Source organism: Lutra lutra, chromosome 10, assembly GCF_902655055.1.
Source record: "Lutra lutra chromosome 10, mLutLut1.2, whole genome shotgun sequence".
Classification (NCBI taxonomy): Eukaryota; Metazoa; Chordata; class Mammalia; order Carnivora; family Mustelidae; genus Lutra; species Lutra lutra.
Genome location: NC_062287.1, coordinates 734623 through 795024, shown reverse-complemented (window position 1 = coordinate 795024; position 60402 = coordinate 734623). Strand labels below are relative to the sequence as shown.

General features: G+C 52.3%; 1 protein-coding gene and 1 long non-coding RNA gene across 2 annotated transcripts; one reads left to right on the top strand and one right to left on the bottom strand.

Moving 5' to 3' along the window:
• Positions 1-6408: 6408 nt before the first annotated feature.
• Positions 6409-10751, bottom strand: LOC125080000 (uncharacterized). Its single transcript, XR_007121190.1, has 3 exons — positions 8621-10751; positions 8222-8296; positions 6409-7702 (listed from the first exon to the last, which is right to left on the bottom strand). It is a non-coding gene; the product is annotated as an uncharacterized LOC125080000 (long non-coding RNA).
• Positions 10752-10882: 131 nt separating this feature from the next.
• Positions 10883-59413, top strand: TMEM123 (transmembrane protein 123). The gene is given in 7 exon segments (XM_047691077.1): positions 10883-11118; positions 15446-15502; positions 34426-34443; positions 34446-34574; positions 54926-55192; positions 56145-56298; positions 57701-59413. Coding segments are annotated over 7 exon segments (750 nt in total). The 5' UTR covers positions 10883-11018; the 3' UTR covers positions 57726-59413.
• The last annotated feature ends 989 nt before the right edge of the window (positions 59414-60402 follow it).

The window sequence follows — 60402 nt, the reverse complement described above, 5'->3', positions numbered from 1 at the left end:
TGTTGTGGTACCTACATCTTCTACCGAATGTGTTCACTCTTTATTTGCATGTCTTACTTAGCCAAAGCATGTAAACTGCAAAGCACTGATCCAAAGCAAGTGGTTTTGATTATTTTTGGTTATGATCTTCTAAAGGCCAGTGAGATCTTTGTCATTTCTTTTCTTTTCTTTCCTTTTAAACAACACCCTGCACCGAGCTGGCGGCTCTGGGAAAAGAGCGGAAGTTCGTTGTCTCACGGTCGACTCCGATGTGCCAGAGCTGCGAGAGGAAGGCGGCAGAGTCCGCACTCTCGAATGGGAGCCGGGTTCTGAAACGACTCTCAGTATGTAGAAATACTCTCAGGGACACAGTTCACGAAGGAGTTAAGCAACCAAATATATAAACAAATAGTTCTCAGAAGAGGAATTAAAATGCCCCGTAAAATAACCAAAGGTGTGAACCATCTCAGTTAATCAAGAAGGAAATGCAAATTGAACAAGACGAGCCTCCCGCATTGGACTGTCGCTCTGGCAGAAGACTGAGAGGTCCTGTGCAGTGTCAGCAAACAGCCTGTGGGGCAGGAGATGTTCAGGTGCACGTTACAAGACAGATCTGACTGTTTAGAATACGTATGGAAACCATCGCGGGAACAGCTCCTCCTGGGTCGTAGATGAGGTGAGAGAGGAACTCAAAGAAGAAGAAATTTCTCTGACACTTGGCTTTTTAAAAATCGGCAAAGCAAAGGGCTCTCAGAAACAATTCACCCGACCTCTGATGTATGCGAGGGGCCACAAGTTCAAATGCCTCAGGACAGGAGGGCAAGGAACCAAGTCGGAGGTTGGCGAGGCCCACTGGAAGCAGACGCAGGCGCGGGGCTGGGGGAGGCACGTCCCACCCACGCGGGGCAGCTCTTCCCGTGTCCCCCTCGGACAGGCTGGAGCCCTTACGCGGGATCTTTCAGTGTTTGGAGAGAAAGCAGACAGCAGAACACTTCACTGCAATCCCCCTGGTTTACAGTGTAACGGGCAGTTATCTACCGTCTCGAGTGCTGTGCTGGTGAACTGCAAATGCCAGAGGAAGCGCATCGCCAGCAGGACTTGGGAGTGGCTTCCTGCTCGCCATGTTTGGGTTTTACTGTCCTCCCCGGGGTTCAGGGGACTAATCCCAGCACAGCCTTCCTGACCCACGTCACTTCGCTCTTCTTTCTTCAGCCCTTTGGCTGTGGTATTCCAGAACGTCAGAGCTCAATGACAGGTTAGACACATCTCATTAGGGGCACCTGGGTGGCTCAGTGGGCTAGGCGTCTGACTTTAGCTCAGAGCATCATCTTGGGGTCCTGGGATCGAGCCCCGCATCGGGCGGGGAAACTGCTTGCCTCACCCGATTCGTGCTCTCTTTCAAAGAAACAAAATCTTTAAGAAAAAAGTGATAATTTTACGTGTACAATGCGGTGGCATTAAATACACTCACGGTGTTGTACAAACCACCAGTACTAGCTATTTCCAACAATTTTTTATTACCCCAGCAGGAACTCTGTACTCATTACACAGTAGCTCCCACTCTGTCGACCCTCTGCTCCCCAGAACCTGCAGCCTGTTCTGTCTGCCTGTCCCTACCCCTAAGCTGGGTTCCCCAACCGAGTGGCATGGCGAGCCGTTTGCCGTTGTGCGGGCTTATTTCCCTTAGCCCGCCGCTTCCAGGGTCTGTCCACATCACAGCGTGCATAAGAGCTCCAGCCCCTTCGCTGGCTGAAGAATGTTCCACCTGCGCTGTGGATCGTGATACTGTTTAAAGGAGGCTCCTTGCCCAATGTGGGGCTTGAACCCGTGACCCCGAGATCAACAGCCACACGCTCCACCGACGGAGCCAGCCAGGTGCCCGGTATCACGGTTTATAAGAAACATATATCTGGTCTTCATTTCCCTTTGCAGCACGGGAGCTTCTAAACCCTCAGAATTTCCCAAGCTGTGAGAAAGTTCCAGGTGTCTTTTGGTATGTTAATGAGGCAGTTTTGGAAAGTCCCGCGGTCACCGGAGGGGGAGAACTGGTTTCCGGGGGAACCAACCTGTTGATCTGGGGCTGGAACTTGCAGACCCCACCCCCTGACCTCGGGGAGGAGAGAGGGGCCATAGGGGAAAATGCCGGCCGGGGCTGTGATGCAGTCAACCGTGCCCACGTAATGGAGTGTGCATAAATGACCCAAGAGGACAGGGCTTGGAGAGCGTGCAGCGTGACCCCGTGGAGACCTGGGGGATGGGACAGGGTGCCTGGGAGAGGGTGAAGCTCCACACCCTTCCCCCATTCCTACCGATCCTGCACTCTACCCTTTCATAATGAGCCAGAAGTCTCCGAGTGAAATGTTTCTCTTGAGTTCTGTGAGCCACACCAGCAAATTAATCGAACCCAAGTTCAGGCCATCGGGAATCTCTGATTTATACCAGTCAGAGGGAGACCCAGCCAATCTGGGTGACTGGCAGGGGCCTCTGAAGTGTGTGTTTGGCGGGGACTGAACCCCTTTCCCCTCTCCAGGTGGATGGTGTCAGAAGATAGTTGAGTTGTAGGTATCTGGGCTGTGGCTTGTTGGTGTCCCACAATTTCTGTGTTTCTACCACTTCAGTGTGTCTCTATCTGTGTCGACGGGTTGTTTCCACTTTTCAACGCTGTGAAAAACGCTATGAATATTGACTTAGAAATGGCCGGGTCCATGTTTCATTCCTTGAGTGTATACCTAGGAGTACGATTGTTGGGAACTGGGATGATTCCATATTTACCGCTGAGGAACACCCAACCTGTTTCCCGTACAGTTAGCACCATTTTACGTTCCCACCAGCAACGCATGTAAATCCCTTATTTTTGAGGTTAAGAAGTCAAGGGTAAAGCCGGTTAGGTAACTTGACCCTATCCCCAGAAAGTCAACTGCAGAGCGGTTATCACAAGCAAGTATCTTGAGTCCCAATACCATCCCGCCTCCAAAGCTGACTCCACCAACACAGAGGTCAGATGGCCAGGCAAACGGCAGCCATGTCCGCACAAAGACTGGACCATTGGCGAGAGACTCCCTGCTGGATCTGGGGGAAAGGACCTGAGAAAGTTCTGGATTTTGCTCCTCCATTATAGAGAGAATTTTGTTTCATTCTTTTCTTCCTCAGGTCTAAGCTCCAAGAGAAGATTAAATCATGCTCGTCTTTTGCCTGGTCCCTAACTGTAGTCATAGACACATTTTTTTTTTAATCATTGTTACACTTACATTCTAAAATAAAGGCTTAAAAATATTACTTTAAATGCCATAAACATTTTAGAAAAACTGGCAAATTCACAAAAGTGGAAAGAAAAAAAAAGTTACCTAGAGAGCGATCAGAAAAATAACTATTAAAGCCCGACTACTTTTTTTGCCAAGCTTTTTTTTTTTCTAAGAATAGAGTTTTTGTTTGATATATATAATTGGAATTGCAGGCTCTTTTTTTAAATTTTATTTATTTCTTTCAGAGAGAGAGAGAATGAGAGAGAGCACGAGAGGGGGAAGGCCAGAGGGAGAAGCAGGGACTTGATCCTGGGACTCCGGGATCATCACCTGAGGCGAAGGCAGTTGCTTAACCCACTGAGCCACCCAGGCGCCCCTGGAATTGCAGACTCTTAAAGTGAAAGAGAATTATTACAATTTGGGGGAGGCAAGCTTAAAAAATAGAATAAGGGAAAATAGATATTCAGTTCTAGAACATGGCCCAACATACCACTGGTGGTCCCTTCTCCCCACTCAGCAGATCCATGTGAATCTTTGTTTGTCTAACTTAAAGAACAATGAATGAGATTCAACACATTCCCCACAATAACCCTTGTCCCCCCAGGCCACATCTCCCTCTCTTCAAGTCTCAAGTTCACAGAGGACTCGAAGCCCCAGTACCAAAATTATTGCCAAAAATTCTTTCTGAACTCCAGCCCCTGTGGTTCTTGGTCTTGCTTTTCTTTCCCTTCCTTCAATTTGTACGGCTCCTTCCTTCTAGCCAATGAACGGCGGCCCTCTGCGTCCTCTGGTGTGCATTCTTGCTTCTTCGGCTCAGCCCCCTCTCCTGGGCCGTTGATTCTGCATAATGAGAACCCGGGAGTGGAGGGGGCAGACTCAGCCCTTCTCTTGGAAGGAGACACAGGAGTTAGGACTGAGAGGGGCTGTGGGAGAGGGGCTGGGAGAAATTGCAAATGCCTGTAATGTATTATCCTTACTTTTATTCTCATTACACAATAGAATTCTCCAACATTATTTATTTGGGGTGGGCTCCATGAAAGGTCTTTGGAAAAAATTATATGGCCAGTTGTAAAGGTAAGATGATGAATTTTCTTGGTGGAAGAAGGTCACTGCCTATGGCTGCCCCCTCTTCAGGGTGTCTACCTTGAGGACACGGTGGACTGGATTGAAATGGTCTGAACTTTGGATCTCACCAAGCAAAGTCTTGTGTCCCCTGGCCCTGGGAACTGTAAACCCTTGCTCTGAAGTCCGCTCAGCATCTGCGTTTCATGGTCTAATGAGACCATCACAAGGCACACCCTCTTGTCTCCCACAGACATAATTTCATTTTTCTCTCTTCCGCGTTCTGTATAAACTCGTGCGAGCGTCCCTCCAGACTTTGTAGTCATTTCTAGCTTATGCCCATGTTATCGCTGATAACGCTTACCCACTACCGAGGCCGCGCTCTCTTCCTCTTCCGGGTCGACACGGAGGGGTCTTTTGTTGGAATTTGTTTTATTTCCCAACACTCCACGATCCTCTAAAAACCAGTTTGGTCTCTTCAACAATGTTTCTTATTTCCTGTCTGTCCCAGTCCAGCTGATACCCACAGTGCACTACTCCGGGCTGAGAGGGACTTGGGGAACCCCCAGAGCTGCTCAGGGACCCCGCTGACCCAGGTCGTCACGGCAGATGCCCCGTCACGTGGGACACGGTGTGGCGTGGTTCCAGCTGTGGCCGGCTCCCGTCTCTGTGGAGTTCTGCGTGCATTCTGGAGTCAGGCCATTATGAGGGACCCAGAAATGACAGAGGGACAGAGGGACAGCACGTGTGAGTACTCCAGAACAGGGAGGGCGTGGAGCTCCCGCCCAGCCTGTTGCTCCCACCGCAAACCTGGGCGTCAACCTTAGTTTCTCTTTCCCTCAATCACCACGTTCCGCTGACTCCACTCCCAGTCTACACCCCAGGCCCGTTTGCTGCTGCTTCTCTTGTCACCCTCCCAGCCCAGTTCAAGACGCCACATGGTAGCCCCCTAACCAGACCCCCCGCTTCTACTCTCGTTCCTGTAGAGCAGCCGGTACGACCCTCTCCAAGCACAGAAATCACAGCACGTCTCTTTGTCAGTTCTCGAATGGCCTTCCCTCGTGTTTAAATTAAAACTCACACTCCTCACCTGAAAACCCCCAAAGCTCAACCTGTACCTCCCTGTCCTTCCTCACGAAGCTGCAGACGCAGCGGCCTCCTTTCTAGTTCCCCCCGCACAGCGCGCTTGGTGGAGCTGTACTTCCCCCGGTTTGTCCTGCACAAGGCTCCGTGTAGGACTCGTGTCATGAAGCCTCCCCGCGACCTTGGAGAAGACTTCCCTGACTGCTGACTCCGGACTCGCCATCAGGACATTCTGCATCACACCGCCACGCTTCCCCAGCACAGCCCTGACTCCCGGCTCTTCCTCGTGGGCTGTGTGTGTTTTCCAAGGCTCCAACCTTTGCTGCGTGAATGGATGGTGAGCCCCACTCCTCCATCTCCCAGACGGGAGGCAGGGAGTATGGAGCAGGGATCAAGACTGTAAGAACTTTATTTCAGATTTTTTTTTTTTTTACTTCTTCAGAAGAGCTTTTGTCAGTTTCTTCCTTGTGATTAGCCACGAAGCTCCCGCTATAGAAAGTGCTTGTGAGCCAGGGCAGCTAGCAGCAGTGGGGGGACTTGGAGCTCCATTCAGGCGAAGGCTTGAAGATGTAAGGGCCATGAAGAATGGGGTAGGTGGCAGCCAGTGACTTTAACGGAAGGTGAGCTGAATCCTTGGGGCCTCGTCCTGAGAAGAGCGGAGAGTCCGAGCTGGAGCTGATGGACAAGCCAGGACAACGTGCAAGCGCCCGTTGGGGCTTTCCTGGGCCCACCACTGGGGGCCTCTGAGCCCGGATCCCACCTTCCTCCCGTCCTCCTGGCACAATGTATTCCCACCCGGGTCGCGCCTAGGAAACTCGGCACCGCCACCTCTCCCCCAACCGGATCCTCTTGATTCAGACATGGCTTCCCAGCCCCCTTTGGAGAAGCCGTTCCTTACGAACTGTCGTCCCCGGGAAGTCTAACCTGACCTTGTTGGGGGAGGAGACCCAGCGGTGTGGGAGCTCGTTGCTCTCCGCGGGTCAGATCTTCTCACCTCTACTGGAGTCTGGCGCGTTGCATTTCCGCAGCTGTTCTCGCCTGGACGCGAGAGTCCTGAGGAGCGCTGAGCACCAAACTGGTACCCGGACATCTTTTGGGATGAGTGGTCCCTGAGGGAAGACACAAGAAGGAAAAGCGGAAAGCAGAGGGAAGAAGAAGGCGTGAGAAGAGCAGGGGCTGCCAAGCACAGAGCGAGAAAGCAGAGGTGCGGAGAGGGAGGGGACCCCGTGAATCAGCCTTCACCGTGAGGCCTTAATCATGGTGCTCAGCCTGCTGTCGGTCTGGTGAAACGGAAGTTGACAGGAAATCGGCAGGAAAAGGACATGGTCACAGACCGACTCATACTCTTTTGTTAGGTCCTTCCACAGCTCTCTCTCTCTCTCTTTTTTTTTTTTTAAGATCTTATCTACTACTTGACAGAGCATAGAAGGGGGAACAGCAGGCAGAGGGAGAAGCAGGCTTGCTGAGCAGGGAGCCCGACGTGGGACTCGATCCCAGGACCCTGGGATCATGACTGAGCCAAAGGCAGACACTTAACGACTGAGCCACCCGGGCGCCCAACTACTGCCTCCTCTCGTCTGCTGCTCCCTACCATCCCAAAGTCCGGCCAGTTCTGACGCGTTCCTCATGCAGACATTGATTTATCTACAGACTGGCGGATACGTCTCTAGAGGACAATCATCTGTGAACACCTAACCAGATGAGCAGTCCTTGATCACCTTTTTCTTTCGATGAATGGGAACTTCGAGGGGGATATAAGCAAGTTTCAGTGGTAAACCCGAAATCTCTTAGCTTCTGCACAGTCGTAACAGAAGCAGCTCCTACCGTCCCCATCTCGAAACCAGCTTGCCGTTAAACCACTCACGGGGCTACCGTGTGCCGCGGCATGTGGATCTGTGTTATTCGCCATTTCCCAGCACCTAGCACTGTGCCTGGTGTATGACCTGTGTCCAGTGAAGTTTGGGGCATTGGCTGATCGAACGAATGATGGTCCCAGTCTCTGCTTCATGCTTAGGTGACCTTCAGTCTAAGACACAGATGTACGGGAAATACAGAATCCCTGAGGGACAAGAAGACCCAAACTTTGCTCTGTTCAGGTCCACCCAACCTTCATCCCACACATACAAGCTGAATGCTGTCGGTATGGTGGGAAGTGGGTTGGGCTCTCAGGTACAGATATGGACACAGAGCCTTGCTCCCACGTGTGTGTTTCCATGATCACATTGTAGCACGTACAGTCCGCATCAGCAGCTAGACAGAGCCTGTCGGCCACTGAGTGTCCCCTCTGCCCGGACATTGTCCATCGTGTTGAAAGCACTCAGCACTTGACAGGACATCTAAGGGAGATGATAGCCTCCTTGGGGGAGAAGACATATCCAACTGTACACAGTCAGCATCCTTCGCTGGGAGAAGAAAAGCTGAGTGTTGAGGATGCAGCAGGGAAGGAAGATGCTGAAGATACTGGGAAGCTCTCGGGATTGTGAGAAGGTGGAGAGAATCAGGACTGAGGCTGAGCCCCAAAGCTTGCAAAACTAGTCCGGTGACAGAACCGTCCACACTGCGGCTCCTGGCCAGTGCCACGTCGGCCTCAGAAACTCAATGTCACCTCCACTGAGAAACTGCCATTGCCCTGAGTGCTGCCGTTCACACCAGCGGCGGGGCAGCTCCGGACAGAGCCTACTTCCTCAGGCTGCTCAAACCCGCATCCAAGTTTCCCAGGGACGAGCCAGATTGGCAGAACCCGGGTCACATTCTGGAGCTCAGCTGCCAAGAAGGCTGGGGATTTGACATCTAAAGGAAGGCGAGCTAATCAAAAGGTGACAAGTGGCCATAAGTATGACCAGTGTCCCCTGTACTATAGCAATACATGATAGGAGCAAAGTCAGGTACGTCCTTTCAGAGGTTGTCTCTGGTTCTATGAAATTTGCTTCCTTGAGGGAGAGACCAACAGTGAGCATATACATGAGCAAAATGATGGATAGGGTTAGAGGCTGCAAAGACACATAGACTGTGAGGTAGGGCATCCAAGAAAAGCTTTTCTGAAATGAGCAGACACCTAAATGGCATGAGGGGCAGCCAGCACAAAGGCTGGGACCTGACTTGTCATTTCAAAAAAAAACAAAGGTAGGCTGCACCTGAGTAAGTGAAGGGGAGAAGGTAGAAAACAGGGCTGGAAGAGCCTCAGGGACAATGTTGTGTAGGGCCATGATTCTAGACCCTGGAAAGTGGCAGGGGAACAGCATGATGTGACTTACTTTCTAGAAAGATCCTGCTGGCTGGCTGCTGAGATCGAAGTATGAGGAGGGGATCAGGGTACTTAAATCTTTCTGACGTCTGGGGAGAGGGTGAGATAGGAGGGAATCTTGAGAGATGAGCGAGAACTGCCCAGGAGAGGAGGTCAGGAGGCATCCTGGCAAAAAGGAGAGCACGAGCAAACACACAGCAGCATGGAAGACTGGAACTTTTGCAGAACTTCGAGGAGTCTGGCACGGTAACAGAGATGGATCCAGACATCAGGCTGGAAGAGTAGGGGAGAACCCGACTGCCAAGGGCTCCTGTCCTGTCCTTTTAACTTCTCATGGCACCCAAGTCAAGTGCTGGTCCAGTGATACAGGCAGAGCCTGATGTAACCCTGGGCTAAATGTTCCCCAGGGAGTCCAAATCTCCCCAGCACTTTGTAAGAGGGCAGGAAGGACACAGTTTCTTGTCCCTCCCACCGCCCCCTCCTCAGACTGGAGGAAACTGTGTGCCCATCCCCACAGTTCTGGGCAAAGCTGTTGGTGCAGAAATCAGATGACAGACAAGATTGAAGGGTGTCAATGTCAAGGTCGGTCGCAGGAGAAAACGTCAAGGGGACATCTTGTCTTCCAGACCTTCTCATTTCTCTTTGGAGGAATCTTGTATTTCAACCTCAACTCCTAGGTACACATATGCTGAGCCTTAAAGGCAGCATTCGAGTAGGTGACCGAAAGAGGTAGGCTGGCATTCCAGAAAGAGAACAACGTACACAAATGTCCAGGAACCAGAAAGTACCCTTGTCCATGGGCGGCTGATCCGAGGCTGGAAAGGCAGGTTGAACCCGGGTTGTGAAATGCTTGGCTGACAGGCTTGACAGTCACCAGAGCAGTTTATTCCTAAACCAGATTCCCCAGTTGATCAGAGTAACCAAACCCTAAATGTGCAGTGTTTTGCTTTTTGTCCACGGTGGATGCCAGGGCAGTGTTTGCTGGCTTGCTTGAGTCAACAGATGGAAATCTGTAAATATAGGACAGATTGCCCCATTTAATCTTGATGATCAGTCATGTCCATACTGATGGACTTAACTGAGATCAAAAGTCCTATCCGCTCTAACACAGTTTTCAGAATTTTAACTGCAGTGATGTGGCCTTTATGTCACGGAATCTGGGTCAGATGTCAAAGGTCAGCAATGTGCAGAGGGTCGAAGGCTGGGGACTCACAGAGATTTCAAGAGCCCTGGATCCTTCTGTCTCCCATCTTGGAGGAGGTCTCCCACCTTAAGCAGCACTCTTGGTGCCTCTCCTGCACCGCTCTGGGTTCTTAGCGAGCACAACCTGCAGACTTAGGAAGCATTTCAAGTCAGGACAAGGGAGTAGCACTGGCTTCGAGGGCTTGAGAGGGCCCGGACTAAAAACCCTGCAGAACAGCTTATTCCGTCTGAACCGGGACAGCAGACACCGGGAGACAAGGGACGAGGTTCGATTTGTCCCACTGGCCTCCATGCCATATTGCCACCCACGCCTGCGTCCCCCTGCGCTCCTCTGCTTAGGCACAGACTGCGTTGCCCCGATGTCCAGGGAGCAGGGCAAGACGGTGAGTACAGCGTGCGGTGCAGGTGCCCCCGCCCGCGGGGAGGTCGCTCCTATACAACTGTACCGGGTGGAGGGAAGAGCGTCCCCTCTTCCCCGCAGCCCCCCTCCACACTTGCAGGAAGAGACCTCCCAGGCTTTTCTCCTAAAAGCAAACTCCTCTGGGACTTGTCCGATCTGGGGTAAGGCAGTTCTTCCCCGGGAGCCACGCGGCGGAGGGCGGGCCTCGCAAGGAGGGGCCCGCGCGGCCAGACCACCGCCTTCTCCCGCGCATCTGAACGCGGACTAGGTGCAGCCCCGCCCCCGCTCAGCCGGGTCACCCGAGGGGACCGTCCTCGGCTCACGACCCCTGCGCGGGGCCCGCCCACGCGAGTTCCGCTCCTTCCCGCCCGGGCCGCACCCGCGCCGATCAAAGACTTCCTTCCGGACCCCGCGAAGCCCAGCCCGCCCCGGGTCCCGGGAGGCCCAGCGGGGCCCGGCTCCGCGACGGCTGGACGGCCACTTCCGAGAAGAAAGGAAACCGCGCTAGCGGCTGGGGGACCGGAGTTGGCCTGCAAGGCCCCGCGGCCCCGCCCCCAGCCCGCCCCGCAAGCCCCGCCCCCGCCGCCGCGGCCCCGCCCCCAGCCGCCCCGCCAAGCCCCGCCCCCGCCGCCGCGGCCCCGCCCCGGCCCGAGCCCCAGCCGGGCTCCGCGCCCTATTTGGGCATTCGGGGGGCCGGCGGCGGGAGGCGGCGCGCAGCGGGCGCTCGTGCGCAGAGGGCCCGCTCTGTGGCGCCGCGGACGCTCGGTCGGGGAGCGCAAGGCCGGCGCGTCCTGCCCTCGGAACAATGGGAGTCGGCGCGCGCGGAGCCTGGGTCGCGCTGATCCTGGGCGCGCTGCTGGTGCTGGCGCTGCTGAAGGCCGCCGTGGACAGCGCGGGCCTGGACGGTGGGTGGCGGCGGGGGCGCCAGCGCGGCCCCCCCCCCGTGGGCGCCGGGAGCGCGGAAAGTTGTGCGCCTCTCAGGCCGCGCGCGTGGGGCGGGCTCGGAGGCGGCCGGCGGGGGCCGGGGAAACGGGGGCTCGGGCCGGCCCCCGCCCCTGCCCGGCCCCGGGGCTGTCCCCTCCAGCGGCGCTCGCCGGTCCGGAGGGGCGCGCGTCACCTGTGGAGTGACCCGGGGGCTCGTGGTTCCCCCCTTGACGTCGGGGCCCCCACGCCCCCTTCTGTAAACTAGCGGGGTGGACCCGCGCCCCCGCGCCCGACACGGGGGTCTCGGACGAACGCTCTCTGGCCCTGAGGCCCCCGGACGCTGAAGGGGGTGGCGCTGTGCGGAGCGCGCGCTGCTCCCGGGACGGTCCTGGGGGTGCTCCCCCCGGCCCCCCCCCCCCCCCCCGCGGTGGCACCTGCCCTGGCGCGCACCTGCCGTGCAGCCCTTGGGCCGCTTCTACCTTTTGTGCGCGCCCAAGGCTCGGGCCCCGCCTTCAGCACCGCGACGCCGTGGTTCTGGGGGGCGCGGTGGGGGCGCCGGGAACTTTGAAAGGCCTCCAGGAGAGAAGCAGCGAAGCCGGGGTTTGCTGTTCATTCCCTGTTTCCTCTGCGGGCTATGGCAGCTGTGGGGCCGACGGGTGATGGCCCGTGAACGAGGGTTACAAGTGACCCACGTTCTCCGCAGTTTGAGCTCTGTCCATCGGGTGTATGTTTGGCCCGAGATCCGTTTTACCCAGGGGAAGATAAAGACGCCAGTGCAGGCATAACACTTGCTTTGTTAGAATAATCTGGGTGAGTTAGACAATAATAATTTTTTATTGTTTTGCTGATTTTTTTGCTTTGCTGAATTGTGCATGTCACAAGCCGGCTTTGCAGACCTGAGACTATTTAAGGAAACAATGATCAGTAAATCACATGTATCATATTTTCAATATTATGAGGTGTTTCAGTGTAAGGTGAAGGTCTGGACAGAATCAGTTTATTTTGGTGCCTATTTTATACTAAATAAGTTTTTTATATAGAAAGTCTCCTTTTTTAATGTTATTTGTGAAAGTAAACCTTTTTATTGTTTCTCTGATGAATTACTGATTAGAGAAACTAAGCATCCTTGCTTTACTTTTTTTTTTTTTTTGGCCCTAATACAGATTTTTTTTTTTTGGCCCTATTTTAATACTCACCGTTTGTTCTGTTTGTTACTTAAAGTCTCACTAGAGGTTAGTGCTGTATGGAATCTTGGCATGAAGGTTCTACTACAGGAAAACCTTCATTTCATGAACGAGTATAACAAACATGAGCTGAAAACCGTTTCTACAGACTCTAATGTCACTTTGAAACTAGAGTAAAAGGTTCTGTAGAGAGTTTCTCAAAATAAGTAAGTGTCACTATGAAATCCAGTAACTTTTAACAATCATCCTAGAGCTTCTACAGTGTTTTTTTTGTTTTGTTTTTTTAAAGATTTTATTCATTTATTTGACAGACAGAAATCACAAGTAGGCAGAGAGGCAGGCAGGGAAGCAGGCTCCCCGCTTAACAGAGAGCCAGACATGGGGCTCGATCCCAGGACCCCGGGATCATGACCTGGGCCAAAGGCAGAGGCTTAACCCACCAAGCCACCCAGGCGCCCCAGGCATCTATAGTGTTTTTTACTAGGCACTTTTCCTGTGTCCTCCCCATGCTGAGTGAGGTCCGTATGTCATCACATTGGAGCCTCACAGTATTATCCCCATTTTATAAATGGAAAAAAGCTGAGGCTTAGAAATTGCCGAATTTATTCAAAGTAAAACAGCTAATACCTGTTTGATTTCAGAGATTAAGATCCCAAAGCTTAATGCACCATTTTGCCACTAAGTCACTTCAGGTGGTGGTGGCCGTTCACACAGATGATGCTTACACGTACAATCTGCTGTTGCCTGTGATACCGTAGGAGAAGATAAAAGAGGGGACGTTCTATCTTAAAAATACCCTGCACGGTCAGCTGGGTACTTTCATAAACACCCTCAGTTGGAGGAGTGGGGAGGCCATGAGCAAGTTAGCAAAGCAGCAGACAAGATAGATAGTGGCAGTGCATGGCTGGGGGAAGGCTGTTCATCAGGACTCCTGGTGGCAAGTGACAAACCCACCTTGGACAGCCTTAGTGGAAAGCAGACACTCTCCTGAGCCTGTAGCACAAAAGTCCAAAGTGGCTTCAGAAATGCGGTATTCCGGAGTTCAAATAGGTTCCCAGGAGAAGGCCACTGCCGGCTCTCTTGATCACATCTGTCAACTCGCTGGCGAGCCAAGCCCAGCCATAGTTCAAGCCTGGGGTGGGGATGGGGGTGGGGCCGGGGGGACTCCAAATAACAGGGACTTTCTAAAGTGAGTTCTCAGCGCCCACAGCCACCGTAATGGGCAGCCTGTTAGGAGAGTAAATTAATCCTTACGGAGTCCGTGCCGTGTCATGGATGTAACTTTTTCTTCCATTTGGCGCATTGTTCTGTGTTAATACTTGGTCTCCGTCAAGTAAAGCATCAGCCTCTTTGTAGTTAGATGCCGTGGTATTCATTGTCTCCTAGGATACAGAGCCACCGCCTGCCCACAGCGGGTACGGCATTAGTAACTGATTCGACAGTGGAGAAAGGTCCTAGAGCCACAAAGATCATCTGCTTTTTCCTCCTTTTTCAAACCAAAAGGTTGCTGGGACATGACACGTTATAGGACTGACAACAGCAGGGAGACAGAAGGGGGGCTTGTGCTGTGGTCCGGGCAGAAGGCAGCGGCCCGTTGGTAGTGACCTAAGTGCCTGGAGTTCTTCTCTGGGGGGTGAAACTGAAGTTACCTGCTAATGGCTTAGAGGAGGGCGTGGGGAAGAGGAAGGAATTGAGGCTGACCTCTTGGTGTGGGGGCTGGACAACTGGTAACCCAGCAACGGAGACGCCGGGGAGAAGCCGATTTGTAGTAGAAGATCAGCGCGTTCTTTTGACGCCCCCGCGAATGGGCTTTGCAGCCCCACAGCCCGGTCCAAATCCAGGCTCTGCGACTTTCCTAGCCAGGTGGCCTTCTCCGGGCCTCACTTCCCGTCACTGCAGAATGGCATTTATGTCCCGGAATTGTTGGCTGCGGTGGATGAGCTGTGAAGTGACAAGCTCCCGGGAGGTCTGGCATGGGGACGCTCTTCCTACCACTGGCAGGTGGTTGATACCCACGCTACACACAGCAGGAAGGACCGGAACAGACACTTCTCCGAAGAGGACGTACAAACGGCAGACACATGAAAGACGCTCGACATCCCTCATCATCAGGGAAATGCAAATGAAAACCACGAGGAAATACCACGTCATGCTTGTTAGGACGCTGAGAAGGAAGAAGGAACGACAGGTGTTGGCGGGGATGCGGAGCAAGGGGAAGCCTGGGGCGCTGCTGGCGGGAGGCTGGAGGGCGGGCTGGTGCAGCCGCTGTGGGTAGCAGCGTGGCGGTCCTCCAGAAGCTGAAACTAGAGCTGCCCTGTGACCAGCAGCCCCACCTCCGGATGGGTGTTCGGAGAGGATGAAGACAGTTACTTGATAGATGCAGCCCTGTGTTTACTTCAGCATTATTTACGGCAGCTCAGGCATGGAAGCGGCGCGGATGTCCCTCGGTAGATGAGCGGATAAGGACGGGGGTGGGTAGCCGAATGTCACTGAGCCCCAAAATGAACGCGGTCTTGCTGTTCCAACAACACACACGGACCTATGGTGTATTAGGCTACGCGAAAGAAGTCAGTCAGAGAAAGACAGATGCCGTATGATTTAGTTGTCTGTGGAATTTAACAAATGAACAAAGTTAAGAAGACAAACTCTAAAATACAGGGAGCAAACGTGGTTGCCCGAGGGGAGGTGGGAAGAAAGAGAAAACCCGACCCACTTGGTCTTCGCTCCACGGCTTGAAGTTAGGGGTCTTGGTGCTGTGAGACCCAAGGGTGCCCTTGTGTCCAAAGGGCCCCTTGCTGGTGGCGCAGTCCCCTCGGAGGGGCAGAAAGGGGCTTCTCTGTCACCAGTCCCTGTGTCCTGTAAGGGAATGACCTCTGCAGGAAGTGGGGCCTGGGGAGGAAGATGTAAGTGTTTGTCACCGGAGCCCAGTGTTTTCTGTGCTGAGGACCCCAGTAACATGACCCGAGGTGTCCCGGCCAATCAGGTGTGCTACATACCCACGGCACAGAAGAGCCTCCCAGGGGCTGTGTGCCTCCTGCAGGTCCCCACAACCTGTCGCCGGTGTTCTTAGATAAACATTAAATGCTTTTTCCTCACGGGACGTTTTGTTTTTATATTCTTACAGAATCTGTAAAGACAAAGAACTTGGTGCCTTCAGGAAACCACAGCACGAACCCCCCAGGTGAGTCCGGAGCAGGCCACGCAGAAGGAGGTACAGGCAGGCGAGTGCAAAGCAGGACCCCAGCTGGGTGACCCGCCAGCCGCAGGCTCCCGAGTCCCGGTGGCTCCTGTCGGGGCTGCCCCTGCAGGCGTTGGCAGACCAGAGCCAGGGGCTGGAGCTGCCCCTGCAACCCCATGGGGTGCAGACACGCTCAGCCCTCCAGTCTGGCACCCCACGCTCTAGGGCTCAGCCACGGAGCTGGGTCCCAGCTGAAGTGCGGGTTGGACACAGGAGTCATCGCATCCGCCCATTGGGCCAATGGGACAGGCCATTCCACGCTGGTCAGCTGCCTTCAGACGCCCAGGGTCCGGGCCCCTGCCGAATGGGTAGAGAGCCCTCCCTGGTGCCTGCGGTGCCTGCGGTCGGGAGTCTCCGAGGCCTCTGGCGTGGGAGGATGCGGGAAGTGCCCACCACCCTGGGTCTGGTCAGCCAGGACCAGGTCCCTGTCCTCCAGGCGCCGATCGCCCAGAGCGGACCGAGCGGCGAGCCAGACCAGAGCACCCAGACCTATCCCTCTGCCTGCCTGCCGGGCGGTGCCCATGGAATGGCCCGGGCAGCCCTGACGGTGTAGGTGCTGGGGGCACAAAATCGGCCAGACCCTGGCCTCTAGCCCTTGTGGTGGGGTTTTCAGTTTTATTTCCACGGGAAAATACCCAGGATGTGACCGGTGGGCTGGCAGCCGTGTGTCAGCACCCTGCTGGGCCTGGCTGCGGAGGTCTCTGCACTCTGCACCTCTGCCTTTCCTACTGGCTTCTGGCCCAACACAGAAAGTTCTTCCGGTTCAGCTTCAGTCATTCCGTGGGGGAGTTTCCATCTGGGGAGAAGAGACGAGAGAGGCTGCCGCAGAACATAATCATGATGATGGCTGGGCACATGTAGGAGGGTTTGTAAAAATATCTTCTTAGCTTATTAAGTGCCTTTTCCCGAGAGCCTACAAAGTTGAAGAAACTTCCTGTACATTTGTTCATTGCACAGTGCGGAGCTGGGAGTGGTGTCACACAAGAGGGAGCTGAAACCCAGACGGGTTACCTCGCCTGCCCAAGGTCACACAGCACATTCAGGATTTGAAACTCCCTTCCTCGGATTCTAAACCTGTGCCCCTTCCCCACATTTCCTGAAACTGCGGTGTGGTCTCCCCTTTGAAATACCACCGCTCATGATGATGAACCATTGTTAAAGATCAGCGGGGTACGCTGAGGGCTCCTCTGGGGTCTGCGGGGTGATTGCACAGGGAGAGTCATGGGGAACAAGGAAGGCATTGCCCCCCAGCGTCTTTGTGAAGACATCAGCTGTTACACACTGTGTGTTGCCTGGTGGGGAACACTTCCCAGAGCCATCACAGTATTCTTCCCGTACCCTCTTTGGTCTTGGAAAGCCTTGTGTACCATGCTGAATTTGTGTATTTTTGTGGGATGGGATGCTTAGTATTTTGTCTTTTGTGATGACATTACCAATTTCTCTGCTGCTGCTGACCTAACACAATTCATTTGGCATCAGTTCCAGAAGGAAAAGAACATTTTTCATGGGAACGGCCAGTAGGACAGCGCTTGTTGCTTCCAGATGGCTGGCCGCGTTGGGATCTGTGTTTCTCCCTTCTCTGCCGGGGTTTTAGCCTCCTCTGAGTTCTTTGGGGGTGGCTTCCGTGATTTACTCACCCCAGCGCTGTGCCTGGTACACAGGACGGACCGCACATGCGCGGCTGACCTGGACCGTGGAACCAAATGTGTCTGTTGTAAGCCCCGCCTCACCTTACCAAGAGCCGCTGCACGGGGTCTGCAGACAGCACGGTCCGTGCTCCAGGGTGATCCTTTACTACAGCTGTTCTGTGGCGGTCCTTGTTCGTGCAGGGGGACGGATAGCTGAGGTCCGAGAAGCTGGAGTTGAGGCCTCTGTCCCTTACATGGGAACGTTGTAGTTCCTTAGAGGCAGGAGTCACCGAGGATAGCCATAGCTTTGACATTCTTTCCGCAGGGTTTTATTGAGTTTTAGTAATTCTGCAGAAGGTTTTCATTTGTGGGGTGGACAAAAAGACCACGGATTACCCGAAATGTCTAATAATGATTACTGTCGGGTAGTTATGGGAGGGTTTTTTGAAAAATGTGTTAGGTCACGTGCACATTTTCAGCTCAGAGAGAAAACAGTTCCCCGCTTTAGATACAGGCGGAGGGCTTCTGGCTTGGGGTCCGCGGTGCACGGAGGTCCCGGGTTATTGTTCGTACGGGGTCTGGGCGGAGCTGCGGGGAACGTGACGTGGTTCGGAATGGACAGCGTTTCCATCAGTGGCCGGACGCCAGCTCGCTGTCCCGCAAGACGGGCCTGCTCCTTGGCCACTTGTCCCTGACGTCCCCCGAGAGGAGGAGTCCGAGAGGTCCGGGCCACCTTCCCGGTGGAAGCTCTGTTCCGGGGCGGGATTCGTCCCAGCGGGCATCAGCGGGCGGTGGCCCGGAGCGCGGCCGTGCGGGCGTCTGCGGAGCGTGGTCCGGTCCGCACACGCGTGCGTGCGATGCCAGCACTTGGGGGAACTACGTGCCGGGTCGTGGCAGGCTCCCAGCTGGCCTCGTGCCTGCGGTCTTGGTCCCCGGAGCCCGGCCCGCAGCTCCTGCCCCCGGGTTTCCTCAGCGGGGAGAGCGACCCACGTTCGTGCGACTGCACTAGCGAGGTCGGAGGAGCGCGCGCGGGCGGGGCGGGGCGGGGCGGCCGCCTGCGACCGCGTGTGACCCCGCGCGTAAGGCCACGTGCTACCGCGTAAGACCACGTACGACCGCGTGCGACCCCGCGCTAACCGGTCGGCGCTTTCCGCACCCCCCAGCTGCGGGGGACAGGCCGCGGCGGACGACGGAAGCAAGGCTATGGGACGAACCCTCGGGAAAAGCCACAGGCGGGAGAGCGTCCGGATGCGGGAGCCGGAGAGACGCGGGGGAGGGGCACCCGGAAGCTCCGCCCCCGCCGCGGTCCCGCGGCTTCCTCTGACGGGGGCGGCGGCCTCCCGAGCTGCTCCAGCGCCCACAGCGCCGGGCGGAGAGTCCCCGCCGCGCCTGGGGCGGTGGTCGCGGCGCAGTCTGGGTCTGCGGGGCCCCGGGGGTCTCCAGGTGGGTAAGTCCGCAGGCCTCGCGCGTGCCGGGGTCCCAGGAACTGTGGGCGCTCCCCGCGTCGTGCCGGGCAGGTGGGGGCCGGGAAGCCCGGTGCGGCGTAGAGCCGAATCCCTCCGCGGGTTTGGGTTGCTCCTCTTTGAGGGCGGGGAGCCCCGTGTCGTGTGGGGGGTGGTCCGCGCCGCTCCTGCGCCCGCGGTCCAGGGCGCTCGGCGTCCTAGGAGCGCGTCTGGGCCTGAGAGCGCGCGTAGCTGCTGTGCGGGCTGCGGGAAGCACGTGCTCCTCTCCCCGCTCCGGTTACCCGCCAGTGTTCCCGCTGCTGCTGAGCTCGCCCGGCCGCCTGGGCACCGGCTCCTGGAAGCGCGCCGACGCTGAGCTGCGGAGCATTGCCCTGCGCTCGGGGCGGGGACAGCCTCGGTCTGTTACTGTCGGGCGAGAACTGCTTTGGCTGCCTTCAGTCCACACAGTTTGTTTGTTTCTTTGTTCTTAGATTCGATCAGGTAGTTTTTCATGAGTCCCCACCGGCCCAGGACGTGTACCCTGTTCCATTTCAGGGAGGATGGAAACATTACCGCTTTGCTTTTAAGTGACCTCGGGCAAGTTATTCACCCTCTTGGTGCTCAGTTCCTTCTAGTAAAACAAAAAGCTGGTAAAATGCAGGTGTCTCGTGGGATACGGGAGGCAGCGTGTAAAGCACCTGCCGCCGAATGGCAGCTGGCACGAGCTAGAAAGTGAATGCGTTCCTCCTTGCTCTCTGTCCCCATGACAGGTTCTTTAATCCCCCCTACGTGCACCTTCGCTGCCACTGTGCCTTTGCACGTGTTGTTCTGGCTCCCAGAAGAGCTCTTCCCTCCTGCCTTACCAGGGTAACACCCATTCAGCTTTCCCATTTTGGTAAGCGTCCCTTCCTCATCAGGGAGTCGTCTCCAGCCTGCAGTTCCAGGCCCTCAGAGGACCCAGCTGTCGAGGGTGTAAGTGGACCTCTTAGGGGTGGTGGTGACTTGACTCTCCACCTCGTCCCCAGGGCTCAGTGAAAGACCGGACATAGATTTTTGCTGAAACAAGGAGGAATGTGTTCTGGGAGGAGGAAACCAGTTTTCATGCTTCCCAAGGCAGCTGCACCTGTGGGATTAGAGGGGCGCTCCTTGGTCAGGCTAACCCACACCTGCGCTCCGCCTGGGATGATCCTTTCCCTTCACAGCTGGGCTGAGTGGGGCTTCCGTGGTAAGGGGAGTGTGGCCAGGGTTGTACCACTACATCCCAGTACAACGCTGTTTTCTTTGCTTATGTTCTGATCAAGTCTCCCAGCAGGACCTGATGGGATGTGCAGGAAAGGGGTTGGACAGGCCTCTCAGATACTAGAGGACAGCAGGGGCGTGGCCTGGCTCACCAGTGCCCTGCGGTGCTCAGTCTTCCTGCTGAGTCGGAGGTTCCGGGGTCAGACCAGTGACCTCGTGGCAAGGCAGGAACACCTGAGCTCTGCCCGGACATGAGGAAGCATCGTGAAGGGGATGTGGGGAATGGGGTTTGGGAGGGGAGGGAACAAGTTTGCTGGAGCTGCTCACGGAGCTTGGGTTTGATAGCAGTGCAGAAGGAAGCCACTGTAGGATAGGCAGAGGAGGCAGAGGGCGGAGAGAGAGCCTCTGGAGGGAAGACAGAGTAAGGGCCAGGAACAGCAGTGAGGTCAAGTCGGGAGTGAAGGGGGGCCCCTGTACTGTGCTTCCTTGCATGGGAGGCAGATGAGGGGGGGCGTGTGGGAGCTGTTGAACTCGGTCGGTGACCCTGATTTGAAGAGATGCCTTGAGGGTTAAGTCTTAGAAGTGATCATGTATTTGGCCCAACATTCCGTTTTTATTTGTAAAATTATGCAACCCTAAAACTAGAAGAAGAAACCTTAAAGCCGTGTTTTTCAAGCTCCTTAACACGTTAGAATTGCCTGGAAGGTAAAAAAAAATACTGGTCTGGGTCCCACCTAAAATCTGAGTGGGGAAGAGGGAGACTGGAATGTGTCTTGGGCTTCGGTATGGAGCTAAGGCTGAGAGCCGCTGACCTCGAGGTGGGCTGGAGGCTGGAGGCCGATGGCTGGTGGCCAGAGGCTGGAGGCTTGAGGCTGGAGGTTGGTGCCTGGTGTCCAGTGGGAGGTTGGAGGCTGGTGGCTGGAGGTGGGTGGCTGGAGGCTGGAGGCAGGTAGCTCGAGGTAGAAGGCCGGTTGCTGGAGGCAGGTGTCTGGTGGCTGTTGGTTGGAAGCTGGAGGCTGGTGGCTGGAGGTTAGCGGCGGGTAGCTGGTAGCTAGAGGTTGGTGGCCAGTGACTGGAGGCTGGTGGCTCAAGGTGAGTGGCTGGAGGCAGGTGGTTGGAGGCTGGAGGCCTGTGGTTGATGGCTGGAGGCTGGAGGCAGATGCCTGGAGGCTGATAGCTGGAGGCCTGAGGTGGGTGGCTGGAGGCCAGTGACCGGGGGGGGGGGGGTGGCCGGTGGCGGGTGACTGGTGGTGGGTGGCCAGAGGCTGGAGGCAGGTGGCTAGTGGTTGGTGGCTGATGGCTGGAGGTGGTATTGGTGGCTGGAGGCTAGAGGTTGGAGGCTGGTGGCTGGAGGCGGGTGGCTGGAGGTGGGTGACCGGTGGCTGGAGGCAGGTGGCTGGAGGCTGGTGGCCAGAGTTTGGAGGCTGGAGGCACATGTAGGTGCTTCCAAGCAGCAGTGTGCTGAGTGGGTGGAATGCGATGGAGGTTAGCTTTTACAAACATATGTAGCAAACACAACACGTTTCTAGCCTCTTTGGAAAAGAAGTATAAAGTCTTGAGTGGTGGGCCTAGGCAGGAAATCAGTGATGCTCACGCTGGGCTGCCCCCACCCCCGGCCCCATGAGGTCACGGGGAAACGAGCTACCAGTGAGGCTGGTGGTTGGAGGATCTCATTATTTCAATTAATAGTGTTTAAGTTTGATAAGAGGTCTCTAGTGACCAGAAAAGGATGGCGACTAACTTTCCAAAAATGGACAGATTCCTTAAGTTGTGTAACTAGGAGAACGAGTTACACGAGCAGCTGTGTGGAACAGTGGAGGCCTGGTTGTTAGGGTTTTTGGTTTTATTACATCGACCTTAACCCGTGTTCTTCACTATTGTACTTGTGTCTATTGTGAAAATTTCCTGTTAAAGCACACTGTCACCCTGAGTTAATTAATTCGTTTAATAATTCTGTTTACCTGATAGTATGGTTATAAAAGAGGAAACAGCAAGGATTTGACAGATAATGGAATCATTAATGTGAATCATTTATGACTTTGTCCAGAGAGAGCAGGCTTAAAGCTGTGTCCAGGGACTGCCGTGACGGCTTTTCCCATCACAGCGCGCTTACTGAGATCGCCGGTTTCACACAGACCTAGGACCCTCTTTGAAACAATCGTAAAGCTGATGTTACACTTAAAAGTTCATTTTTTTGCGGCTTTAATGAATAATTGACATACAGCGTTGTGTAAGTTTAAGGTATGAGCATAACGATCTGAGTTACACTGTGAAGTGATGGCCTCGGTAAGTTTAGTTAATGCTCGTCATCTTAGAGATAGGAAAAAAGACTCAGAAGACAGAAAACAAAAAGAAGAAATCCTTTTTTGGTTCTTGGGATGAGACCTTGGAAGATTTACTCTGAATTTTCCTGTGTGTCCTGCAGCGGTGATCACCACAGGTCCCACGTTGGGCATCACCCCCTAGTACTGCCCCCTGGACCTTTGTTCCTTGTGTGCCCCTTCACGCACTTCCCTCCCCCACGCCTGCCCCCATGACCGCAAAGCTGATTTCTTTTTCTGTGAACTTGGTTGGTTTCCTTGTTTTAAATTCCACGGGTAAGTGAGATCATGGAGTATGTGTTTGTGTCTGACTTAATTTGCTTAACATGATGCCCTCAAGGGTCGTTCATGTTGTTGAAAGTGGTGAGATTTTGTCCTTTTTGGAGGTTGAATGATACTCCCTTGCGTGAATATGAAAACTTCCTAACCCACTCCTGCACTGATGGGTGCGTGGGTCATTTCCACGTCTGTCCATTCCATGTCCGTCTGGCCATCGCAGAGCATGCTGCTGAAACACGGGGGGGGGGCAGCCGTGATCTTGCATTGGATGAACACCCAGCCGTGGAGTTGTTGGAGCTCATGGTATTTCTAGGCTTCCTTTTCTTGAGGAATCTCTGACCCATTGTCTCCACAGTTCTGCCAGCAGTGCTCAAGATTTCCCTTTGCTCCACGTCCTCGCCAGTGTTTACGGTTTGTCTTTCTGATCTTACCCATTCTGACAAGCATGAGAGGACACCCCTCATGGTTTTGATATGCATTTTACTTTTACTGAGTAATGATGAGCAGCTTTTAATGTACTGTTTTACCATTTATTTGTATGTCTGTTTTGGAAAAATGTCTGTTTAGGTCCTCGGCTCATTTTAATTGGATTAATTGCATTTTGCTGTGGAGTTGTAGGAGTTCTTTATCTTTTTAAAACTAGAGTTGACACACAGACTTGGCTTTGAGTGCACAACATAGCACCTTGACATTTATACACATTACAAATTGCTCGCCACAGTAAGTCTGGTCACCATCTGTCATCAGAGTTATTACGTTATGGACTGTTGTCCCTGTGCTGTGCTTTAAATCCCTGTGACTTCTTTATTTTGTAGCTGGAAGTTGGCACCTCTTAATCCTCTGCACGTGTTCTACCCATCTTCCCATCCGCCATCCTGCTGCAGGCCACGAGATTGTTCTTGTATTTGAGTCTTTTTTGTTTGTTTTTTAGATTCCATGTATAAGTGAGATCACAAAGTATTTCGTTTCTCCGTGACTTGTTTCATTTAACAAACTACCACTCAGTCCATCCATGCGGTTGTAGAAGCAGGAGCTCATTCTTTATGGGGAGGTAGTAGTCCATTGTACAGTCGGTGCTCATTACATGCTCTTTATCCGTTGACCTGTCAGTGTTGGGAAGGACGCTGCAGTAAACACAGAAGTGCAGTACTTTTTTGAATCATAGTTTGCATTTTCTTCAGATAAATACCTGTAAGCGGAATTGCTAAATCGTATGGTAGTTTTACTTTTAATGTATGGAGGAACCTCCATACTGTTCCCTGTAGTGGCTGCACCAATTTCTGTTCCTACTAACAGTGCATAAGGTCTTCTCTCCATATCCCCACCAACACTTTTTATTTCTTTTTGGTGAAAGACCTCCTGACAAGTATGAGGGGTAGCTCATGTGGCTCTGATTGCATTCCCCTGATGATGAGTGATGTTGAGCATCTTTTCATGTGTGTTTTGGCCATTTGTATGTCTTCCTTGAGGCAAAAAGTGTATTCAAGTCTTCTACCCATTTTTTATTCAGATTGTGTTTTTTGTTGAGTTGTAGGAATTCTTTATATGTGTTGGATATTAATCCCTTGTCAGATATATCATTTGTAAATGTCTTCTCCCATTCAGTAGGTTTATTCTTGTTTTGTTGATGGTTTTCTTTGCTGTCCAAAAGCCTTTGTTTGATGTAGTCACAGTTGTTAATTTTTGCCCTTTTTATCCCTGCCTGAGGAGACAAGTACAGAAAATACTACTAATACTGCTATCCACAAGTTTATGCCTCTCTTTTCTCTTGGGAGTTTTCTGATCACAGGCCTTATATTTAGATCTTTCAGCCCATTTGTGTTTATTTTTGTGTGTGGCGTGAGAAAGAGGCCTAGTTTCATTCTTTTCCACATAGCTGTCCAGTTTTCCTAATATCATTTATTGAAGAGCTGTCTTTTCCCCATTGTGTATTCTTGCCTACTTTATCTTAGATTAATTGACCATTTAAGCATGGGTTTTTTTTCTGGGTTCTGTGTTGGGTTCCACGGATCTATATGTTTGTCTTTATACACTGTCATACTGCTTTGTTGCTATAGCTTTGTAGTATAGATTGAAATCCGAGTGTGATGCCTCTAGCTTTGTTGTTCTTAGGATTGCTTTGGCTTTTCAGGGTTTTTGTGGTTCCCTATGAATTGTAGGATTATTGTAGTTCTGTGGAAATGTTATTGGTATTTGATAAAGATTGCTTTGAATCTGCACTTTGCTTCAGTCACTATGACTATCTTACCAATGCAAGTGAACATCAGAGAATTGAAGGTTTGGTTCCAGACTACCGCAGTAAAGGAAGTCATGAATTTGATGGTTTCCCAGTGCATATAAAGTTATGTTTACACAATACTATAGTCTGTTAGGTGTGTAATAGGATTATGTCTTTAAAATGTACATGCCTGGGGCACCTGGGTGGCTCAGTGGGTTAAAGCCTCTGCCTTCGGCTCAGGTCATGATCTCGGGGTCCTGGGATCGAGCCCCGCATCGGGCTCTCTGCTCAGCAGGAAGCCTGCTTCCTCCTCTCTCTCTACCTCTCTGCCTACTTGTGAATTCTCTCTGTTAAATAAATAAATAAATAATCTTTTTTAAAAATGTACATGCCTTAATTTAAAAATATTACCCAAAAAAATGGTAAACAGTATGAGTTTTCTGGGAGTTTTTAATCACTGATTGCAGATCACCATACAAATAAAATGAGAATATTGTAACTATTGTGAGAATAACCAAAATGTGATGGGCCCGAAGTGGGCAAATGCTGGTGAAAAATGGCACCAGTGGAATTGCTTAATGAAGTAGTATTGTCACAACCCTCACTTTGGGGGGGGGGGAGAAACAAATTCATTATCTGTGAAGCATAATAAAGCGAAGTGCTTTACTGTGAGGTCAGCCTATATAAATTCTTCTGTCCCATGAGCGTGGTGGGTCTTTCCGTTTGCTTGTGTCATCTTCAGTTTTCTTTCATCAGCGTTGGGACGTTTTCGGAGTACCATGACTTGGTTTAAGTGATAGTTTATTCTTTTAATATAAATAGGATTATCTGATTTGTTTACAACTAGTGTGTAGAAATGCGACCAATTCAGAAATATAAATTTTGTATCCTGTAACTGTTAAATTCATTTATTTTACTAGTTCTTGGGTAGATTCTTTAGGATTTTCTATCTACAGTGTGATGTCATCTGCACATAGCGAGAGGCTGACTTCTTCCTTCCACTTTGGATGCCTTCTCTTTCTTGCCTCATTGCTGTGGCTAGGACTTCCCGTACTGCGGAATACAAGCCCTGAGAAGGGACGTCTTTACCTGTTCCAGATCTCAAAGAAAAAGCAGTGCAGCGTTTGCTGTGGCTCGGTCCCGTGCAGCCAGTGTTAGGCTGACGTGTGCTCCCCCGTTACCGCTTTGTTGAGCGTTTTGATCATGAGCGGACGTTGGTTTTTGTTCAGTGCTTCTCCTGTATCTGTTGAGAGGACATTTTCAGCCCGTGTTTCGTTACTGTATGCGTCACATTGACGTGTAGATGGACATGCGTGCGTTCCTGGAATAAGTCCTACTTCACTGGGACTAATGACCCTTGTCCTGTATCGTGCATGCTGTTTGTTGACGTGTTGTTGAGGGTGTCTGACCCATGTCCATCGGAGACGCTGGCCTGGAGTTCTCTTGTTTATCACTGTCTTTGGTTTGGGTTTCAGGGTAGTGCTGGCCTCATGGGCTGAATTTATAATTGTTCCTTCCTTTTCGGTTTTTTTGGAGTAGTGGAGTGCAGTGGGTATTACCTCCTCTTCACAGGTGTGTGGAACCCCCCGTGACTCCGTCTGGTCCTGGACTTGTGTGTTGGGAGTTTTTTGTTGCCAGTTCAGCTTTCTTTTCTAGTAATTGGTGTGTTCAAATTTTCCATTTTTTCTTGGCTCCCTCTTGGAAGATTGTACGTTTCTGGGCATTCGTCCATTTCGTCTGGGTCGTCCAGTTTGCCGGCATAATTATTCAGAGTGGTCTCCTGTTACCCCTTGTGTTTTCATGCTGTCCGTTGTCACTTGTCCTGATATTCTGATTTTGACTTCTCCGTTTTCCTTGGTGAATCTGGCTAAAGCTTTTCCAAATTTATTTAGGTTTTTGAAGAATTGCTCTTGGTTTCAATGATTTTTTTTTAATTGGTCTATTTTGTTTTTCAGCTTCTTTAGGTAACCATGCTGATTTGAAATTTCTCTTGCATCTTGAGGTCGGCCCATCTCACTGTAAGCTTCCCTCAGAACAGCTTTGGCTGTGCCATAGTTTTGGGGATGTTTTCCTTTCCATTGGTCTTAAGGTGTCTTTTGATGGCATTTTGGATTTCTTCCGTGACGCACTGGTTGTAGCAACGTGTCGCTGAGCCTCTACCGGTGTTGTTTCCAGTGTTTTTCTTATAACCGACTCCTGGTTTCATAGTCTTGTGTTTGGAAACAGTGCTCGAAGGGATTTGTCTTAAACCCAGCGAGACTTTTTGTGTGGCCCCCAGGCGTTCTGGTCTGCACAGTGTCCCGCAGGTCCTCTGTTGTGCTGGCTGGTGGGTTCTACATCTGTTCCATGCTCAGCTCCACACCCTCACAGTGCCTGTTTCCTTGCTGAGGGTCTGTCTGGATGATTGATGGCGGGGGCTTGGGTGGGGGGTAAGTCCCCTGCTGTTGTCACCTATTTCTCCTTTATTTGGGAGCTCCTAAGGGGGGCAAGACTGTTCCAGCCCCTTGTGAAATTGATGCCCTTGTCATCATGTAGCACCTTTCTTTTGTTACTTTTCTTTCAAAGTCTGTTTTGTGTTATGTGCATCTTGCTTCCTGAGTTTGCTTTTTATTTCCATGTGCAGGGAATGGATTGTTTCCATCCACACACGTGTGTGTGTGTGTGTGTGTGTGTGTGTGTGTGTGTGTGGAAGTCTGAAGTGGGTGGGACTCTCCTCATCCCTCCAGTCGCCCTGTCTTTGGACTTGAGCCTGTAGCGCATTCCCACGTGAGGGAACCGCGGATGTGTGTGCACTTAGTGCCGTTTGCTTGACGGCTTCCTGATTTCTGTAGTTCTCTGTTCCTTCCTTCTCTTGCTCTTCCCTTGTGATCTCGTGACTTTCTTCAGTATTTGTATTTCTTTTTCTTTAGTTTTTGTGAATAGACATATCTCGAAGATACAGCGGTTTCAAAGTTCCAGACCACCACAAAAAGCAAGTTAAATTAATTTTTTGGTTTCCCAGTGCATTTCAAAGTTATGTTTAAACTATAGTCTATTAATATGTATCATAGCATTATGTCTTTAAAAAAAACCCTACATATCATAATTTTAAAAGGCTTATTGGTTAAAAAATACTATCATCTGAGCTGGCCGTGGGTCCTGAGCTCCCTGCAGGCAGGGGTCCCCCCCGCAGTGCTGAGGGCACTGCTGGGTCAGGGTGTGGGCTGCTGAACACTGGGGTGGCTATGGATTTATTAAAATAAGAAGTTTTGCCACGTTGTTTGACTTTTTTTCCATGAACAATTTCTGTGTTATTGTGCAGTGCTCTTAGATAGCTTTTAACACACAGTATACTTCTTAAAACTGGAGTCAGTCTTCCCAAAACTTTCTGTTGCTTTATCAACCAAGTTTATGTGATACTCTGAATTATTCTGAAGGTCATACTCTGTAACACTTTGTTGTCATTCAACAATCTTCACGGCATCTTCACCACGAGTCGGTTCCATGTCAGGAAACCACTTCCTTTGCTAAGAGGCAGCCCCTCCTCCCTCCGAGTTTGCCCCGCATCCAGACCCTACTTCTGACTCGAGCGCCCTTGCTGTGTCCACCCTGTCTGCAGCCACCTCCCGCCCCCAGCTCCTGACCCCTCGGAGTCTTCCCAGACGGTGGGAATCCTCTGCTGTGAAACCCTTTTTAATGTTGATGTTTTGACCACCTCCCATGAATCGCAATCTTTTTATTGGCGTCTAGAATAGGTAATCCTTTTCAGAAGGTTCTCTTTTCTTTTCTTTTCTTTTCTTTTTTAAAGATTTTATTTATTTATCTGACAGAGATCACAAGTAGGCAGAGAGGCAGGCAGAGAGAGAGAGAGGAGGAGGAGGCAGGCTCCCTGCTGAGCAGAGAGCCCGATGCGGGGCTCGATCCCAGGACCCCGGGATCATGCCCTGAGCCGAAGGCAGAGGCTTTAACCCACTGAGCCACCCATGCGCCCCTCCCCCTCCACATTTTATGTACTTGAAATATTCTACATGTTTGGTCTTGTATGCCTTCTAACCACTGTAGTTTTATTTTTACTCCTTTTCTTTAACATTCCTACTGACTTTCTAAGCAGTTGATTCACTACCTTCATTGGATGTGTGCTTTTGCCAGTGAGGTTCCTGTTCTTAATTTTTCTCTAGTCATGGCCTTTCCATTTCGGCTTTAGAAAGTCGCTTCAACATTTCTTGTAAGATTGGTTTAGTGGTCATGAACTCCTTTAAAGAAGGTTTTCTTCCTATGGGAAACTCATCATCTCTCCTTCAGTTCTGAATGAGGATCTTGCTGGGTGCTGTGTTCTTGGCTGTAGGTATTTTTTCTTAAACCACTTTGAATATATTCCTCTCCCTTTTGTTCTGAAAAGTTTGTGCTGAAAAATCACCAGATGGTCTTTGGAGTAATCCCTTTCGTGTGACTAGTGCCTTTACTCCTGCTACTGTGAAGATTTCTCTCTCTTTGTCTCTTGACATTTTAATTTTGTGTCTTGGTGTGGACTCTTGGGTTTATCTTGTTTGGGACTTTCTGTGCTTCCTGGCCTGGATGTCTCTTTCCTTCCCCAGGACAGAAAATGTTATTATTTCTTCAAATACGTTTTCTCCCTTTTCCCTCTTCTCCTTCTGAGACCCCTATAATGCCAATGTCAGTGTGCTTGATGTTGTGCCAGAAGTTACTAGAAGTCCCTCCAGGTATCCCCGTTTGTAAAAACCCCTTTTGCTGTGGATCTTGGCTGATTTCCAGCACCCGTGCTCCAGGTCGCTGCTCCGTCCTTCTGCGCCCTCCACTTTGCCGCCGGTTGCTTCTGGTGTGTTTTCATTTCGGGTATTAGAGCGTTGGGCTCTGAGCGTTCTTATCGTTTCTGTTTCTTTGTCTCTTGACAAGGTTCTCCGTGTGCTCATCCATTCTTCTGATTCTGGTGATTGAGGATCACCAGACTCTCACTCGGAGCTTTCTCGGGTGGACAGCTTATCTGTTTCCGTTAGTTATTTTTCCTGAGGTTTGCTTTGTTCTTTCGCTTGGAACACATTCCTGTCTGTCCTGACTGCGTGACTTTGTGTTTATCGCATGTGGCAGGCGGATTAGTACGTCTCCTGACCTTGAGGGAGCAGCCTTACGTGGAAGGCGCCCTTCAAGGCCCAGAAACACAGTGTCTCGGGCTGTTAAATCAGGCACTCGGGGATGTGCCCTGTGTGGGCCTCACGCGCTGCCCCTGTTGTGGCCGGCAGGGACTGTGCCCGTGAACTGGTCAGCAGGGTCCCTCCACCCCCAGGCGGGAGCTACCTTGGAGCGTGGCTGGGCCTGAGGCGTCCTGCCGTGTGTGGCAGGTCGGGGGCACTCTGATGGGGCGCTGGTCCTGTCTGAGGCCACTCAGTGGGGATGGTGGGGCACCTGTCCCAGCCAGGGTTGCCCGCCAAGTGTGGTGGTGTGGGGCCGGCTTGCAGGGGTTCCTGCCTGGTGGGAAGCTGGGGTGAGGTCCCCGGGGGAGCAGTGGGGTTGCAGAGGCAGCGCTCACAGGGTGGTTGGAGAGGGTCGACACCGGCACCCGCCAGTGTGTGGCCACCCAGGCAGAAGGAGGGCAAGCACATGTCGTCTGTAGCCATTTTGCTCCCAGAAAAACTTCCATAAAGATGTCTGCTTCTCCGTTACACACTCGAAAATCAGGCCGCAGAGTTCCTTCGCATAGGGCCCAGGGCTTCTCAGACCGTTGCTTCTGTGCCCAGTCTCCCAGCACGGAAGGCCCCTTCGGAGGGGGACCCTCCTGCTCTCCCAGAGAAAAGCCCCCCGTACTGCAGAGCCAGACGAGGCAGGGCTGCCGCCTCCTGATGCAGGTCCCCAGGGCCGGGGATGCCCAGTCCCAGGCTTGAATCCTTGTCCTCAGGAGGAACCCCTGCGTCTGTGACTTCCCTACTATTTGTGGGCTATGGATTCCCACCAAACTGTGGCTGTGCCCCATTTACCTTTTTAGGTTTAATTTAATTTTTTAAATTTTATTTTGTTTTCCACAGTCTTTGGATGTGAACTGTTCTGCTTCTCTTTGGGTTGTTCTCAGAGAGTCGCTCCATATCTAGTTGTGGCCGTAGTCTGTCTGTGGGCGGCGGTGAGCTCAGCAGCCCTGGTCTGCCATCTTGATTGGAGTCCCTACATATTCTTTATTTTAAATATTAAGCCCTTATCACATATTTGGTTTGCAGACATTTTTTTCCCATTATATAAGTGAGTTTTGGTTTTTTTTTTTCATTCTGTTGATTGTTTACTTTGTTGTGCAGGTTTTTAGTTTGATGGAGTTCTGGTTTTTATTTTTTTGTTCATGCATTGGATGTCCTATCCTAAGAATCCTTTCCCAGACCAATGTCAAGGAGCTCTCTCCTACCCGCCTCCCATTTCTTTCTAGGAGTCTTAAGGTTTTTGGTATTGCGTTTAAGCCTTTGATCCAGGCCACACGAATTGTGTAAGTATGTCCAGGTCAGGGTCTAAGTTCAGTCTTTCTTTAAATTTTTTTTATTTTTTTTAAGATTTTATTTATTTATTTGACAGAGATCACAAGTAGGCAGAGAGACAGGCAGAGAGAGGAGGAAGCAGACTCCCCTCTGAGCAGAGAGCCCGATGTGGGACTTGAACCCAGGACCCTGAGATCGTGACCTGAGCCGAAGGCAGAGGCTTAACCCACTGAGCCACCCAGGCGCCCCTAAGTTCGGTCTTTAACATGTGACTGACATGCCATTTTCCCAGGCCCTTTCTTGAAAGGCCGTCTTTCTCTCCTGTCAGATAACAGCTGACTGTGCGTGTCGGTTGTGTCCGGCCCTCGATGCTGCTCCGTTGCTGTATGTGTGTTTCTTGCGCCGGTCCCACCCTCGGTCACCTCTAGCTTTGTAATAAGGCTCAGAACGTGGAAGTGGGCGGCCTCCCATCTTCTCTTTCTCAGCATTGCTCTGGCCCGCTGGGGTCCTCTGTGTGTCTGTATCCGTGTCACTGCAGGCTGTTCTGTGTCATTAACAAAATGCCACTGGCCTCTTGACTGGGCTGAATCTGAGGCCATAGATGGCTCGGGGCCACTGACATCTTCAAACCGTCCTGCAGCCCATAAACTCGGGACCCTGGCCGATGGCTTGTGTCCTCAGCTTGCTTCTTCAGTGTCTTGGAGTCAGTGTAAGGTGCTTACATTCTTCAATTAAATTTATTCCTAAGCATTGCATTATTTTTGATGCTATTATAAATGGGACTGTGTTCTTTATACTTTAGATAATTCTTCAGCATACAGGAGTGTTACTACTTTTTGGACATTAACTTTATTCTGCAGCTTTACTAGTGTGTGGAGTAGATCTATAAATTTCATGCATAATATACTTCAGATTTTCTATATTTAAAATCATGGCACCGGCCAAACAGGTATACTTACTCTTTTCCAAACCTGATGCTTTTATTTCCTTTTCTTACCTGATTCCTGACAAGCACTTTTTTTTTTTTTATTTTATTTTTTATAAACATATTTTTATCCCCAGGGGTACAGGTCTGCGAATCGCCAGGTTTACACACTTCACAGCACTCACCATAGCACATACCCTCCCCAATATCCATAACCCCACCCCCCCTCCCAACCCCCCTCCCCCCATCAACCCTCAGTTTGTTTTGTGAGTTTAAGAGTCACTTATGGTTTGTCTCCCTCCCAATCCCATCTTGTTTCATTTACTCTTCTCCTACCCCCTTAACCCCCCATGTTGCATCTCCTCTCCCTCATATCAGGGAGATCATATGATAGTTGTCTTTCTCCGATTGACTTATTTCGCTAAGCCTGATACCCTCTAGTTTCATCCACGTCGTCGCAAATGGCAAGATTTCATTTCTTTTGATGGCTGCATAGTATTCCATTGTGTATATATACCACATCTTCTTTATCCATTCGTCTGTTGATGGACATCTAGGTTCTTTCCATAGTTTGGCTATTGTAGACGTTGCTGCTATAAACATTCGGGTGCACGTGCCCCTTTGGATCACAACGTTTGTATCTTTAGGGTAAATACCCAGCAGTGCAATTGCTGGGTCATAGGGTAGTTCTATTTTCAACATTTTGAGGAACCTCCATGCTGTTTTCCAGAGTGGTTGCACCAGCTTGCATTCCCACCAAACAGTGTAGGAGGGTTCCCCTTTCTCCGCATCCTCGCCAGCATCTGTCATTTCCTGACTTGTTCATTTTAGCCATTCTGACTGGTGTGAGGTGATATCTCATTGTGGTTTTGATTTGTATTTCCCTGATGCCGAGTGATATGGAGCACTTTTTCATGTGTCTGTTGGCCATCTGGATATCTTCTTTGCAGAAATGTCTGTTCATGTCCTCTGCCCATTTCTTGATTGGATTATTTGTTCTTTGGGTGTTGAGTTTGCTAAGTTCTTTATAGATTTTGGACACTAGCCCTTTATCTGATATGTCATTTGCAAATATCTTCTCCCATTCTGTCAGTTGTCTTTTGGTTTTGTTCACTGTTTCCTTTGCTGTGCAAAAGCTTTTGATCTTGATAAAATCCCAATAGTTCATTTTTGCCCTTGCTTCCCTTGCCTTTGGTGATGTTCCTAGGAAGATGTTGCTGCGGCTGAGGTCGAAGAGGTTGCTGCCTGTGTTCTCCTCAAGGATTTTGATGGATTTCTTTCTCACATTGAGATCCTTCATCCATTTTGAGTCTATTTTCATGTGTGGTGTAAGGAAATGATCCAATTTCATTTTTCTCCATGTGGCCTGACAAGCACTTTTAACACCATGTCGAGTAGCAGTGGCGAGAGTGGGTCCCTCCTCTTGTTCCTGGTCTTAGAGGAGAACCTTCCAGCTTTTCATGGTTGAATGTGATGTAAGCTGTGTGTTTGTCTTATGTGATCTTTCTTTTGTTGATTATGTTCCCTTTACATCTCTGTTGAGTTTTTGTTGTAAATGGGTGCCCATTTATCATTTTCATCAAAAGATATTTCTACATTTAGGACGCACTGGAGGAGGAGGAGCAGCCAGGGGCGGCCGTGGCTGCCGTGTCGGTGGCAGGTGGCACGGGCCCGGCCGTGTTGCAGGTGGTCGGTCTGTACCGGGGGCCGTGCACCACGTGCACCCGTGCCCTAAACCTGGGGCTTGTGTCCCCCGCACAGCTGCGCATGTTCCTGGTGCACCACGGCTCAGGCAGGCCCACAGCAGGGCGCTTGCGGCAGCGGGGTCAGGGCCAAGCTCAAGGCCAACCCCTTTTACAACCGCTACCCGGACAAGATCCCACAGCTGTGCAGGTCTGACCCAGCCACTTTTGAATCGCGACTGGAAAAGCACATTGAGTTTCTGAAGCAGCCAGTAGGGCACTCCAGGCAAGGTGACGCTATCGGATGTGTCGAACAGAAGACAGATGCCCTGGGGACACAGCCTGCGAGCAGAGGATTCACTGAGGACAGGACTCTCGGTTCCATCGTTAACATTGAGACGGCGAAAGACAAAACAGAAGAAATAAAGCAGATTTGGCCGCAGTATTTTGCAGCAAAAGATACGGTCTGTGCAGTTATTCCTAAAGACAAGTTTGACTTGATCTGGTCCCGGGCTCAGTCCTGTCCAGCATTTCTCTGTGCACTACCAAGAAGGGAAGGTTATTAGTTCTTTGTAGGACAACGGACAGGTACTGACCTCCGCTGCACTGCACTGGTAGATACTCAGACCCGCCGGGAGGCTGCAGCCCGCCAGCTGGTCTTCTGTCTCTGCCCTGAACTGAAGGACGCAGGCGCAGTGCTGAAGGTGCAGACACGGACCCCACCTCCCTGAGTGTTGCCGAGGCACAGTGCACCGCCGGCCACGTTCACTCTCCCATGCCATCAACTGGAAGGAGCCCTGTGGGCTGGCGGAGACCTCTGACTTCAGACCAGGTGAGTTCAAGTACATGTCTGTCACTGCTGAACCGGAGCAAAGCGGACTTGAAGAACTGAGATGTGCCCGGAACCAGCACAGGACTTAGGGCTGAGGCTGGGCTTATGGAGTCTGCTTAGCCCTGGGTGGTTTCCTGCAGCCCGCCCGGCCCCTGGAACTTTTGGGAGCGTCGCAGCTGTGAGGAGCAGTCTCTGACGGGTTGCCCTGTGTGCTTTCTGCAGGAAGTAACCGTGGAGGTGAGCCCCATTACTGGATATTCAGGAATGAAGGTGCCCAAACATTCTGGTAATCCTCTCCCAGCCTACTTCAGCCTTCCTTTCTAAGTGTTTGGGGTCATAACCAGGGAGAGCTAGGGAGCCACAGGATGGCGGCTTGACTTTACACAGTGGAGTAGCGCTGGGTGTCCCCTTGACCGCACAGCTCCCAAATGACTAGTTCTTCGCATTTATAAACGTGTGATAGGATAGCAAGCGTGAAGACCTGCCATAATTTGATGTGGGCCTTGCATACTCTTCCTGTGTGCCCCTTGGCTCGAAGGTATAGCCCAGATACCGTTTGAACTCTACACTGACCAGATACCGCCCTCAGGACTCAGACTTCATCTCCATGTGCCCAGAGCTGCTGTCGGAAGCCGTGTATCTGGGGAGGGTGAATCAGTGCATTGTGCGGAAACCAACACTTTTGTAAGGAGAGGGGAGAAAAAGATCTTTCTACATCTATTAAGATCCTCTTTTAATTTTGTTTATGTGGTGTATCACATTGATTTCTGGATGTTAAACTAGCTTTGCACCATTGGAATAATTCCTACTTGATCCTGGTGAATTGTCTTTTTAATCATTGCTGCTGAAATTGGTTTGCCGGCTTTTTACGGAGAATTTTTGTCTTCATGTTCATCAGGGATATCGGTCTGTAGTTTTCTGACAGTGTCCTTTCTGGCTTTGGTATCCGCATAATGATGTCCTTAGAAAGTGAGTTTGGGAGTGTTCCCCTTGCTTTGATTTCTTTCGGGGGGGGGGGGGGGTAGTTTAAGAAGGATTGGTGTTAAATTCTTTACGTGTAAAATTCACCAGCACAGCCATCTGGTCATGGACGTTTCTGTATCGGGACATTTCTGATGACTGAGTCTGTTTCGAAGTACCTGTTCTGCTCGGATTTACCGTTGCTTCCTGAGGCGGTCTTGCTAGCTCATTCGGAGGTTCTTAGCATTTTCCGCTGCTTGTGTGTTTCCCAGTTCGTGGCGTGTACGTGTTGAGAGCAGCTTCTTAGGATCCTTCGGGTTTCCCTAGAGTCCATTTTACAGTCTTTTTTATTAACTTATAATGTTGGCGAGGGTGTGCTAGTTCCTTGGTTTAGACTAGCTAGAGGATTGTCAAGCTTCTCTCCCAAGAACCAGCTCTTGGTTTTGTCAATGTCCTTGTTTTCATGTTGTGTATTTCATTTATTTCTGCTCTAAACTTAATTTCCTTCATTCTGCCGACTTAGGGTTCAGTTTGTTCTTGTTTTACTAATTTGTTCAGGGACAGGGTTAGGTTGTCTGTTTGAGATTTTTGTTTCTTTGTTTCTTAATGTCGACATTTATTGGTATAAACCTTGCTCTTTGAACTGCTTTTGTTGTATCCCACAAGTTGATTTTATATATGTTCCATTTTTTATTTACTTCCCCTTTAATTTCTTCTTTGATCTGTTCGTTGTTCAGGCGAGTGTTTAATTTCGTGTATTAGTGAGTTTTCCAGTTTTACTTCTGTTCCTTATTTGTAGTTCCATCGCTTTATGGTAAGAGTAGGTTCTTGTACGATGTGTCTCCGTGAATTTACTGTATGACTTGTTTTGTGGCTAACATACGGTCTGTGCTAGAGAACGTCGCACACGCTTTGGAGAAGACTGTGCATTTTGTCGATGGACGGACTGCTCTGTTCGTGTCTGTGGGTCCGCCTGTGTGTGATGGGATCCCCTGGCGAGAGGCAGGGAATCAGGATGCCCACCTGTGGGACTGCTGTTTCTCCTTTTTCCTGGTAGTTTCTGCTTTATATTTTCAAGTGCTCCAATGCTTGGTATGTAAATAATTACAATTGTTACATCTCTTTGATGGAGTGATTCCTTTACCATTACATAATGGCCCTCTTTGTGTGTTTTTACCGCTTTCGGGTTAAAGTGTATTTTTGTCTCACGGAAATGTAGCTACCGCTGATGCTTGCGAATACCGTTGGCTCGAAATAACTTCTCCCACCCGCTCACTTGCGGTGTGTGTCGTCACGGCTGACGTGAATCTCTGGTAGGCAGCGCGTCACGGATCTTGTTTTTTATCCACTCAGCCATTCTGAGTCTTCTGATGGCAGGATTTTTTGCGTTTGCATTAAAGTCTCAATCACTGGCGTGTGGGGCTCCACTTGCGCCTTCCCGTTGAGTTCTGGCCGTTGTGCCGACCCGTCGTTACTTTTTTCATATCCTGCTTTTGTATTGTGCTGTTGTTTGATGTCTGTACGCTTTGACTTCTTCGTCATTGTCTTTTTTTTGTTTTCGTCATCATTGTCTTTGGTGCAATTATAGATTTCATCTTGTGATTATGAGGTTTACGTAAAATATCTTAAAATTTGACATCCTGTTTTAAACTGATTACAGCTGCGATAGAATTCCTAAACTTGACAATTTTACTTCTGTTCCCCCTTACATTTTAGGCCATTAATGTTAGGTTGCATATTTTTTTCATGGTGTAACATGAAAGTGAAAGTGACAGATCTTCCCTGAACTTATAGAGCAAAGCTCTGATGAACTGTGCACCACTGTCCCCACTGTAAGAAACCGGCCGCACACAGCCCACAGTGGGCTGCATATCTTGTCAAATTCTAGAAACATACACCATCATCAGCAAGTTTTATGCTACCTTTTTATGTTTTTGTGATAACTAGCATCTTAAATTCTACTGAGACTCCCTGTGGCACTTTGTAGTGACAAATTCCCCGAGCTTCTGTTTGTTCTGGAAATCTTATCTCCCCTTTACTTCAGAAGGGCTGCTCTGCTAAGCGTAGAGTTTTTGCTTTAGGGCTTTTTTCTTTTCTTTAAAGATTTTGTTTATTTAACAGAGACAGGCAGCTTTTTTTCCCCTTAATATTTTGAATTTATCATCCCCTTCCCTCCTGGCCTGGAACCTTGTTGAGAACCCGCGTATAATCCTGTGGGCATTCCCTGTATCTAATTTCTCTTTTCCCTTGTTGCATTGAAGAAACCTTTGAAAGAAACTTGGTAAAAGTGTGTCTCGGCCTAGTAGTCCTAGTACAGTTTGACCTTTTTGGGCTCCTTGGGGCCTCGTGAACCTGGATGTCCATTTGTGTCCTCAGATTCGGGGAGTTGAAAGCTTTCCATTTGCTTCCTCTGGTGACACGCTCACTAGATTTGTGTCACGTTGGTTCTGCGCGTTTAAGCAAGCAGTCTCCTCGCCTGGTCCTTCCCAGGGGGAGACAGCTCTGGACCGCGCCCTCTGGGCTTGCGGATGGTCAGCTGTTCCTTGCCTGGGGCAGGTGGGCTTGCTGTCAGGGTCTGCTGTGGGTACGGTGGCTGCCCAGGCTGCGCCTCCTGTTGAGGACAGATGGACAGACCTCTGTTGGCTCCCAGCGCAGGCAGGGCCGCAGGATGGGCTCTGGGGCTGCCCGGACACTCGGGATTCTGGTCCAGCTTCCTTCCTGGAGGTGCTGGGGCTCAAAGTCAGATTCTCTGCCCTGTGGGGCAGCAGGACGCCTGTGCCCAGTCAGGCAGTGCTGTGCCTGGAGGGCCATGACCTTGGGCCCCGCGGGACTGCTCTGCGGGCAGGGGAAACCAGCGCTGAGCTTTCCACGGGTGTCCCTGGAAGCAAGGCCATTGCTGGGCTATGCCCCTGCCCCTCCTGCGGGCTCTGTTCTGCATCCTCGGCCAGTCGCCTGGGCTGGGGGCTGTGACAGGAGTGGGTGGGGCTGCCAGCTAGTCCCTGGACTGGCAGCCAGCCAGCTCCGGAGCCGGAAGGCCCGTGAGCACAGAGCGCTGGCGGAACGGGCTGCGGGCTGTGTCCTGCAGACGGCCGCCCTGGTCTGCTGCCGCTGTGATGCCAGCTGTTCCTGTAGTTCGCTGGGGTGTGACGCCGGGTCCCCGCCGGGCCAGCCAGGGTCTTCGTTTGAGATCCAGAGAAGACAGAGCTGCGCGCCCCCACATCCCTAAGGCCGGGCACCCACGGGCGCTGGAGAAGGGGGTTGCTACGGGCTGGCCCGGCTGCTCGGGCACTGCGGGTAGCAAATCCGCTTGCCAAGATCACCGCTGCGCGCCACCTGAGTGGGGGTTTCCATAAAGCCTCCTGCAGAACGGGGGAGCTGGACATCCAGCCTGGGCTCCTCCCTGCCTGCAGAGCCTGTGCTGGCCCGGGGTGGGGGTGGGGATGCCCTTGGCCTTCGGGCACTTCTCCCCCTCATCGTGTGGGGTCTGCTGTGGTCTCGGCAGGGGCTGCCTCTGCCTGGTGTTCAAGACCCTGTCCGTGGTGTCTGGTGTGTGACTACTTGAGTGGTTGCCCTGGGGGAGGGGGCAGTCAGAAGCGCCTCGGGCCGCCACCTTCCCACGCTCGCTGTGCACAATTCCTGACACACACAGACGCGCAGGCACGCCGATGACGCCCCTTCAGCATGTACTGTAGGAACCGTAGGAAAGGAGCAATGCAAGTGTAAGTCAAGGGTGAATTTTGAAAGTATTTTTTTTTAAAGATTTTATTTATTTATTTCACAGAGATCACAAGTAGGCAGAGAGGCAGGCAGAGAGAGAGAGAGAGAGAGAGGAGGAAGCAGGTTCTCCGCTGAGCAGAGAGCCTGATGCGGGACTCGATCCCAGGACCCTGAGATCATGACCTGAGCCGAAGGCAGCGGCTTAACCCACTGAGCCACCCAGGCGCCCCTGAAAGTATTTTTTTTTAAGATTTTATTTATTTATTTGACAGATAATGAGAGCAGGAACACAAGCAGGGGGAGCAGCAGAGGGAGAGGCAGAATCCCAGCTGAGCACAGAGCCTGATGCGGGTTTCGATCCCAGGACCCTGAGATCATGACCTGAGCTGAAGGCAGAGGTTCAACCACTGAGCATCAACCCCAGGTGTCCCTTGAGAGTCTTTAAGATGTGAATGTCACTGGCCTCTTTTCCTTGATGAGACTCTCTCTCTTCACCCTGAGTAGAATTACACGCGGCTCCTGTGCTCCAGGAGCACAGCAGCCAGACCGACGGAGCTATGGACCTTTTCAAAACCCTGCCCCGTGCTCATGAGAGACCTGGAAAGGAGTGGCCAATCCCAGGGGACGTGTGCTCTCCAGAACCAGGGGGACCCCAGACTAAGGCAATACCTCTGCTGGACAGGAACTTGGCCTCCCCAGATGACATGGAGGCCACAGAGGAAAACAAAACCCCCCTCCTGGAATCTGCAATGCTCTTACTTTAGCCTCACTGCTCGGTAGTGAGAGCAAATATGTGTCTCTGTTTGTGAAGACGGTCGGTGGTGGGACAGTGAAGGGAGCGGAGAGGGGCCCCGTCGGCGAGCAGGGCGCACAGCCCAGCGGACAGGGCCCCAGCTGGGATCCCACGGCCCACTGATGGCTCGCTCGCTGCCTCCTGCCGCCACATGTGGCTTGCCCACAGCCTTCGCGTGTGCACCCCTGTCGCTGGCAGGGAACACACCCCTATCCGGGGCTCTTCACCAGAGCCCATGGCGTCTGTTCGGTGACAACAAGGTGCTGCTGAGGTGCGGCTCAGACCATGGGCAGCACCTCGCACCTCGTACTGCTCCCGCCGGCCACCACCTCGTGGGTCCCGATGCCATTTCAAGCGTTTGAACATAGATGTGTTTTTAGTCACTGCAAAGTAGACAGTTTTTGGTCTTGCAAGAAAAAACATTCGTACTGAATATTTTCTATCGCCTTCTCACGGCGAGTTAGGACGATCCGCGGACAGCTTGTGGACCGCACATGTCTGGACTCGTCCCTCTGCGGACGTCCGAGCGGGTCGCGTCTTCGTGTGCGCGTGTCCTTGGGCGGCGCACGGAGCTTGTCTGCAGCCTCGTTCTCTCGTGGCAGCTGTGGGCTGCACGGCGCAGGCTCCGTGGCCAGTGTCCGTCTTCCGAAACAGGGTGACGGCGGTGGCGCACAGCCCTTCAGGGCCGCCAAGACCCGCCCTCCCACGTGGCCGGCCATGCCGAGGAGCCGACACCGAGGGGGGCAGCCCTGCCCGTCCGGTGTGTGTCCACAGAGCCCGCGGCTGTCGGCGTGTGCAGCGCGCGGCGTGTGCCCAGCCGAGGTTTGCGGAGTGCGCGGACCAACTCTGAGGCTGCTCGTTCCGTCTCAGGTGACTGAGCACCTGCTCTCCGTTACCGAGGAAGGCTGCACAGGCCAGGGACGGTCAGTGGCCCCGAGCACGGCTTCCAGCTTGCCACAGCCCTGGCCAGACACGGGTACTGAGGGCCGGACGCCTCCTCCAGGCTGGCCAGGTTCCCATCCTGGCTTTCCGTGCTCCTTCGAGCTCCTGTTACCGGGCCCGTGGGCCTCCACTGACCTCTGCAAAAGGGGCTGACTGTGCCATCTGCCTCCTGGGGGGTTAGGACAGTTGCTGGCATTTATAGGACGTGCAGAACAGCATCTGGCTCAGAATCAGTGCTCGCTGAGGCCTGATCCCGCACGTCCACCTGGGGCAGACCGCTTCAGAGCTCGGTCCAGGTCGGGGCCATCCCCACAAGTAAAGGGACAGTAGAAAGCATCAGCAGATGGTTTCTGACCAGCCCAGAAACCACGGAGCCAGCAGGCCTAGTGCCGCTCCTCAGGGTCTCCTCAGGCAGAGAGCGGGCAGGACAGGGGAGTGAGGGGGTGTGCAGGGACAGACAGACACCGTCCCCTCAGGCAGAGTGCAGGCAGGACAGGGGAGGGAGGGGGTCTGGACAGTGTCCCGCCGCAGGTGCTAATAAGCCAGTGTCTTCCTGCATACTTATATACGGTACACATACACTACCTATTCATATATTTATTTCTATATAAATTTCTATAAATATATAAAGATTATTCTCTTCCAAAGTAAATATTTTCTAAGTTACTACAGACAGAAACTTAGTTTCAGCATTTCACTGGGAGGAAACCTAAAATGAGCAAGTCCATGGAAGGGTAGCTCCGGCCTCAGGGTTTCTGGGCTTAAGGGAGAAACTGCCCCTTTTCTACCTAATCCAGAGGGAGGCGCTGACGGCTGAGCAGATGGTTTTCCTGCTCAGCGGCAAAGGCCGGCAAACGACCCCTATCCTTATCCCAGATGCCTCTGGTCTGCAGCAGGGACTTCTGTTCTCTCCGATGAAGCCCTCCACCCGAGCCAGGCCCTCTGCTCCCTGGGAGTCCAGGGGTCCCTCTGCCCGCAGCGGGAGGCAGTGTGCGGGGCCAGGTCTATGTGCGACCTCTGAGCCCCCGCCCCAATTCAGGACGGGGTTGCCATTGCCTTCCTCCATTTGGGGGTGGGGAATGGCATTTTGCCAGACTGACAAAGTGTCATCACTTTGACCCTAACCCTGTGGTGGGCACAGTTCAAAGATGACCTCCCAGTGACCGTCACACCGTGCAGTTCTGTCTCCTGTGGGACCGCATTCCAGCACGTCACTCTGACCGGCAGAGAGGACTGGACACACGGGATTCCGATTACTGGTCAGCTGACCTACAGCCGAGGGTCCCTGGGTCCAGCCTCATACTGAGGTCCCCGTGGCAAGTGCGGGGTGTTGGCGAGAGCGGTGGGTGGCGCTGGCCTGGCACCCCAAGGGGCGCTGGGGGCCCTGGGCTACACCTGTAGCATCCGGGGGGCACGCAGTGGGGCACAGGTCTGCAGCCTGCTCTGTGCCTCAGTCCTGCACAGGGGTGTCCACCGGGGTGTCCCAAGGAATCCCCCCAGCCCTGATCCTGTGGGGGGCTCCAGTTGTCGCTGCAAGATGGGTGCTTGCCTCTGGACTGCCGCGCTGCCCGCCGTGTACATTCTCTAAACGATGGAGCCTCCCGGTTCACGGACTCTGTCGCACCTCAACTGTGTGCCCATCTCGGAGGCCCAGGCCTTCCCAGCGAGGGACTGAGTCCAGCGCAGACAGAGTGTGGTCCACGTGCCGGCCGACAGGGAAGCTGTGGGAGCCGCGCACAGGCAGGCAGGTGGGGACCTGGGCTGCGGTGACCTTGCAGCTGTCGGAGGTGAGTGGCTGCCACGTCTGTCGTCGCACGGAGCTTACAGGGAGGAGGTGGGTGCTCGCATGGGAGCCTGTGACCAACACAGGCTCGGCCCCCTCTGCGCTCTTCGCCTTGCAACTGCACCTTCCCCTGGGAGGACAGCTGGGGGCTCTGAGGCTGCTGCGTCCTCTTGTCGCTGTCACATGGTTCCGCCCCAGCGCACAGCCACGGGGGAGTCAGCTTAAACCCGAGTGATCCCACAGGGTCGGTGCGTCCGGGGTTGGGAGCTGTTTGTCCCCATGCTGTCAGCGGTGGTCGCCACTCCTGCCGGGGACCCAGGCTGCCCCAGAGTGCTGAGCACAGCTGTGCAGGGTGTCCCCATCTCTGAGACCCTCCCCTACCCTTGGCATCAGCTCCTCTCAGGGAGGGGGTCCTGTTATCCCAGAAGCCGCATGCCTGCGGGTACTAGCCTGCGAGAAAGCACGATGACCAGACCCGTGTTTTCTAACAGAATTATGCCCAACAGCGCAAAACCATGAATTCCCCTGCTCCAGTCTCCCCCATTGCTCACGCTGTCAGGATCTGGACACCTTCTCTCGTGACGGCGACAAGGGCCTCAGCAAACGCTACTGGCTCCTGAGGCCACTGTCTCCCCGTGGATGGTGCGCCCACAGCTGAGTGGCCGTCTGCTGGGAAGGCCTCACTCCCAGCGCAGAGGAGGCCCATCGAGGCCTCCAGCCAGGGATTGTAGGGCCGCGTCTGCAAGGTCTCTGACCGGGGAGTTCAAGCCTGGAACACACAGCGCCCGGCGGGGAAGCAGATCACGGGCGTGCCCCCAGGGTGGCGGGGGTTCCAGGGCCCCACAGAGAGGCACCACCTCCCGGCTGCTGTCCCAGCACCTGGGGGAAATGGTGTCCTGATCCCTTTGCCACCCCAGCCCTCGCCTCCCCCGGCACGACCTGATGCTGCTCTTGACATAACCACCCTCCAGCAAGGAGAGCAGGCCTCCCGCAAGCCAACCCCAAGCCACCTGTCCTGTCCCCTTTTCCCATCCACAGCATTGCGCTCAGTGTCCCGGCGCCCCCCTCCCACTCCAGCCAGCACCCGTGAGGACTGGGGAAGCCGGGTTCCCGTGTTCTCGGCCCTGTCTGGGACGCACCGGGCTCGTGTTACCTTTCAGTTAGTACTCGGCGAGTCACTGTGCACCCAACCCTCTGCGGCGTCCCCTTGCATGCACCTCGCGACTAGCTTCCACCCGGGAATGACCTCCTTCCGCCCTTCCCAACCCCAGACTTGTGTGCAAGTCCCTCCTCCATGCTCGTCCTTCCTTCACACCGGGGCTTGGTTCTGCTCTGCCTGCGTCTGTGCTCCGAGGTGTAAAACATCAGCCACGCTGTGTGTGAATCACAGAAAATACACCCAATATCCCATGGTCGATGGAAATGCCCTTAGATTGGTTTTTCTTCTACCACTGGTACTGTGTAGCTTGTCTTCTATAAAACAGGCAACCAGTAGACATGGATATTATTTATAATTAGGCAAAACTTACAGACTCAAATACTTGTTGAATTGAACTACATTCAGCTTTAACCAGGTAGCATCTTGTTCCGTCGTTTTTAGGGCTCCCCGTGAACGGCCGGTTTCTCATCGCGGGTCTGTCTGCTGGATCCAGCCGGAGATTCAGTTACCGTATCTCAGTGCCCGACACACAGTACGGTGCGCCATGTTCAGCGAGTCAGTCCAGGTTCACAGACTCGGTGACTGAAAGTCTGTAGGAATGCGTAAATGATCAGGGTGTTTTAAGCATGACCTATACTGATTATTAAAGGCAATGAATAGGAAAGCTGAAAAAGCCGTAAACCTGAATGCACGATCTTAACTCAAACTTGTGTCTGGAAGCACCATTCTGAGCCGCTTCTCTCGGCGGAGTTCCGTTGAAGCCGGGTGGCCCCGGGCTCTTGCTCCAGGGACATGAGACCCCTACCTCCGGGAGGCCTGGGGAAGTACGTTTCAGCCCTGCAGCCTTCCAGTTCTTGCATTTCCTCCCGGGGAAGCCTCTGTGGGAGCTGCGTCCCCTCAGCTGGTCTGAGCTCCGAAGTCCGGGTGACCTAGACCCCTGCCGGCGGTGTGCATCTAGGCGGTGTCTCCTCTCCAAGCATGGCTTCCCCGGAGCCCACACGCTGGGAGACGGCAGGCTCAGTGTCAAAAGCTTGTAAAATTTATACTGTGATTTTCAAAATTTCATCTATGGGTAACTGAAAAGTACCTATTTTTTTATGTTTTAAGAACAGGGTATTTTTTTTAACATTGATTTTAGCTTAAATTCACAATGGCCAAAATTCATACTCTTTCAATCCTCGAAAGTCATCGACTCTCATTTTGTGATGAAGTTCAGGTTCATATGTACCATATGCTCTTGAAAAGCACATGAGTTCTAGCTGGACAGAAATGTATGTTGTTAAGTCAAATGTATTAATGTTATAAAATCTTACTGACATTTTTGTTATCCCGCTCTTTTCCCTCAAGCTGCCAAAATCCCAGCTCCGTGGATTGCTTCTCTCTATTTGGTCTTTCATTTTGCTTTTGTTTCTCCTGTCACATATGAAATAGAGCTTCCTCCTGGGCTGACCCTTTTACGAAATGTCCTTTTTAAACCCTCTCCGGCTAGGGGGCTTCGATCTTCAAGACCGCTGCCTGCGAGCTGTGTCCTCACCGCGTTTTGAAGTGTGACTGGTGAGCGTGTGGCAGCTGTACAATGTGGGGATTTGATGTTTGTTCAGTGAAATGACCACAGTGACTCTGGTCAACACTGGCCACCATTCACAGTGAACAGTTCTCATCGCCAGAGAAACGTCAGCATTGACTCCCACACCTTTCAGAGACGCAGTATGGAAACCCTAACTGCGGCCCTGTGTGTGCGCCACCCCCCAACCTGGAGTTTGTACCATCCGACCCCCTTCATTCATTTTGCCCCCCCCAGCCCCCCCCCCCCGATCTTGCAGCCGCCAGCGTATCACATCTTGAGCTTGAGTTTTAAAATTTCACATAGGAGTGAAATCATGCAGTATTGGTCTTTCTCGGACTCATTTCACTTAGCAGAACAGCCTCAAGACCCATCCATGTTGTCACAAATGGCAGGACTCGCTTCCGATGGCGGAGGCTGCTGCGTCGTGCGTGCACATCGCTTGTATCCACTCATCAGCCAGGGGCACGCGGGTCACCTCCATGCCGTGGCCACGGTCAGTAATGCGGCCATCAGCATGGCAGTGTGGGTGCATGTCACGTTGGTGTTTGTGTTTTCTTAGGATAAACAACTAGAAATGGAATTTCTGGATCAACCCATATTTCCACATTTAACTTCTTGAGGCATCTCAAAGATTTGGTGGCCGCACCAGCTCGCGTTCCCACCCTCAGCGCACGAGGGCTCCCCTTTCTCCGCATCCTCAGCAGCACCTGTCATCTCTTGTGCTGTTCTTCGCCGCTCTGACCAGGGTGAGGTGTATCTCACCGTGGTTGTGATTTGTGTTTCCCTGATGATGGGTGGCAGTAAGCATTTCTCGTGTGTCTGTGGGGAATGTCTTTTCAGACCCCCCACCTGTGTTCTTAACTGGATCGTTTCTTTTCCTTCGCTGTTGAGTCGGATGACTTATTTCTGTAATTTGAATATAAACCCTTATTAGACGGCTTGCAGATCTCTTCTCCCTCTCCCTAGGCTGCCTTTTCATTTGTTGATCGCTTCCTTTGCTGTGTGGAGGCTTTTTGGTTTGATGTAGTCGCATTTGTTGATTTTCGGGGGGGGGGGGGAGGGTTATTTCCTTTGCTCTTGGTGTCAAATCAGAAAAACCACAGCTGTGACTAACGTCACAGAGCTCATTGCCTGTGTTTCATGCAAAAGTTGTATGACTTGAGTCTTAACATTTAAGTTAATCAACCTCAAGTGAATTTTTATATACAGTATAAGACAGCGTGCCCAGCACCATTTGTGGAAGATACGGTTTTCCTCGCTGTGTGCTCTTGAACCCTGTATCATAAATTAATGGGCCATATGTCCCTGGGTTTATTTCGGGGCAGTCTGTGCTGTTATCCTGATCTATGTGTCAGTTTTTACGCCAGTGCCATGCTGCCTGGATTTGTGCAGATTTGTAATAGAACTTGAAATTAGGGAGCATGATGTTTCCAGCATTGCTCTTTTTGTCAAGATCACTTTGGCTCCCGAGGGTGTTTTGTGGTTCCATTCAAATTTCAGGATTTCCCGTCTGTGAGACGTGCCACTCGAGTGCTGATTGGGATTGAACGGAATTACAGAAAGCTTTGGGTAGCATGGAGTTTTAGCAATATTAGTTTTCCAGCACATGAGCATGGACTGGTTTTCCGTTTGTGGCCTGTTCACCTTCTTCGTCAGTGTTTTATGGTTCTCAGTATAAAGGTTACTCACCTTCTCGCTTCAGTTCACTCCTCGGTGTCTTATTCTTCCTGGTGCAGCTGTAAATACCGTTGTTTCTCAGCTCTGCACTCTGCAGGCTCCTTACGAGTGTTCAGAAGGATAACACAGTTTTGTATACTGATGTCTGTTTTCTGCAACTTAACTGAATCCATTTATTCCGTCGGTTACTTTGGTGGGATCTTTAGGGCTTTCCAAATGTAAGTACCATGTCATCTGCAGATGGTGACAGTTTTGCTTTTTCCTTTCCAATTTGCCTTTCATTTTTCTTGCCTAACTGCTCTTGCTAGGCCTGCTAATGCCGTGTTGAAGGGAGGTGGCAAGAGGGGTGTCCCTGTCTTGCTCCTGAGCCTATAGGAAAAATTTTCGGTTCTTCCCCATTGAGATGATGTTTGCTCTGTGTCTGTCCCATGAGGCCTCCATTATGCTGAGGTACATCCCCTCTATAGCTACTTTGTTGGGAGTTTTTATTGTGAACTGATGTTGACTTTTATCAGGTGCGTTTTCTGCATTTGTTGGGATGATCATAAGATTCCTAACTCTGATTTTGTTCGTGTGGTGGATGACATGGATTTAGAGATGCTGAGCGATCTTTGCCTTCCTGGCATAAATCCCACTTGATGATGATGCAGGATCCTTTTGGCAGATCGATGGATATGGTCTGTTATCACTTGGTTGGGAATGTTTGCACCTGTGTTCATCAAGGACGTTGGGGGTTACATTTCTTTGCTTGTGACATCCTGATCCAGTTTGTTGATCAGGGTAACGCTGGCCTGGTGAAATGTGTTTACAAGTGTTCCCTTCCCGTGTGTTTCTAAAAGAGCTGGAGGAAGATGGTTGTTACGAACGGAACTCACCAGCGCAGACGTCTGGTCCTAGACTTCGGTTCATTGGAGGTTTTCGTTTACTGACTCAGTCTCCTCAGTAGCGACAGGTCTGATCTGTTCAGATCCCTTATTCCTGAGTCAGTTTGGAAAGTTGTGTTTTTAGGAGTTTATCCATTCTTGTAGGTTGTCCGGTTTGTCGGCATATGGTCGCTCCTGGTAGTTTCTTGTGGTCCCTTGTAATTCTGTGGTGACCACTGTAACATCTCTGTGATTTCTGATTCTGTTTCAGTCCTTTTCTCCTCAGGGATTCTAGCTAAAGGTTTGTCCATTTGGATCATCTCTTCAAAGGAACATTTATTTCATTGATATTTTCAGTCTCTTTCATTTTTATTTCCACTGTGATCGTTGTTGTTTCCTTTCTTCTACCAACTTTGGGCTTTGTCTTTTCTCTAGTTGCTTGAGGTATAAAGTGCGGTTGTTTGAGATCTTTCTTGTCTCTTGAGGTAGACATTTATCTCTGTCAACTTTTCTCCTAGAGCTGTTTTTGCTGATTCCTGTGAGTTGTGGTGTGTTGTACTTGCATTCATCTCAAGGCTCAAAGTATATTTTGATTTCCCTTTTTGGTTTTTTCTTTGAACCACTGGTTGTTAAACAGCATGTTTAAACTTTGCATATTCATGAATTTCTAGTTTAATTCTCTTAGTTGATTTTTCATTTCATACCATTGTGGTTAGAAAATATACTTGGTATTTTTTTTTCTAATTTAGTAAGACTAGTTTTGTGGCAAGATAATATATATTCTAGAGAATATCCCATGTGCACTTGAGAATAATGTGTATTCTGTTGCTTTAGGATGGAATGTTCTATGCATGTCTGTGATTATACCAACAAATACATATATATTTGATATCTGATACACAGATACCACTGAAATAACTGATGGAATGTATGTCTGGTCTAATGTATTGTTTAAGGTCAGTATTGTTTTTTTTTACTTTTCTAAAGACCTTTTTTTTTTTTTTTAAAGATTTAGTTATTTATCTTAGAGCAAAGAGGGGAGACTGAGAGGGAGAGAGAGAAAGAGAATCTCCAGTAGACTCCCCACTAAGCACAGAGCCCAGTGCAGGGCTCAATCCCATAAATAACCTGGAGATCATCATCTGAGCCGAAACCAAGAGTCTGGCGCTCAGCCGAGCCACCCAGGTGCCCCTCTGGCAATCGAGCTTCATGCGAATATGGTTTTAAAGACCCTGCTATTATTGTTTTCTGTTTCTCCCTTTTGATATATTAATATTTGCTTTATACACTTCAGTTCTCTGTGTTGGATGCATAAATATATACAAACGTTTTATGCTCTTGCTGGATTGACCTCTTTATTTAATGCCCTTTTTGTGTCTTATTTCACTGTATGTTTTAAAGTCTATTTTGGGGGCACCTGGCTGGCTCAGTTGGTAGAGAATGTGACTCTTCATCTCAGGGTCATGAGTTTAAGCCCCACACTGGATATGGAGCCTACTTTAAAAAAAAATGCAACAAACTCTCTTTTGTCTGATGGAAGTACAGCTCCCGCAGCCTTCTCGGGTCCTCCATCTGCCTGGGCTCTTTTCTGTCCATTCTGGGGCTGAAGTCTTGCAGGCCGTGCACAGATGCATCCATGACTCGTTACTTATCCGTTACGCTGTGCTTTCTTCTGTAGAATTTAGTCCGCTTGCACGTAGAGTAATTATTGGCAGGAATGTCCTCACTGCCGTTTTCTGTTCTCTCCCGGCCGCTGTGCTGTGCCTCTGTTCCCTTCTCCCGGTCTTCCTTCGGCCTGTGCTTCTCCTACCGTGTGCGTCGACCTTTCCCGTCCCGCCTGCGCTTCTCCCGCAGGGCCTCACTCTGCTGCTGCGGCGACTGGGATGCGGGAGAACCGCTCCCAGTTACAGAGGCCTCCTTCAGTGGACGGTCACCTACGTCTCTTCTCCCTCCCCCAGGTGTTAGGACTTTGTCACATTACGTCTTTCATACTGTATGTCCCTTGATTTGCTACCGTGGTCCTGCTTTTAGTGCTTTTGACTTTTAACCTTGTGTGGCTTTGTGAGCCACGAACCCACCACCTTCGCAACAGTAGCTCCGTCTCAACTGTCCCTTTATTCTTCCATGTGTTTTCCTGTTACTAACCAGCACCTTTTTGTTTTGGCTTTAAAAGTCCTGTTAACGTTTCTTGTAAGTCTGGTCTGATTGGGACGAACGACTTGAGCTTTTGCTTTTCTGGAAAATTCTTCATTAACAAATGACAGCTTTGCCAGATCGCGTATTCTTGGTTGGAAGTTTTTTCTCTGCACGCTTAGAACGTGTTTTGCCACTCTCTTCCGGCCCATAGAGCATCTGCTGGAAAATCTGACCATCTTGTGCGGCTTCCCTTGTGCATAACCAGTGGTTTTTCTCCTGGTGCCTTTAAGATTCTCTCCTTTATCTAATGCTTCATGTTTTAATTGGGATGTTTCTTGGCGTGGATCTCTGTGGTTTCCTTTTATTTGGAACTTTGTGTGCGTCCTGGACCTGGATATCTGTGTCCTTCCCCAGGTTAGGAAACTTTTCAGCCACGATTTCTTCAGATTTTTTGCTCCTCTCTTTCTTTCTTCTGGGGCTCCTGTAATGTGGATATATTGCTTTGCTTGACCTTGCCCTGTAAGTCCCTTAAGTTGTCTTCACTTTTATTCAATCTTTTATCCTTTTGCTTCTGTGACTGGGTGAGTTCTGTTCATCTTTTCTTCTGTGGAAACCAGCTGGCTGTGGGGCCCCTCTGGTGCTTTTCCAACCAGCTGCTGTGTTCTTCAGCAATGTGGCTTCTCCGTGGGACTTTGTTTTCTTTCTCCGTCGAAGTTCCCACTGTGTTCCTCCATTTGACCATTATTTATAACTCTTTATCAGGTAAATTATTTCCATTTCATTAAGAACTTTTTCTGAGGTTTTTGTGGTTTACTTTGGACTGTGTTCCTATTTCTTCATTACCTGTTAGCTCACACAGATGAAGCAGGTGTCTCTCATTCTTGAAGGGGTGGCTTCGGTAGCGGATGAACCTTACCACTCAGTCCTACCCTAGCTCGTCTTTCCGAACTTTGCAATCATGAGGCATCCTTTTATTTCTCATGGCTCCCAGGAGCCGAGGCTGCGCCAGGCCCTGCCCGTGGGAGGACAGTCCCAGAACCGAGGCTCAGGCTGATTGTAAGCCATGTGCTCAGGCAGCAGCACTGGAAGCAGGCCAGACACACGGGGACTGACACACATGTCCTGCTGGCCGCCAGCCAGGCGAGCTGGAGGCGTCCGCTGCACAGTGCTTTAAAAAATGCAGCGGCCAGGCAAGTGTTCAAGCTCCTTTCCATGAGACGCCAGTGACCTGGAGGGGGCAGGCAGAGCATGAAGGTGCCGGAGCCCGAGGGAATGGGCTGCTTTCACGGAAGGATGATTGTGTTTCAGTCTGCTGTGTGTCCAGTGCCCTGGGGAGGCATTTGGCCTGGAACTGCCTTCCCAGGCGTTACAGTCCGTGGGACCCAGGAATGCAGACCACGGCCACCAGAGCCAGGCCAGCAAAGGGGGGCGGCGGGCCGCAGGCTCTTGTCCTGGAGATAGTGGGGGGCTGGAGTGAGGCAGAGGGCGAGACCATCTCCACCCCAGAGAGGACCCATCAGGCCCCCCGATGTGTGTGGAAGTCCGTGCCTGCCATTCGGGCCGACACTGGAGGATGAGCAGGTGAGCCTCTTTGACATAAAGTCTGGGCATCTGTCACCCGGCTGCCTCCGTGCTTGTCCCTGGGCCAGCGACACTGAGTAAGTGAACCCCTTAAAGGTGTCTGAGGGTGTGGTGGGCCTGAGCCCGGCTGGTTTTCAAGGCCAGAGGGCCTCTGGGCTCAGCTTCCCGGGCAGGTGTGCAGGGTGGGGCACCGGATGTGGGGCTCGGGGAGCAGGTTGCGAGTTCTCTTGGGACGGGGCTCACTGTGCCAGGCGGGGAGGGGAGGCACAGCAAGCTCGGGTCTCAGCCTCTCCCACCTGGTGCCCCGCGGCTCGTCTCTGCTCCACGTGGAGGAGTTGGTCACCTAGTTGTGGGGTTTTCCAGAGGAAGTCGTTCCGTGGGTCCATGCGGATTTGGTGTGCGCCGGAGGTGGTGACGGGCTCTGCTGGGTGGCCACATGGAGCCGGAACTTCTGCCTGTTCCCCGCTCGGTTACTGGCTTGTGGTAACCTCTGTGCTTTCACTGTCCGCACTGGTCAAGTTCGGGTCTCCTGCGAACGCGCAGCTTGGGGCTGCTTTCTTACCATCTCATAATCCGCATCTTGTCAGCGGCCCGTTCGTGCATTTCCCGTGTGGTCAGCACGCTGCCTGGGATGGGCCTTGAACTGGAGCAGAAGCTTTACGAGGCTGAGGGAGCACCACGGGCCCAGGAAGGAGTAGGAGCGAAGCACGGAGATGGGGACCTGCGAGGGGAAGGCACGGAGGGTCCTATGGGGATCTGGGACCTGCCCTCTGGTTGGTGGCTGGACGGGTCCAGCGAGTCCCACTGGCCTGTGTGCAGTTCAGTGAAAATGCAACAGGAGGTCGTGCAGTTGGTGACCTGCCAAATCTGTTGAAAAGCAAAGGAAGATACAATAATTGGGGTGGGGGGTGCGTAGGTGGCTCAGTTGGGTTAAGCTTTTGACTCTTGATTTCAGCTCAGGTCAAGATCTCAGGGTCCTGGGATCGAGTCCTGTGACAGGCTACACACGGAGCAGGACGTCTGCTTGGGATTCTCTCCCTCCTTCCCCCCCCTTCCCACTCCCCCCTACATTGGCATCTCTCTCTCTCTCTCAACAGTATGCATTAATTTTTATTAAATAATACAACGAAGAGGTCCAAAAAATGGGAAACAGACATTTGATGAGAAGGGAAATGAAAGTGGAACAACGCAAGTGCGCTGTTCAGAGCCTGGACCGCGCGCTCCTAGCATCGTCTGTGCGTGTGCAGGCCGGGGGTGCCGAGAGTGCGTCCTGTACCACACGCGGTGAGAAGCGCCAGGAGGAGAGGCTCGGCCGCTTTTGAGCAGCAGGAGACGGAAATGACCGTTCTTACTGATGCCCTTGTGACTGTGATCCGTGCCCTTTTTGTCATTAGCGGGGGCGCGGACTACCTGGGGGAGAGTGTATGCAAACAGCAGCACAGGCACGGCCTCGGGCAAGAGCAGGGGTGCGGGGCTCCAAGCCCCGCTCAGCTGTGTCCCACGCGGCACTGGGACAGACAGACCATCCCGGGTACCTGATACCTTATTTAAACACCTTAGTTATGTTTCTGTGTTAATGGATACAGCTGGTCTCCCTTTTGGAATTTTAATTTTGGACGTAGGAATCGAGCAGCCTCAGACACGGTACAGCGCTGGCCGCACCACGCCTCGCTCTGTGCCTGCTGACGCTCCCTGCACCTGCCTCCCCTACCTGCAGTGCGTGGGGCCTCCCGGGAGGGACGGGCGGGCACTCGTACCCCAGGCGAGCGTGTCGCTTCCGTGGGCCTGAGCGCTGACCGCGGCGGGAGTTTCCCGATCGGTTCACGCGGCCACACGTCGTGACGTGGTTTAGTACCCAACTTGCCTGCCTCTTTTCTCAATGTATGGGAAGCTGAGCTTGTCTCTCCAACGCACTCGGGTTCTCCTTATTTGGGTAAACCTACCGCAGCTCCTGCTTCTATCCCCGTGCCTCTGTCCGGTATCTCTGAAGAACGTCTCCCTGCAGAGAGCGGGGGCCTGTCTGCGCGCGCACGCGTGTGTGTGTGTGTGTGCTCGTGCGCTGCATCCAAAAGCAGCCATGTCGTTTCACTGTGCAGAGATCGTCCTGAAGATGCCGTGTCCACACCACATGGCTTCCGTGTTGTCCCACCGCACCGGCGCGCACGTGTGAAAAGCGGGGAGGTTGCCGACATGAAGCGTAGTCTCTCTAGAGCGCGCATTCAGAGTTCAGGTTCTGTCATTTGTGTCCTCTCCGTGCGATAACTACAGTACAGAAGCATTCTTTTGGCCTTTGTAAAAAGCTAGATAATACTCTGTGGATGACACCACACAGTAGGGACCCAAAGCTAAGAAAACGTACTAGAAATCTGAAAAGTAAAAGCGGAGACAAATAAGCCACCCGCACAGCCCAAGTCCAGGGCCGGAAGCGCCTGTGGCTGCGACGCGGAGGCCGTGACGCTCCGGGGAAGGTTCCGTGCGGAACGAGCTGGCTTTCGGGCACGGCCTCGCTCCAACGTACACACAGGGCCAGGAGGAAGCCGTTTTCCAAATGGGAAACGAGGAGTTTTCTTAGGTATTCCGGGGAGTAGTGACAGGCCCTTTTCATGAAAACCCGCACGTCAGGTGTGAGCACAGGCACTGGTTCAGGTGTTCAGAGTCGTGAAGCTTCCAGAGGCTGAGGGAGAAGATCTCCAAGCTGCTGCACTGGCCACCAGCAGGTGACGTCCCGGCGCACGGCGCGAAGTAGCCCTGACCTTCCCCGCCACAGCCCGTGCAGGGGCTTAACACGCAGCTCACGCTCGCTCGCCCGAAGCGCCAGGGAAGGAGGTGGTGCAGAATCCGCGCCATGAACACCCTTCCATCCGTCCGTCCGCTTGCCTGCTACTTGTGGCAGGACGGCGGGAAGAGGTTCTGACAGATGGTTACAACACGGTCCTTATCTTGTAGGAACGCAGTCCTCTGTATTATTAACTGTCTCTGAGCTCCCAGCTTCGTGGCAGCGCAGGCTGGGACCCCGCAGGGTCCCTTCCCACCTGCGACACTGGGCCGTTGCACCTGCTGGCTTTGGGGAGGTGGGGGGACTCGGTGTCTCTGTGCAGCTGGGTCCTCCACGACATGGGTCCTGATTCCCTGAGCCTCTGCACCACAGCTAACATCTCACCGTCGTCTTGCAGAAAATGTCACCACTGTGACCTCCAACCACACAAGCCAGCCCACCAGTACCACAAGACCATCGACGACGCCACGGTCTTCAGTCGCCAAGACAGAGGCAGTCACAGCCTTGACATCCACAGCAACAGCTCGAATCACCACACCTGTGGACTCCACCAACAGGACTCACACCGGCTCAGTTTCCCAGAACACAACCCAGACGACGCCGGCCTCAGTGACCACCCCAGCCCACAACAGTTCGGTCACGTCCATTTCTTCCTCCGTGACGTGTACGTATCAAAGCGCCCCCATGTCTGCTGAGCGTGGCGGTCCCGTGCCACGTTCCTGTCATCCACGCTCCTGCGAAGAGCAAGTGCGGACAGGGCTGTCCTGTTGTAGACGTTGGTGGCTTCAGTCCTGCTGGGCCCATCCCCATGGATGAGGAGTTTCCGACTTCACCAGGCTGCATGACGAACGGTGGGGGGACACATCCTAGCAGGGAACAGTCATGTGATTTGAAAACGTGTCCTGTCTGGCCCTCCGTGTCCCTCGATACAGAGCAGAAGCAGGTAGCAGCGGCGCCAGGCTCTACGGCCCCGCCAGTTCCCGTGCTTCCAGCTCAGCTCCGCCGTCGGGCCCTCCAGGTCATCCCGGGGCAGGCCCTGCAGTCAGCTGGCACTGTTCATGCTTTGCGTTTGTCTCAAACGCCTGGGAAACCATGAATTCAGAACCTAAACCTTGACCTTCACGGACGCAGAGTGTGGCATTTACCAGCACATGCCTTGGGCTTTCTGGCCTCCATTCCGCAGCGTTCTTGCTAGTCTACATTCTCAAGTCAGCTGCTCCGTCTCAAGGGCCTGTGATGTGATAAAGCCGAAATAGTTAAGTCCCCAGTTTATGCAGGAGAAGTTCTGGTCAGAACCACGGAGGCTGGATCCAGCCACAGGATCACCGCTGTGGAGCCCGTGGTTTAGGCAGACTCTTACGGGCACCAATAAGGAACCCAGTTCCCCACCTGGGACTGCCTCAGGGGCTGTGGTGGAAGGTGGGGGTCCAGGAGCACAAAAACCCTCAGATGCAGGGATGGGCGGGGCCGGGGGAGATGCTGTACCCGCTGGAGGCACCCGGAGCCCAGCCGGCACCCAGCGCAAAGCAGGCTTTCGGCTTTTCTTAGAAGTTCACGATGGCAGTTTAACAATGTTGTTTAAAGGCTCCTAACGCCTGTCTTTTGTTTTCTTCCAGTCACACCAACTGTGAATTCCACCGGAAACCCAGGATCAAAGTTCGACATTGGCAGCTTCCTGGGCGGTATTGTGTTGACGCTGGGAGTCCTGTCGCTTCTCTATGTCGGGTGCAGGACGTACTATTCGAGACGAGGCATTCGCTACAGAACCATGTGAGTCTTGGCCAGAACATGTTTCTCTGTTTCCTTAAATACCACGGCCAAATGCCAGAGAAGGGCCCCGGGGCTAGCAGTCACGTTCCGAGTAATCCTGTGCCCAAAGGGCATTGGCGACTTGCATGTACAAATGGACACCCGTGCCCACGCCAGGGAAGAGGTAGTCACGCCCCTCGCCCCTTGGGCCCGGAGGCGTCGGACCGGCTGTGCTGAGCACGTCTGCTCGTCCGCGGCACGGAGACGCGGCCCCACTAGAAACAGGGTTTGAAAGAAATCCTAACTGTCGTTCTCTCCGGTAACTCAGTATAGCGAGTGAGCAGATGTCACCTGACCAGCAAGGCCCCCTCGGGGGACGGCACGTGCCCCTTCCGTAGGCCTGGAGCTGTGAGGGGGGTCACCTCTTCGCTACTCTAGTTCTCAGAAGTCCTTTCTGGGCTGATTCTTACTGGGGTGCAGCAACTGATTGTTAGCACAGACCTCCGAGGACACACAGGCGGAGGACGCTGCGCTTCTGCTGGGTGTGGAACTGACGGGACGAAGACAGACAGTGGGTCACCTGACACCAGGTGCCCTGGAGACGCGGCACGCATCTTGAGTTCCCAGGACCGAGGAGAGTAAGAAAGGGCCTCCCAGGTTGACCACTGAACCAAGAGACACGAGGCTTTGGCAAACTCGGTGCATTTTGCCTGCACAGCTGGAAGAAACAGACTGGACTGAGCGTGTTGGATACCTCTGTGTTTCCAGAGGAATTGATCTCATGCTCTTGATGAATTTCCCTAGTTAGAACAAGGTACATTCTGAGTAAATCCAGGGCCACTCGTGTTTTCCAGCACTGCTGTTTATTGATGGAGGGGAGGCTACAGAGCGCTGAACCAGGTCCCTTCAGCTTCTCTGCGCTCCAGTCCTGCCCGGGGTGGCCCCTGCGGCACCCTGTGCTCTCCACACACTCTGCCCTGCAGGCCCCGGGAAGAACGCGGACGGGGCAGACACGCTGCTCTGAAGTTCGGGGGCGCGCTAGTCTGCGGGGTGCAACGGCAGGAGCGGCTCCGAAGCTGGGAGGTTCTCATGCACTGCGGTGTGGTCTGTCCGGGGCAGAAGCCGGTGGTGCTGGGCCCGCGGAGAGCAGCGCTCACCTGTGTGCAGCCGGGCCCTCTGCCAGCTGCCTGCAGGAGATACGGGGGTCGCTCGCACCGCACCTCCCACGGAGCAAATGTTCAAGGGCTCGTGGGTGCTCGGCTGGGGAGGGCAGAGCAGAGGCCCAGAGGAAGTGTGCCGGATCCTCCGGCATGTGGTGGGCGCGATGCGTCAGCAAGGTTTCTGTAAAGGCCAGTGTTGATCCCAGAGCTTGAAATTATTAATCTGAAAATACAAAACAGTTTCAACTTCTCATGTCTTACAGTGACGAACATGACGCCATCATTTAAGGAAATGTAAGGAGCCATGGAAAGAAGATTGGGAACAGCCCTCCCACTTGTGAGGACGGCCATGCACCTGCTGTACAACCTATCGCGAAAAGGGTTTGGGTTTCTACATGTGTGTCTGGAACAGGCAGTTAATGTTGACAAACAGAGACAAGTCCTCCCCTGCAGCGTAGCCGTGGTCACCCTGGGGCATGACTAACGACCTCCTCCCCATTCGGACTTTGGGAGGTTCACACCGACGCCACGGAGCAGAAAGCAGAGGAAGCTGCAGCTTTTCCAGCTCAGTACTCGGGTTTAGAAACCAACGGCACTGCCCCCACTCAAAACTAGACCCATTGACAGGCCGCGGCCCCGCCGGGGAGCCTGTTCCTCCTGCGGCCTCCTCCGCGCTCTGGGTGGTTGGTGTAGGTCAGGGGAAATGCAGTGCTGACCGAGGGTTTAAAGCTGCTGTGACAACAGTGTCCCTGCTGGAAACGGCAGGGCTGCTCTCTGTAGCTGGACCCCGTGACGCAGTGGGATTCCCCCCCCCCCACCAGCTCACGACACCCCTTCTGCCAGGGCTCACGGCTGCGTTCCCACCCCCGGGAGGGCACCCCTCCCCTACAGCAGGACGATGCTGCATTCTTGTGCACTGCTGATTTTACTCCGATTTGGGGAAATTAGTATACTAAAAAAACCTTTGTACTGGGATTAGAGTCTTCAGTTTTTAAAAACAGAAACTTACGAGTCTTAAGGCCCCTCAGCTCCCATGGAGGGCACCCGGCTGGGTTGTTGACAGCAGTGTCCGTCCATGGAGGTCTAAGGGTTCGGCTTTATGGTTTAAATTACAGCAGCCAAAACTCAGGGTCAAGTTTGGCAAAAAAAAAAGGTATGTAGTCCTACTAAATGACCACCAGGCTAGGCTGGACTCACTAAAATGGCATTTCTTTGCTAATTCAGAAATAGCTCAGATGTCCAAATGATCCTGCGTCTACACCGAACGGGGCTTAAATGTAACTTGTGACCAGCTTTTGGCTTTCAAAGAATGCCATGAATTTCATATAAAAGCGCCATTTCTACTCTGCATCATGGCCCACAGACAGGAGGGACAGGGTGGGTCTGCGAGGCACGCGCTGTGGCGGGAAGCCACGGAAGCACGGGGCGGCCCCGGCTGCAGAGAGGGGACTGTGAAATCCACTCACGCCCCGAGTACATGCTTCCATCTGGAGTCCCACGAGGGCCTTTCCAGTCGTCCTTCTGTTTCCTACGTGCTTCCCGCTTCAGGGGTTGGGGTCTGTCAGAAGAACCTGGAAGCTGGGCCTGACTCTGTTAGAAGAAATGCCATTAAATGCCTTTCCAGCTGCCTTTGGGTCTAAAAACCGTCTTCGCTGTCGGGAAGCTGGAGCACGGCCCCCACGCCCTAAGCCTAAATTCCTGTCCTCGGTGTGTTTGCTTCAGCAGGTGCGCACTTCTGTTTGCTTCCTTGAGAATGTATCCACTTGAAGAGCTGGTAGAATCCAAACTAGGACTTTAGGTAATTCAAAAAATGAGCATTTCCCCCCCAGATAAGAGTTGGCAATATATTAGTGAGACTTTTCTATTTTTCAGGAGACTTAAAGCAGATTCCTTTTCTCTTTTTATTATAATAACCAACTTTTGGTATTTCACTGTTACTGAGATCTATTTTTAGAATAAAATTTTTTCATTTAAGAGCTTTTTTTGTGTGGTTTTACTTCATTTCCTCAAACTTCAGAGAAATGAAAAGCCCCAAGAGGCATATACTGTAGGGGGGTCCAGCGACACAGAAGTGTCAACAGGCTCCCCTGGGAGCAGCAGAAATTGTGTCAGGGTCACCCCAGACTTCCAGGACAGCAACGTTTGACAAGCCGCGCTCAGGATGCGCTGTTCACGCCCCTTCCCGCTTCTGCTGGGAAGAATCAGAAAACCGGGTACGTTCCTGTGAGAAACCTCCATCAGCGACACATCCCTCAACGTACAGACCCGCACACAGGACGGAGGGTGGCCTTGACCGCTAGGGACCGGAGACCAAAGTAGGGCTTGAGGGAAGCAGCACCTGGCCTGGAGAGGGCAGAGGATGTCCCTGCAGAAGCAGGGCGGCGGAGGGGCGGACTCCCCCAGGACCCACCGCAGCTCTGCCTCGTTCCCAGCCTCGCGAGAACCAGACCTGTGCCGGAGCCTGGTCCTTCCCTGCCCAGACAAGGGGGGCCGAGCTGGTCTGGCGGCCACAGCCCGGCCACAGCTGAGACGAGCTCTGCCGAGACCAAGTCCACGAGAAACAGATTCAACAGACCAGTGAGGAGTAAAAGTACTTTTTGAAAAAGTACTCTCTAGGCTCAGCATGGGGCTTGAACTCATGACGTCCTGAGATCAGGAGTCACAGGCTCTACTGACACAGACAGCGGGGGCCTCACCCACCCGAAACTCATTTTAAAAAGCCAGCATCAGGGGCGCCTGGGTGGCTCAGTGGGTTAAGCCTCTGCCTTCAGCTCAGGTCATGATCTCAGGGTCCTGGGATCGAGTCCCGCATCGGGCTCTCTGCTCAGCGGGGAGCCTGCTTCCCTTTCTCTCTGCCTGCCTCTCCGTCTACTTGTGATCTCTCTCTCTGTCAAATAAATAAATAAATAAATAAAATCTTTAAAAAAAAAAAAAAGAAAAAAAGAAAAAGCCAGCATCAGGGGGT